Source organism: Vigna unguiculata, chromosome 5 (genome assembly GCF_037176805.1).
Source record: "Vigna unguiculata cultivar grain cowpea cultivar isolate G323 ecotype 2 chromosome 5, ASM3717680v1, whole genome shotgun sequence".
Lineage (NCBI taxonomy): Eukaryota > Viridiplantae > Streptophyta > Magnoliopsida > Fabales > Fabaceae > Vigna > Vigna unguiculata.
Window position 1 is genome coordinate 50,798,688 of NC_140796.1, and position 63,288 is coordinate 50,861,975.

Genomic DNA, 63,288 nt, shown 5'->3' on the forward strand with positions numbered 1-63,288 from the left:
TGGTAAGCACCCAATTTAACAACACTCCCTAAGAAAAATAAGAAAGAAAAAAACTATGTTGCTAAAACATTTTATTTTCCATAATTATATAAGTTGTTTGTCTTGTCTTCCACACCTAAGTTTTTGAGTCATCATCCTTTTAAACCCACTTGTCTTTCTTTTCTTTATTCAAATATTTTTCTCTTAATTCTTGGAGAAATATTACTTGTCTTTTAGACTCTTTCTCACCTATTGTTGTTCCACCTTCTCCAACTTCATTAAGGTTTTTATTTTTTAGATATGGTATTAATATACATTCTTAGAAATTCTTAGAAATCTATTGATAATAATTCATCTTCTATCCATTTATTCTACCATTTTATCTTTTCCCCATTGCCTACCTTCCACCTAATATTCTCCTCAAACCATTCATTTTCATTTTCATTATTTGTCCTACAAGCTATTTAAGTCCTTTCACGTATAGATTCTTTGTATTAAGTGTGTGATTCATGTTTGTTAACTTTCTATATTTTGACTCTATTATTTGTCATTGTCTAATAATCTCCATTTCTATTTAACTAACAAATGTCATCATTGCTACATTGCTATGAATTCTCCTAATTTCATTACTACTGCAGTAAACTAATTAAGTATGAAGATAAAGACATGTCTCATCTCTTGTTATATCAACTTAAAATAATCTAGGTAAAATAATTTGTTTGAGATTGAGAAAATTTTTAATCTTATCTGTTCTGGATTATGTAAGTATCCCACTATCAATTTTATGCCTATTACTTGAAACTATTTTTTTTTCTTGAAAACATATATTCTATAGTTTTCATCATTTTAAAATTTATTAGATTTAATATTCAAACAAATTATTTAGAGTATGGTATTTCAAATTCACTTAAAAAAGTTAAATCTTTCTAGCTCTTCATCCAAACATAGGTGGATGAAAAATAATTCCTTCTTCTTGACATACATAAAAATTAAAACTTTTATATATTTCCTATAACTTTGACTCAAATCAACTTAAAAAATCTCACCAGTTTAAACATGAATTGATTAAATAAGAAGAGTACTTGAAATCTGACATTCAGCTACACGTTTTAGCTATAGTAAATCGCATGTCACACACATCCATATGATATCTTTTCGAAAGATACCAAAAAGGAAAAATCAGACATCAATTAATATTTTTCAGACTTTTCATCTCTTCTTCCTCTTCTATTATTGGATTTGTAGACTTAAAAGTTTCAAAAGAACCCCTAGATGCTGATAAAAAAAAAAATTCCCAAGATTGAATTGAACTAAGAAAAATTCTAAACCAATAAACAGGAACACATGTAACTAGCATTGAAAGATCAAAAACAACTGTTAGGTATTATCTATGTTCAATTCATAATGATCATTTGTCACAAAAGTGAAGACTCTACAATTGTAGAACTGGAAACTTAACCATGTATTGACATCATGCTAGATGCTAGGTTATCGTGTGATTTCAGTTCTTTTAAATTGGCTAGATTAAATAGCAACATCTCCTCAAAAATATTCATATATATATATATATATATATATATATATATATATATATATATATATATATATATATATATAAATAGCTGCAAAAACCTACATGGTAAATAATTATTTAATGGTGATTACAGGTGTAACAATATAAATGGAAGAAGGACATACAATTATTTAATAATGCATACTTCAGTGCTGACCATTCAGATTGGTTCAGATACGATGCATCATATTAGGCTTTATCTTAAAGTTGAATTGAACCGACTCCTGTGTGGCGGTTTGATATTTAATTTAGACCCTTCTACCCTCTTGATTTTCCAGATTATGTTATAGTAGTTATTAGTTGCTAACTTCTAGACATAACTTTTTAGAGTCTCTAGAAATTGTGCAGAATGTAACAAGATAATGTAGAAGCTTGCATGTTACTGCTGAGGTCAGTTTCAAAACCATCCATGCCCCAAAAGGATCTTTATATCCAACTGAAGCTATGAGTATACGACTTGTTCACATATAATTGAAACTTTCTGCAGTTAGTTCATTGATGCAGGGAATCCTAATCCCTTTATGACTGTTCTTAGATCACAAAGTCAAAAGAATTAGGCAATGTCACCTTGTTTCATGCCTAAGCCTGTTAAAATTGGTACATGTGAATTGGATTCTCATATCATAACTGTCTGAATTATCACTGACAAACACTAGGGCATACAGTATTATTAATATGCTCTCTTACAACTTTATCTCTCTTTCTCAATCTTCCTAAGAAGAGATAAGTGTAGATTTCTGAGCTGGAAGAATCTCAGAATATGAGATAGAACTTGACAATGTAATAGACCAGATGTTCATTCAAACCATTCAAAATCATTGGCTAAAAAATCAACGAGGGTTCCATCATTTCTCTTTTCTGAAAATGTCCAAACAACCAAACACATGGTTATACCAATTAATCAACTTTGTGTCATTTTCATTACTATTACACCATCAGAATGGGAAGAAAAAAGGGGCAGGGGATGAGCTGTCAATAGACTTATCTTTCTGCAGATTAGTTTTGGGAATCACTCAGAAATGTACGCTTTAAGCAACTGTTTTATACTCTTTCTTGGGACGTGCTGTCCTCGTACTCATATTGGAATTTGACACATTTACATAATTTATTCTTGGTAAAATTGGAATCAAATACTTGATAGCTATAACAAAAGTACCCATATAGGTTCAAGGTTTTTAATTTCAATGATAGTGAAGATTGCATTGTGATCTTTGAGATTTCTTAGGAATTATGGATAGCTATCGGTAATGGTGTTATAATTGAGGTAGCATGTGATTACAAATAAACTCAAAAGTTTTGATGTTACTGTTACAGTTGAAATAATGTTGTGTGCATATGTGTACATACCACAGTAAACAGTGAAGAGTGTTGCAGTACATTTAAAAGGGCGATAGAAGGTGAAGAAGTAAAAGAGATTATGTATGTACAAAGAAAGAAACAATTGCATAGTGTTCCAAACTAGAACTAGCTAGTTACTGGTTACTATCACCAACATCCAAGTTAACTTGAAGCCATATAACATTTATAATTTATGAGTAGATGCACCATGTGATTTATGAGTAATTGCTTCTGTTCCTCACCTGCAGAAACCAAGTAAAGTGCAGGTGCAAATGCAGACAAAGAAAACATGTGTTATGGCCAGTTTAATTAGTAGTAAGAAGTTTTATGATCATGGTGCTTTAATCTCTTTTTTATATTTCTACCATTTTAAAAGTTCTTTAAATTTAAAATCTTAGTTACTATAATGTATGAAGTTTTAAGTTTACTATTGAAATTGGAATCTTTTTCAACAAAAACAAACAATCATGTGGCTGCAACTTATTTGGTTTGTAGTTAATTTCGTGATTGAAAAATCACTATAAAACTAGTCTATGGTATACACAAACACAATATATATATAAAATTTGAGATGTATAGTTTTCTTTAGTTTAAACTTGAGATTAAATTACAGAAGTAGGTGGAAATTGACATTGAGGTCCCACTTAATTAGTCACATGTCATCTTTCTCCATATCTTTGTTAGGCTACCAAAAACAAAATTCAACATCAATTAATTATTTTTAGAATTTTCTTGTCTTCTTCCTATTTTCACCATTGAATTTGTGTTCTTAACTTTCTAACAAAATTCCTAATTTATACTCATCAAGACAGTTGTAAAGACTCAAAAAAGAAAAACATACTTATTTGTGGTTTGTTGATCAAAGTTCTGCAACTGACAAAATGCAACCTTCTATACAGTAGTACACTACTAGCTGGCTCGTGTAAAAAAAAACAAATTAATTTGAAAATTTCTGATTAAATTTGTTGGCAGAAAAAGAAATGAATACTCTATAATCACAATAAGGAATTTCGTGGATGATGACTTCAAGCGGATGTGTATTGAGATTCATCCCTTCTTTTCACGTGATTCAATCGTTCTAATCTTATTGTCTAGAGCGGAAATATCAACATCTCAGATAAGATATTCAAATCAACGAAAACAGACAGTTCCCAAGATTTGTATTTGTCTGCAGACTAAACACAGCTTGATTAGAAAAAATACATGGAGATTGATAAAAAAATAACCCTTTTATCAGATAAAATTTATATAATATTGTGACAGGACATATCTCAGTGCTAACTGGTTTTCATTGGTTCAGATTTCAAGCATCACAACTCACCACTTTGTTACACCGCCTTCTGTAGTACGTCGGCTTTGATTATATATTTTTTTAACCATTTCTTCTGGATTTTGCAACAACTAGTTGCTAAATTTACTTACAAATTATAAATACTATCAGTGGTCTTACCCTTACACCCTAGCTTCTAGGAGTAGCTTTTAGAGTCTTCTAGAAATTGGGAATGCTAAATATGAAAACATTTAAATAAACTATATATTTATACTTAACTGAAGTTGTACATAGCTGTTTTTAGATCATCACAAATCTAGAGAATTGACCTGTGTTATATCATCTTGTTACATGCTTAATATAATCTGATTACATTCTCATGTGTGGCTGGTTGGTCGGAGAAAAGAAAAGTATAGATTTGGAATGTGGAATGAATAATCTCAAAGATTAGATATGTTAATTGACTATATGTGTTTTGAAGCAAAAACTATTGTCTGAAATCATCATTCCTCTTTCCTCAAAATTTCCAAGGTTGTCATTATCATATGTTACAATTAACAGGCTTAGAAAGGAAGGAGAAAGAAAAAAGAAGAGAGGTATACCATTAAACTTGTGCAGCACCAGACTTTTTTCTGATATATTTTTCCAAAATCTGGAGCACAAGGTAAAGAAGTATGTAGTATTGAAAGTAAGGAAGGAGTTGTCTAAATTCTTAGGTTGGAGATTCAACTCCAGCTTTGTAATAAGTAGATCTAGATCTGCACAAGAAATGTGGTTGTGTGAGTACATGCTACAAGGAGATGGTATATATATATATATTCAAAGAAAAAGCAATGATATGTGTGATAAAATAAAGAAACTAAGAAGAAGAAGCACAATGAAATTCCAATATGGCATTCAACTGCAGATGCACCTGCACCTTGTATGAATGATCACTGTGTGACTATATATGTAATACTTTTCTTTGTTATGTTCCACAGAAACGAAACAAAGCGCAGGTGCAAATGCAGATAAAGGCAACTTATTGGGAGCACATAACAATTTAAGCATCATCCCAAGGAAGAAGGGTTGAGATAGAGAGAGAGCAAAGTGGAAGTGTGTAGGACTTAGCTGAGAGAACAAAGTATGTATATATAGAGAGAGAGTCTTATCTTCAGACACTATCTGACTAAAGAAAATATCACATTATCTACAGTTTTAATTATTTATCTTTAATAAACTTTGTGCAATTAAAGTCACTCTTCAATTTACAAGTTTTTAGTGTATTTTTAATAAAATTTTAATAATTTTTTTATTTTAAATTTCCTAATCGGGTTTTCATAATTTTAAAAACATTTTGGAAATTATTTGAACCGGAATCCTCTTGAGAATGATCCTTCAAACAATCATGTGGCTCCAACTTATTTGATATAGTTAAATAGAAGATTGAAATCACTAGAAACTAATTTAAAATATCATACAAGTACGAATATATATTAAAATATTAATTTTCAAAAACACGTGAAGAGATGACAAGATGTTTATACCTTATATATTAAATTAAAAAAAAATCAACATTCTTATCAAAATAGCTTTTTCCTGAAATTAAGGGAGGAGGCTATCTTTTTCAACATCCAACTCTGTGAAAGTTGAATTTTACAAACAGAAAAGACCTATGTGATTTTATCAATCTTTTTTCAAGCAAAAGAGCTTTGATAATGCAATAATTTTTTTTATGAAAGATAATTTGGATAAATATATATTTAGATATTTATGTATATTTGTAAATAATTATTTTATTTAATTATATCATAAAATATTAAGAGACAGTAACTTTAAAGAATTTTGAAATTGACAAGATTTTCTCAAATAGTTTATACAAAAAGAACTTATTATGACAGGTAAAAAGAACTTATTATGACAGGTATGTTGACATCATAATTGCAGGAGTCATAAAAAAATGCATTTTTTCTATGACATCGTAAAAATTTGTCTTAGTAAATCTAACTTACTATAATAGATATTTCTACACCTAACAAAATAAGTGGGTTTTCTTTTAATTTTTTCAATTTTCCTCCATTCATAGGTATTTCTACACCTAACATAACATACTGATTCTCTTCAGCTTCTTTTCCAAATCATCAAAATCAAACCACCTTAGTAAAGCCAAAATGTCTCTAGGGTTATTTGCCCCTCCCAAAGCCACCAACTCTTTAATAATCCCTTTAAATTGCCTTGCTTCTTCCGCATCACTCACATCACATCACATCACAATATTCACCGTAATACCTCTTCCCAGACACCATCCTCATTATACTGTTAAAAGTCATTTCCGAAAAGCTTCAATAAATTATACAAACAATAATAAAAAAATTAAAAAATTATGGAGTATAATCAAAATTTTGTTATGTAGTCTTCAATAATTTCTACCTAATTTAATTCTATCGCCAAATTTACCTGGATTTGAGTTTCACTTTGGCGAAGGCGTTGCACGAGTCGTGAGCGAGCTTTTGCACGAGCCTCATGATCTCGTTCGTTCAGATTTTTGAGAAGCAGTTCAAACAGTGCATTGAGAGAACCTCAAGCGACACGATGCGACGGAGGTTGCGCCAGTGGTCGTCGTAGGGCGACACCGTGACGGTGGTGTTGTTGTAGCCGATATACTTGCTGACAAGGAAGCGAGGCCGGTTCGCCAAGACGATGTCATTTTTTGGTGAAGCATTCCTACACTGCCTCAAGCGACGAAATGGAGCGGCGAACGGAGTGGCCAACGAAGTGGCGACGACAACGCGAAATAAGAAGGTAATGTGACTGTTTGAGAAAGAAAGTATACTTCTGGAGAAAAAAATAGGGATTTAAAGATATTATGACATGTTTCTCTAAATCTGTCATAATATATTTTTAACATAATTTTAATTTTGCCACCGCGCCCATATATTATGATAGGTCCTTTGCACGTTATAATAAATTTTTCCTTCTTATTATGATAGATCCCTTTATACCAATCATAATAACTGTTACTTTTATTACAAAAATGTCGCCAGTCAACTTATTATGATAAATAACTTATACCTGTCATAATAAGTCGTCATAAATTCCTTTATAAAAGTATACTTTTATAAGAATAATATATATATATATATATATATATATATATATATATATATATATATATATATGAATGAAAAAATCAGTATAGTTTTTTCATTTTAAATTAGTAAATTATAATTTTATGTAATTTTTAAAAATTTTAAATATAATAAAATGATTAAATAATTTATATTTAATATATTAATATATATATATATATATATATTAATTTTAATTTATACCAATTACACATACAAAATTTACATTAAAATAAAAATTTTGTATATATAATTTACATAAATAAAGTTTAACTATTAGTTCTGAAAAAAATAATTGATTAAAAATATTAAATAATATGAAATATAAATTACACCACATCAGTTTACAACTATACTTAAATAGTAGATAGATTCATATCTTAGTTAGATTGTCTCAGATTGAGATCCAACTTAGCTAAATTTAATATCTAACTATTGGAATTATCGTGTTAGTATATGAATTATTTAAAATTAATAATATGATTGAGTTATTTATATTTGGTTTATTACAAATTAAAATTTTCCTTTTAAAAAAATATTTTATTTTATTTTAATATCAAATGATAATAATATTTTATTATAATTTATATGTTTACTTTCCTAATTTGCTTCTATAAATCAGACTATTCAATGTTTCTATATAATAAGAAAGAAAAGATTAATAAGATAAATTTACAATAAATATAATACTATTAATAGAATATATGGAAAAAATAAAATATAAAAGAAAGATTATATATATATATATATATATATATATATATATATATATATATATATATATATATATATATATATATATATATATATATATATATATATATATATATTTCCCTTTATACATATTTCCCTTTAATTATTTGCTAATTTTAACTTAATTATCATGAAATTTTGATCAATTTATTTTCTCATTTTTATAAGTTTATTTTTAGTTGTAATGCCACTAACACACATTAAAATATTCAGAACATATGCAACTAAAAAGTAAACATACTTTTGTAAAACAAACCTAATCGAAAAAATTCTTAATTAAAATAATCTTTTAAGTGTTTTGAACTTTATCACTTTCTATTGCTTTTACTTTTAAGTGTTTTAAACTTTATATCAAATACTTTAGTTTTTTACTCAAAATAAACTCAATTCTAATTGTCGATGATGTTTTGTCAAACATGCAATCTCCACCAACTTTAATTTTTTTTTCTTAATAATTGGGAGTCCAAAGATCATATTCTTTCAACAAAGCAACTTGTTCCATACACAAGAGTCATTTCCTTCTATAGTCATCAAAGTTGAAATTAAAGACAATTGAAAACTTTTGTTATGTGTCATTTTCACCACAACAATAGTTTTTCTTTTGGAGTAGAAAGTTCTACGTTTATGATTCTCAAATAGAAAAGAATAATCGAGCTCCAAAATTTGTCCAGTGTTAAATGAATTTTCATCTAATTTGGGACACAAAAAAAGTCATACAAATCACTTTGACTCCTTATTTTATTGTGACTCCAATATTACCACTTCCTTCCACTTTTTTGTGGCAAATGAATAATTCATATTAACAAAATCTTCTTTATTTAATCATATAACTCTTGCAATCGCCATCTAAACAAAAACTTATGTCTTTTTACAAGTAAAAAATAAGTTCTTTTTTAATCATTCCAAAAACTTAAACATGTGTTATTTTTCTTTCATTTCACTTTTGTGTGTTACTGGTCTGATCTTCCTACTCTATTTTTACGAATTCTGAGGCATCCAATGAAGTAAACAAAATTTTCAAATTTATATTAAAAATAATAGTTTTCTCTTTCAAATTAAGAAACTTAAACATTGCACAAATTGTACCAACGGTTGTTAGAGTGTTTTGTGCAGTGTTCACTTTTTTTTTTCAAAGATCAACTAGGTTCTAATAATACCACTTTATTAATTCTATTCCATATATGTCATATTGTATAATATAAAATAAAATGTCTGACAAGAAAAATATAATTACTGAAAGTTGGACTAGTCTCTCTACTTGTTCTCCTTTTTCTCCTTTTTTTATGTTTTAAGCTTACTTTATATATATGAAAGGTCATGTAAAATATAAATACAGTTAAATATTCTCAATAAACACCAAATAATTCTTCAAACTCTATTAAACATTTGTAAGAACACTTTATTATAGAAAACAGAATAAACTTTGTTTAGATAAATACTTCATTAACACTTTACAGTAAAACAAATTTTCAATGTACTAAAACTAAGTTGTGTAGGTCATCATATATACAAAAGAGAGAAGATTATATATATATATATATATATATATATATATATATATATATGTATGTGTGTATGTATATGTAAACATCTGCAGACCCTGTTTAGAGTGGTTGAATCACACAACACAAAGATTTCCAAAGAGAAGTAACCAACTTTGTATTCTGTAAAAAGGATAACAGTTATTTGAAAATGCATCTATCCTTCAATGCTGGTGACTTAGAATGGTTAAGATTTGAAGCATCATCTCTCTTTAACTGAAAGTTGAGCTTCATCTTCTTCCATGTTTTGCATTAATTTGATTCCAGGTCTTTCTACCTTCTTTCAGACTGTGGTACAGTTACTAACTACTGGTTCCTAAGTTTCTGGATTCTTCCAAAATGTTACACTGGGACAGTAGCTTCTAGCTATTAATAGACACTTCTTGAAACTTCTAAAGAACAATTTTATTAGGATCAGTGTATGCAGAAGGTTCAATTTCAACCACACCCCTAAAGAAGTTATGCAAATGTGTATGATGACAGTCTTAGCTAGATTTTTTCCAGCCAATATATATCACATTGTTCAACATGTAAATTGGGTTCTTTTATGATATTAGGAGAGTCTATTTTATCACTGGCTGGCACTAGGGCATAATATATGCTCTCTCAGACAAGTGTTCTCTATTTTCATCAATCTTTTATATATTCTTCCTCCACTGGGAAAATGGATTTGGTAAATATATAAATACCAAAGTTAGAGAGTTTTAAAAAATAAGAGAGAACTTGATCTTGGTAATTGACCTTGTGTCCATTTCAAGTAAGAACCATAGGCTAAAAAATAACCGAGGGTTCCATCATTTCACTTTCTAAAAAATATCTAACACCACTTTCATAAAACACAGCAAACAAGTGGTTATAAGAATTAATTTAACTTGTGTCATTTTCATAACTTTAATAGGCTTAGAAAGGGAAGGAAAAAGGGGGTAACTATAACTCTCAAACCCTCCTATATGACTTTCTCTTTCTGCAGGTAAATTCTGCAGAATCCTTCAGGCAAAAGGCCCTAAAACCCATCTTGAAGCAGGTATGCAAAACTAGTGCTCAAATTTCAGATAAAATATAATACCTTTTTAATCTTTAATGCTTGGCGAGAACCGGACATATCTCCTAATTTGACTCTTCCTGTAATATATTATTGGAAAATCAAACAGTTGATGGAAAAAAGAAGAAGAAAGTAGGTTATCAGAACACATATAATATCATGAAATCCTTAATTCTGACAAAGAACTGTGCCAGCTAAGCTAGAAACTCATTCTAACTTTGTCTAAAACTTCAAAGTTATGGATTCAACAACACCAACCTCCATAATCTAGATCTGCATAAGAACTGTGTTTATAAGTGTATGCAGAGATATACACTACAAAAAATAGCACATGTTGCAGTATATTAGAAGGAAGATAGAAGAACTCAAACCAAAACCAACACTGTGTGTTCAAGGAGGAGTAAATGAAATATCTTACCCTTTATGATATACCACAAACAGCTGCAACCACACTATCTAGACCACATAGACCACATAGCCAGTAATCCGATATGACATTCACCTGCAGATGCACCTGCACCTCGTTCTCAGTTTCTCGATGCACACATATATATACATATGTATATATACATATAATATATAATATATTATATAATATATTTCTCTTTCTCTTCAAATGACATGTGCTCATTTATGTTTCAGAGAAACCAAGTAAAGTGCAGGTGCAAATGCAGATAAAGGCAACATATCGGCATCAACATGTGTTAAAATGACTTGCTATATTGCAAGTTATGAAATTTGGATGCGGCTAACATTTATATAATCAGAAATTCCTGTTGAAAAGGATTATGAGAGAGAGTGTTGAGATTGATTCACCCAAATCACAAGAGATTTTGGACCAATTCTTGTAGACACAATCTATCTAGATAAATGGCATATGTCCTTCCTGCGAAGAAATAGATAAATAAAAAAATAAAGATAATATTCACAGGTCTGTGCTTATTCTATTTATTTATCAGTGTATTTTGGTCATTTGGGGTGAGGGAAAAACACGGAAACATTAAACAAAGCAAAGGAAAAAACTATGATTACAGGTTTATGTGTGGATAAGGATGTCTCCATTATTATTTATGGTTTGTTCTGATATCTAAAGCTAGCTAGCTAGAAAGAGGTGTGTGCGCATGTCTGCCACACAACAAGCTGGTCTAAGCCCACGTGATGTAAAGCATCAGTACCACGTGGGATTTTACCACCCCACCAATCACACGTTGCCACCTAGGACATTGGACTGACTCTTCACTTGCCATGAGTATGTCTCCTTGTGGGTATTCTGTTTTTCTGTAACGTGTAAAGAGAAATACAAGCTGACAAAATATAGATACAGTGTCAACATCTTTTTATAGACTTTTCTGATTTTTTTTCTATCAAAAATATTAAAAAATGAATCTTTTTAGAATTTTTATATGGATTTTTAAATTTTCATGTTGCGGAATTTGAAATATCCAAATTAACAGGCACTAATCAATCAGGAAAGACATTGTTAGGAAACAAAAAGTTTAGGTTGTGGACAAATCTGCAGTGGGAAAGTGATGAATTTTGCATATATAGTTTCTATTTCTAGTCTGTAAATGGGACAAACCTAATAATCCTTTTTCTTGCCTTCACTCTCAAAAGGCATTCATTATTCAGTTCTGAAAATCAATTGGCAACCAGCTCACTGGGTACTTCTTTCTTAAATTGTTGATCAGGAAAAAAGGTAAAAAATGAGGCTCATGTTGAGACAAAACCAGCTTCAGAAACCCTACACTTGTACCCACCACATTCAGATATCAGAGAATTGTTGCTTTCGGGCTTTTCTTTTCTATTATTAATTTTGTTCTAGTTGTTTAGCATATTAATTCTGTTTAAATAAATCTTGAAATAAAAATTAATTACAATCTTCTATAAAGAATAAGAAAATAGATTAGTATTAATAGGAAATATTATGTTTGATTCAGCAAAAGAGAAAAGTGAAAGAATAAAATCTCATGACAATCCTTAAACTAGATATGTTGTTCAAAGTTAGCCATTCATTTTCAATATTTGCGGCATATCATCTTATTCCATTATTTTTTTCTCCACATATTTGTTCAAAGCATCACTGCATACTAAATATACGTCTTCCAGGGATTTCAAACTATGCTTCATTACTAATAAGAATTTTTTTATGCATTATTAGGTTAATAATGTTTGAAAAGAGTTTCATCGATTGAATTAATTATATCTTAATACTAAATAAATTATTTTAATAGAAGGTACATGTATAATCTCTGAATGTATTATTTCATCTCATATGAACAACTTTCTGAAACGGTTGTATACTTGGACCACAGCTTGTTTGTTTTTGAAAATTATTTAACATGACATGTTGTTTCTATAGCCAAAATATCTAGACTTAGCATCTAGTTTATATATATATATATATATATATATATATATATATATATATATATATATATATATATATAAGAGGAGTTTTTTTAGACTGGAGAATAAATTTTGGTTACAAAATTTTACATAATTTATCAAGATTAAAAATGATTTATATGAGAATAAGTTTTTTCATCTTTGTCATTGTTATTGTTATATATATATATATATATATATGCGAGCTTTTACACTTATTTAAAGCTCGTTTCTTGGTTTATGTTTTTTTATCGAAACAAAGTTTAATTACGGAAAAAATATGATACTATATATATATATATATATATATATATATATATATATATATATATATATATATATTTTGATGTTACAAGCAGGAAAAGATATAAAGAAAACAAATTACAAACTTAATGATCAATGATGGATGGATCCTGTAAGAACTAACTTAAATAGTTGGACAGTAAAATGCATTTATAAGATAAAGCAAGTGTTTAATAAGTCTAAAGCAAACATCATGAAGTAGAACATTATAGTACAAAAATAATCTTTGTATAGCTAACCATTTTATGTAGAATGGCTTAACGAAAGAAATCCAAACTTTGGAAGAATGTGAAGAGCATATTTTCAATGAGAAATGTTGCCTAGTCAAAATCATTATTTTGAAAATGATATATCCAAGAAATATTTCAATATATCGATATTAAATAATAAATCACTCAAGAATTATATCTTCAACATATATAGAAGAAGTTTTATAAATGAACAATGATCAAATTGGAATGAAGTATAATTGAATTATCGTAAAGAGATCGAAAGCTTGTCAAATTGTTGTTTATCAAGTCTATATCGGATTTTGTCTATATACAATTGGCAAGGTAATGTTATATTGTTGAGAATAGTATAAGTGTGAGACAAAAAAGACTCACACTAGATAGAATAAAATCTCTTCATTTAAATCTCTATGAAAAAAAGTATTCACATCAAATTTTTTAAGGTGTTTTGAATAGAGACTAAAGCAAATAATAAATGTGCAATAAAACCTTATGGCAAAGTGGTGACGGGGTATAGAAAAAAAAAAGCAACAAAACAAGTGGCGGCATAAGAAATAAACAATGAGAACTCAAAAGGCAGATAAGAAACATGTAATATTATTGATAGATGATATGTTAACGTGGAGCAAGCTCAGGTATTTATATAACATGCAACAACAAAAAGGAAAATAGAAAAAGGAAAAGCTTAATACCCTTCTTCAAGCTGGAAGGTGTATATTAAGAATTCCAACTTGGAGACATGTTCACTAAAATAAAACCGCTCAAACAATTTTGTAAAGAGATTTGTAAGTTGATCAATAGATTATATTGAAAGACGATGAATTAAATTATTTTGCACCATTTTAGAAAGGAAAATGATTTTTTAACAACTAAATTTTGACAACTTTCTCTTACAACTTGATATGTCATCTTTTAAATAGTCTCCCATTTTTCATTTTTTTTTTCATTTTTTTTATATTTTTAAACCAATTAAAAGATGACATCTTAAATTGTAAGAAAAAGTTGTCGAAATTTGATTGTCAACATATCATTATTCTTTTAGAAATCATGTGATAATCAATGTCAACGTTTTTGGTACATTCATAGAAAGAGGTATTAATTGTAATATGTCTTGTAACTTGACTATCAGAGTAAACACTTGCAGAAGAATTTTGAGTGGTGTAAAGATGTTGAAGAAGGTATTTAATCTATCGAATCCCTAATGTGGTTACAGGCAGAGCCATCTATTATGTCTTAGAGTATAAGTGTGAAATAGTACCTATTTCTTATTCTTCAATGAAATGAGAGAAACTTCGAGAAAAAATGTAGAAATCGGTGGTGGATCGATGAGAAATAGAACATGAAATCCAATGAGAAAGCTTTAAGTTTAATGTGAGAATTATAAGGGAAAAAAATACATTGAGATGCATAACTTTTGATGTAGCATAAGATCTTACAATAATTTGACTATGAAATTTGGTTAGACACTACGAAAATTGGCCGAGAAATTGAACAACGAAATAAATATTCAATTTGTTATTGGTTAAGTAAAGAAGTGTCGTAGGATCCCATTCTATGATCTTGTTTACAACAAAATTGTTTCGCTCAAACAAAATCTTTGAATCCATTGATGTATGAGATAACTTAACGCCCATTATCCATGTATCTAAAATAATATCTTAACGGTATTTCTTTTGACAAATATGTATACCATTGTGTGATCTTGATATTTCAAGACCTAAAAGAAATACTTTAGTTGTTCAAGGTCTTTAATTTTGAAAGCATGATTAAAGCATCCTTGACATATTTATATCATATATCCAATATCCTTCCAAGATTAGGGATGTCAACGGGACAGGTAGGGTACGGGTAGTAGCTCCCCCGTATCCTATCCGCTGGATAAATATTCGTCTCATACCCTATCCATATCCGTGCGGGTACCCGTATATTTTTTTAATATCCACGGGTATTTATGAAAAGGAAAATTTAATATGTAATAACAAATTTTTACTATAATTTCAAATAAAAATACATTGCATAACATTTATAAATTTCAAAAAAAAGTGCAAATAACACATTTTAATAGTGTTGAATGACCGTTTACAAATAAATGAAGATTTTTTAAAACCAGTTGATAAAAAATAACCTATTCAAAATCAATGTGTTAATATTTTAATTATTTTTTTTAATTTAAATTACAGTATAGCAGATATGGGTACGAATACTATTATACCCGTACCTACCCCATTAACATGCGGGTATAAAAAATACTCGTACCCATTACCTGCGGATATCCATTTTCAATATCAATTTCCTACCCGTTGCGGGTTTTATCTACAGATACCCACAAGTACGAATTTTTTTGACATCCCTACCTAAGATCAAATCATCCACATATACAAACAAAGCAATGAAAGAATGTTTTTCTTTAATAAACAAAGAAATATTAGATTTAGATAGAAAAAAACCAATCGTATAAGAAAGCATTATACGATTTTTGTTTGTAATAACAACAAGAAGAATACGCATCCTGGTGAGTTTGGCAACCAAAGAGTATGTGTCAAGGTAGTAAACTCCTTCAATCTGGTATAGCCTTTGTCAACTAGACGTGCCTTATAACATTTTATGTCTCCATTGGCCTTATAATTTATTTTGTAAATCCATTTACAACCAATGTACGTTTTTTATTAATGGGAGATTAATCACACACCGAGTTTAGTTTCTTTCAAGAGCTTCAATCTCGATTTTCATGGTTATAATCCATTAAGGAAAAGTAATAGTTTCCTCGTAGGTATGAGGTTCAATATGATAAGAGATATCAAAAGTATATTACAAGTGCTTAGCAAATATATTTTTATATGAATGACAAAATTAACAAAATATCCAACTCCATTACCTTCATGAGCACCAAACCTTTTTGTTGAAGTAGCTAGATAACAATGATAGTCGTCTAAGAAGAATGGATCTTATGAATTCTTGAAGATCTTCTCAAATTTTTTCTTTCAACTCTTTCATTTTAAGTTTGAGTTCTTTTATTATTGTTAACATAATGATTATTTTGAACATGTTCACAAAATTGATTATCCATAGGTTCATATAATAAATTGAAATCTTCCCCATTAATATCCACAGCATTTTGTTCCATATATTTATTAATTATATATAGTTTTTATAAATTTATGTTCATGAAAAATGACATTTTGAGATATGATAATTTCTCTTATATTTATCATATTTATCATAACCTTTTGTTCTATTTTTGAATAAAAAAAAACACATTTCTAGCTCTTGGATCAAGCTTATTTGTGTTATTTTTAATAAGTAGCCAACAACTTCATTTACATCATTCTTTAGTATTTGTGGCTCATCCACACCATGGACCACAAACAAATCATAATATGCTCTCTTAATTTCATCAAGTGTCCATGTAGAGAATTCTTTAGGAATAGTTTTACCATTTTCAGTTTTTGTGGGTTGAAAATGTCCATTTACAACAACATCCCAAACACCCTTGTCCATTGATTCCATGAAAATGTTCATTATGATTTTCTCCGGCAAATAAAAGTGGTATTTATAGATGCCCCTTCAACAAAGATTTGATTTGACATTGGCCATAACACATGATCGTTTAATCAATTATCTTTCGAAAACCAACTTTGGTGCCAATTGTTAAACCTGATACATCCAATATACTCAATCTCAATCTAAGAGGGGGAGGGGGAGGGAGGGGGTGAATTGGATTTTAAAAAATACTTTATTCTTTTTAATACAAAAAAATATTTTCACAAGTCTTTAATCAATTAATAAGGTTCTTGATGTTGAAAAATGGGTTTTTGAATATAAGAAGAATTTTGAAGGAAAGATGGAGAAAAGGAAACACTCATTTTTATACTGGTTCAATTCTAATAAATCTACATCTAGTTTTCTTATAAGCAACCTTAGCTAAACGATTTTCACTATATCTCAAAGAATTTACAAGAATTATAAGTGCTCCTCAATAATTCTAGACTCCAAGATATCAAAAAACACAGCCTAATGCAATGTTACACACAAGAGCAATATGATATTCACCTACACAGTGAAAACAAAGTAAAGAGATGAAATATACATAATAATAAAAGGAATGAATACACATCAGTTTGCAAAGATTACAATCAGTCTTATTGCCAAGAAAGAAGTATTGTGAATCAAAGTCAAATTGATTGCTCTTTGACAAAGTTGAGAGAACTCAACAAAACTTTCTCCAAGAATGCAAGATTTCCTTTTTCTCACAGTCACACAACTCCTTAAATCAGATTTCTTATTTTTAAAATGTGGGCGAAACGGGTTTTTAAAGACAAATTTCTTACTTATGATATTAACCGATTATGAAAGTATTATAATCGATTAATACTCTTCAACTTTTTAAAATTTATAAAAGTGTTTGTTTTTAATTGGTTAGATTAGTGAGCTAATTGATTAATGAAGGTCGGTGGCATATATGTATTTCAAAAAGAATCATTTTTCACGCCAAAGCTGATATTAATTGATTATACAATGGTTAGTTAGATTTCAAAAACATTTTGCTTGACTTACATCATTATCTAAACTCAATATACTTATCTAGACTTAGATAGTATACGAACATCATCAAAAACCAAAGGCTTGAATGGCTTGAAGATCTACATCTTCTTCTCTCAACAATATTTCTTTAACATCACATATTTAGAAAAAAATTGTAATTATTTACATTTCAAATTAGAGTACAAAATAAAATTTCATGACAACCAAACATTTATTACATTTACAAACACTAATGAAACAAAGTTGATAAAATTAAAAAATATTTTTAAAAAATTATATAAAATAAAAAAAAATATTCAATTTTAAAAATGTTTTAAATGAAGATAAACAATTTGATACAACATTGAACAAAACATTACAAACGAAAACAAGTGTATAATTAAGGATGTGATAAGACGAGAAGTGTCTTATAGACCAAAGAAAACTGTTCATATATCAAACTAGTCGAATTATTGAGAGATAATAAAAATTGTTTAAATAAAATAATAAGTTTTTCATCAAATGAAACAAAATTTAAGGATAAAAGAGAAAAAAGAAGATACATTTTTTTGTATGAATTAAGAGTCAAATATTATCATCTGAAAAAATAAATAATAAATAAAAATATTAAAAAATAGTAATATTCAAATGTGAAATATAAAAATTATTTGATTCAATAAAATTGATAATACCACCATATGAACATAATCGTACAAAGATTGTGATAATAAAAAAAGTACATTGGATATACGAGTGGATTTCGTGGATATAGAAGTCAAACCATTAGAAGAAAGAGGGTTAAATATGTTTTTGGTCCCTCAACTTTTAGTAAAAATTGAAAATAGTCTCACTTTGAAACTTTAGACTAATTTAGTCTCTCAACTTTAGAGATACGTGTATATAGTCTTTTTAACCATTTTTTTAAAATTTATATGATGTTTCAAATGCATTTCATGATATTATTTAAGGTTTTTATGTCGTTTAACTCATTTTCGCTTCAATGTTACCTGAGAAACACATTTAAAACATCAAATAAACTTAACACTTAACAAAATTTGGTTAAAATGACTAAATTAATCAATATTTTTAAACATAGGGGACTAAATTGGTCCAAAATTTCAAAGATAGACTAATTTCAATTTTCACTAAAAATTAAGGAATAAAAACATATTTAACCTGAAAGGAGGAAAAAAAAGTGTGTAACAAGAAAAAAGAAAAATTATAAAATTAAAGACTGAGAAATATATATATATATATATATATATATATATATATATATATATATATATATATAAACTAATAAACTATAGATACTTTAGTAATTTAAATGGAGAAGAGAATGAGTATTAGGGCGGAAATAGGGATGAAAATGAGGAGGATATGTACGTACCAATTTCTGTTTTCATATCCAATTGAAAAAATCAAATATTATCCACATTAGTATCCATACTCGTATCCCATCAATGCGAAAACTTTTCATCAAAATGAAGACAAGTTCAAATAATTCCCATAAAAATATATTTATTTATCATTTCTACTCATGATATTTTGCTCATAATATTTTGTGATACCGACTGTTAGATAAGAAAACACTCCGTTAAAAGGAAATACAAATTCAATAAATTGATTAAAAATCATAATTTAATTTTGGAAAGGTTTAAAGGTTCATGAATTTATGATGAATCCTAAACAAAAGTTAATTCATTGTTGAATAATAATTTAGCTATGTTTTATGAACTTATATTTATTTATAATTAATTTAAATTAAGATATATCATTTAGAGAAAAGATAATATTATATATAATAGGAAATATATTGAATACAAAAGGAAATACTATATATTTGATTATGTAATATGTAAAATATCTAATTGTATATGATTCTTATAATTATTAAATAATTAATGAACATTGAATGATATGGTTATTTACAATTAATTAATTTGTCATAATTTTCTTATAAATTTCTTTGACATCAAATTATTGTTGTGTAACATTTAGACAATAATATATTTTGATATTTTTATGTGCAAAAATAATTGTTTAAAAAATATGACATTCAAAATAAATAGTGCTGTGACACTCAAAATGGTGTGTGAGAGTGCAACGTGAATCCAACCTAATGCCAAAATCCGAAATTACTATTATTAAAAAATTAAAAAAGGAAAGATGCATAAGGTGGGACCCACTTGTATAAATATACGTACCTGTATCCTTCTCACTCTCCGCCACTCCAAAACTTCTCAGTCAGTTATTGTTAGATTTGTTTGCTAGTTTCATGGGTCAGGTTGAAATTCGATCCCTCTTCTCTTTTCTACGTACATTGTACATTGTTAGATGTTAACCTCTTCCTTTGAATTACGCAAAGACACAGGCGAAGAAGAACGATTATGGCAACAAGAACGAGAAAGCAGGGAAGAACGAGGAAACGACATCGTCATACCCGACCACCGTTGTCTTGAAGATCGACATGCACTGTGACGAATGCGCATCAAAAATCATCAAATGCCTACACGCTTTCCGAGGTTTCCAAACTCGATCAAGAACACAAACATGTTTTCCCTCTCAAATTTGTTAATTAATCTTTTGCCAGTATTGCTTATTTATTCACTGTTGTTTTTTTTATCTGACGTAACTGAAGCATTGAAATCGATTCATGTTGAAGGCGTGGAATGTTTGAAGCCGGAGATTAAGACCGAAAGCGTTGACCCCATCAAACCAAAGGACAAGCTTTCTGGGAAGGCGAAGAAGAATGTTGATGTTGCCTCTCCTCCTCCCAACAAGGACAAGGAAAACAAACCCAAAAACAACGAAAAGAAAACCAAAGAAAAAGAGGTTTTTAGCGTTATATTAATTCAATAGCTAGTTATTATTATTACTTATTTTATTTTTTGTTTGTTGGCTTATGTGACAGGCTCCGGCGACAACAGCGGTGCTGAAGGTGTTTAATCTTTGTCCATGCCAAGGTTGCTCCAATAAGATTCGCAGGGCTGTGTTGAAATTCAAAGGTGTTTCTTTTTTTCATTTTATTTTTTGGACTTGGTGTTTATTTTTGTCTCTGTTTTTGACACGTGCTGGAATGGTGTTGTAGGGGTTAAGGAAGTGAGTACAGATAGGGAGAAGGGAATGGTGATGGTTAAGGGCACAATGGACGTGCCAGCTCTGGTGCAGAAGTTGTCGGAGAAGTTTAGGAGGAAGGTTGAGGTGGTTCCTCCCAAGAAGGAGAAGGAAAAAGAGAAGGAGAAGGTAAAAGAGAAGGAGAAGGCGAAGGAGAAGGGAAAGGAGAAGGAGAATGAGAAAGTAAAGGAGAAGGAGAAGGAAAAGGAAAAGGAAAAGGAAAATGAGAAGGAGAAGAAGAAGAAGAAGGAAAATGAAAGTGAGAAAGAAGGTGACAAAGGAGGGAGTGGCTCCAGCAAGAAGAAGAAAAAAGGTGGTAATGAAGGAGATAATGATAACGATAACGAGGGAGAAGGTAATGGCCAGGGGAAAACTGAAAAAAATAATAACAATTATATGGTACCTGTATGTGGTTATGGTTATGGTGAATACTACTACTACGTGGGGCAATATTATCCTGCATCAGATATGTTCAGTGATGAAAATCCCCATGCTTGTCACATTATGTGATGAAGCTTTGAGTTTTTTATGACACTCGTAAGAAATGGATTTGAGGTGATTCTACGAGCTTGGGGTACAAAAGAGTCACTTGTTTTCAACTTAAGAAGAAATTCCTTAATTTGAGCCAGGTGTGGATAGCATAGGGAGAATTTTGCGATTGATAGACTCTCTTATCGTTCACCCTATACACCCAATTTGGTTATTTTTTTTTTGGTTTGAATAGGTATTAGTATTATAACAGAGAAGATGCTGGTGCACTCGATTTTCCTTATATTAGTTGTACTTTCTACCTGTATAACTTGTCCTATTCATTAGCCTGGGTCACATATTTTTAACTCCCATTGTACTGCAATTGCATTGAGGCAATGAGAACAAGTTTACGCACATAAGAAATCAGGTCATATTGAGATGAATGGACCTGCATTTGGGAAATCACATGCATAGTTGCTGTTAGACTTTAAGTAAACCAGTTTTCATGTCTAAATGTTGAGAACGACTCGTTGAGGACAACGTACTGTTTTTTGTCTTCAATTGCTTCCTTAATTTACAAAGAATTTACCTGATTGATATTGTCATCGTAAGCTTTGTAACAGAAGAGCCTATTTATATTGTGTTGTTTCTTATATTAAGTGAAGCACTATCTTTATCTAACTATTTTGAAGTTCTTTGGGAATCAAACTCGGAACATTTTGTGCTGTTTCATTAGGGTTTTTCTTTATCCATTTTTCACAATAAAGAAAAACTATAGATGAGTGTGGATATCGCCAAAATAATTTGGTGAGAAATTCTGTCATGTTTTATATCAAACAGAGGATATGCAAGTAGTGGCATCAACTCTAACTCTTAACCATACAAATACCACAAGACAGTTTTAAATTCATGAGATAAAAAATTAAAGATATAAATACACATTTGGTACCCAAATTTTTTCGGAAAGTTCAATGTGGTACCCGAACTTTAGGAATGTTCAATTTGGTACCCCAATTTTCTAAAGAGGTTCAATTTGGTCCTCTCCGTTAAGTTGGAGTTAACACCGTGTCCGTACAGGACACGTGTCAAGCCATGAAATTTTTATTTTTTTTTAATTTTTTTTCAAAAAATTAATTTTTTTTTCAAAAAATTTAAAAAACTGTCACGTGTCAGTTTATCATCATGCCATGTGACAGCTTACAAGCATGACACGTGGCAGTGTAATAGTTGTTTTCAATTTAGTACCCTAATTTAAATTTTTGGTTCAATTTAGTACTCCAATTTTTTAAAATCATTCAATTTCGTCATCTTCCATTTGAGACCAAATTAGTAAATAAACTTAATTACAACCTATATATACATGTTACAATAACTTTTTATAATATATATACATCAAATCATTTCACCTAAATACTTAAATTATTTTATTTTTTTCATTTTAACCTTTGTAATCTTTTATACATGAAATTTTTTACACTTGTAAAAAATAAAATAATTTGAATATTTAGGTGTAGTGATTTGATGTATAAATTCAAAACAATTATTTTAACATGTTTATATAAATTATAATTAAGCTTATTTACTAATTTGGTCTCAAATAGGAAAGGACGAAATTGGATCATTTTAAAAAATTTGGGTACTAAATTGAACCAAAAATTTAAATTAGGGTACTAAATTGAAAATAACTATTACACTGCCACGTGTCATGCTTGTAAGCTGCCACGTGGCACGATGATAAACTGACACGTGGCAGTTTTTTAAATTTTTTGAAAAAAAAATTTAAAAAAAGATAAAAATTTCATGGCGTGACACGTGTCCTGTACGGACATGGTGTTAACTCCAACTTAATGGAGAGAACCAAATTGAACCTCTTTAGAAAATTGGGGTACCAAATTGAACATTCCTAAAGTTCGGTACCACATTGAACTTTTCGAAAAAGTTTGGGTACCAAATGTATTTATACCAAAATTAAACTATCCCAAATTTGGGAAACCAAAGACATATTCAAATTATTGTGATGTGGAATGTGACTTTATAATTTGTGTTCCACTCAAAAATTATTTTGTCGACGCAACGTGAAATGGTAGGAAAATGATATTGGTTGGATGGTTGAAATTCAGAAAGAGTTGAATATAATTAGTTAATGATATAATAATGCAATGAAAAAAGTGTTCGCAAGTCAAAAATTCAGGACTCAGAAAATATCAATGGTGGTGTAGCATTTTTCTACAACATTCTATTCGATTTATACGAGTATATATATTATTTGGAAGCAAAAGGTTAAGGCAAGTCCTTCCGGAGGGGACACGTGGAAGCGCACAGTTCTATATGTACCAAACCTCACCTCTTACTCCTACTTCTTCCTCTGCAACCGAAGCTTTGAACCCTAAGCCTTTACTTCATCAGAATTTTACACTTTCACGGTACCATCAATCCAACGGAGGGCTTTTAATCTGTCGTCTTTTCGCTCTTTCATCAAAGGGTTTGCATTTCCTTCCTCTGATTTTCGCCTTCATATTCATCAATGCATGTTTTCTTTTTCTGTTTCGAAGTTCATAGTTGATTGTTGCTATTCGGAGATTAGATATTGAAGATGGTGTCCGACGCAAGCAAGAAGAAAGCTGCACAGAAGAAGGCGGCGGCGGCGGCCAAGAGAGGTGGCAAAGCGGTAGCTGCTTCTTCCAAAACGTCGACCTCCGAGAAGCCAGCCGACAAGCTCGCCGACGGAATTGGGGAGATTTATATTTCCGATCGAACCTGCACCGGCGTCCTCTGCTCTCATCCTCTTTCTAGGGATATTAGGGTGAGTACAGTGTTACACATCCACCGGTTGGATACTCTGTTTTGTTGTTAACTTTGTTGATTACTATTATAATGTGGAGTTTGTGTTTGTGCATTTGATGTTTCGGTTCTGTTGATTGAGGCTGAGTTTAGAATGATTTGTGACGTCCTTCTTTTGACTGTTGAGGAAAGGCGTTGATTTAGTTAATGTAACCCTCGGTTTAAACCGTAAAATTTTGCAGAGGTTTTGTCTGGAACCAAGAATCTGGTTTCTAAATAATTGAATGATTTATTTCCTGTTTTCTTATTAGAGGATTCAAATACATTTCCTTGCACCTAAAGTTCGTGCGTAGTTACTTTGATGCCCTCAGTTACCTAAATACTATGGTGCCCACGCATTTCGCTCCATGTAATATATTGATGATATTTGTCTTGAGTTATGCTGTCATGGATGCCAAGTTTACTTCGCAAGAAAAAATGCCTTAATATTTTTAATTGAAAGTTCTTAGAAAGCGGGTTTTGGCCTAAATTAACCCTAACACTAATCTCCTTGTGATAAACTTTGATAACATCATAGAAAATGGTCTAAGATGAGTTTGACCTGCTTATATACTGTAATTTGGTCATATCTGTTGGTGATGTACAATCTCATAAAAAAATATTCACCATCTCATACAAAAATATCTGCCTTACTTTTTTGTATGCGTATACTTCATTCCTCCCTAGAAATAGAACAGCGGTAGGAGAATAGTCAATGCAAAACTTTAATTATTAATACATGTTTTCTATACCTGCAATATTTTAGTTCTAAAATGTCGTAGACATTCCCAGCTTAGTGGGTCTTTTGGCTTATTTTTTCTTGCACGAGTGCCTAGCCTTACAACTGAGTTGGTAGCATTGGCATACTACCATATGCCTTGGTCGTTCTCATTCATGTAAGAAAACACTCTCCAATAACGATTTTTTATAGGAAGGTTAACACTGTAAGTTTATGCGCTAAAAATATTTGTGTCTTAAGTTTAGGTATTTGCTTACACCTTTACAATGATCATTATTGACATTTATACTGTAATTACAGATAGAATCTCTCTCAGTTACTTTCCATGGGCATGATTTGATAGTTGATTCTGAATTAGAGCTAAATTATGGAAGGTTTGTCATCCTTATAACTTTTTTCTGCTTTTTGTTAGGATGCTGTAATTCATAACTAATATTTTTCAGTGTTTGTGCTTACCATATATTCCTTTCAGACGTTATGGCTTGCTCGGATTAAATGGTTGTGGAAAATCTACCCTTCTTACGGCAATAGGTTGTCGAGAGCTACCTATTCCAGATCACATGGATATTTATCACCTTACCAGAGAAATCGAAGCCTCTGATATGTCTGCATTGGAGGCTGTCATAAGCTGTGATGAGGAAAGGTTGAAATTGGAGAAAGAAGCTGAAGCTTTGGCAGCTCAGGTATGTTTAGTAGTATCGAATCTGTTTTGCTCCACATTTTGTGTTTTTGGATCTCTGGCTCACTTAATTGTTGGTGGTCTTGGGTCCAGGATGATGGGGGTGGTGAAACACTTGAACGTGTTTATGAACGATTGGAAGCCTTAGATGCATCAACTGCAGAAAAGCGTGCTGCCGAAATTTTATTTGGTCTTGGTTTCAACAAGCAGATGCAGGCAAAGAAGACCCGTGATTTTTCTGGTGGCTGGAGAATGAGGATAGCTTTAGCTCGTGCTCTATTTATGAACCCGACCATTCTTTTACTTGATGAACCAACCAATCACCTCGGTATCCCTTCTTCTTAGAAAAAATGGTTTTATTTTTTTGTGATTTTAAGTGGAAGACCCTGCAGATTCTTTCTCTATTTTATAAATTATGTCTATCAAATAGTAGCCCTGAATTTGTTGAATCCTGCCGGTTTACCGGGGTAGGCTTCTGAGTAGTGTTTAGAGCAATTTTCTTTTGTGCCAGCTTTAGTGTATAGAAAAAGGATTGCCGTAGCATGATTGCTTCAGGGTAGGCTAATAGATCACTAGATGCTTTATATCAACATGGTTGATTTTGTGAATGCCAGATCCATTTGTTTTCACTCTTAAATGTCAATCAAATTTCATTGATCTTAAAATTCGTAATATATTTTACTTGAAAAATTGTCGACCCTATGCTTTCCATTAACATTTTATTATGGTGGTTGTAATTCTACTAATGCAAATGATATAATACAATCTTAACTACGTCCATCATTAATGTTATTTGTTACATTTCCAAATTAAATTAAATTTATTTGTTTTCACTGTATTGGTCTCAGTGAAATGTTCTTGCTCTTGTTTTTTAGTTACATCTGTCAGTATGTTTCATCTTTGGTCCTGGAATAATTGGTGATTCATAGGTTTTCAAAAATACATTTGCAGATTTGGAGGCTTGTGTGTGGCTAGAAGAGAATTTGAAAAGGTTTGACCGCATTCTGGTTGTGGTTTCACACTCCCAGGATTTCCTTAACGGTGTCTGCACAAATATCATCCACATGCAAAACAAGAAGCTGAAGCTCTATACTGGGAATTATGATCAATATGTTCAGACACGTGCTGAGCTTGAAGAGAACCAGATGAAGCAGTACAAATGGGAGCAGGAGCAGATTTCCTCCATGAAGGAATATATAGCTCGATTTGGTCATGGATCAGCCAAACTGGCACGCCAAGCCCAGAGTAAAGAGAAAACTCTAGCAAAAATGGAGCGAGGTGGACTGACAGAGAAGGTGGTAAGAGACAAAATTCTGGTATTCCGGTTTGTTGACGTGGGAAAACTTCCACCCCCTGTCCTCCAATTCGTGGAGGTGACATTTGGTTACACTCCTGATAATCTGATCTACAAAAACCTTGACTTTGGGGTTGATTTAGACTCTAGGATTGCTCTGGTTGGACCCAATGGTGCTGGGAAGAGTACGTTACTGAAACTAATGACTGGCGATCTGGTACCTGTGGATGGCATGGTTCGACGCCACAATCACCTTCGAATTGCACAATTTCACCAGCACTTGGCTGAAAAGCTAGACATGGAATTGTCTGCTCTACAGTTTATGATAAAAGAATACCCCGGAAATGAGGAGGAGAGGATGAGAGCAGCAATTGGTAAATTTGGACTGTCGGGTAAAGCGCAGGTGATGCCGATGAAGAATTTATCTGACGGGCAGAGGAGCCGCGTGATATTCGCATGGTTAGCTTATAGACAGCCTCACTTGCTCCTTCTGGATGAGCCAACTAACCATTTAGATATTGAAACAATTGACTCCTTGGCTGAGGCACTCAATGAATGGGACGGTGGCATGGTGCTTGTTAGTCATGATTTTAGGCTCATAAATCAAGTGGCCCACGAGATATGGGTTTGCGCTGATCAAGCTGTGACCAGATGGGAAGGTGACATCATGGATTTTAAGGAGCATTTAAGATCAAAGGCTGGTTTATCTGACTGAACTCAACAAATTTGTCTAATTACGTGTTTATATTATACAACCTGAGGTTTGAGATAGTTTATGGTTCACAAATCATGCTTGCTGTCCACCATCATACATATCACGGTATGTTATTCATCATTTATGCCACTAACTTCATACGTTTGGATAAACTGATTGTTTATTTAATAACAAATTATTACATAAAACTATATATCTATAAGCCTTGTTTTAAAATTTATCAAATCAAGGTTTTACAAACATAATTACAAATTTATTGAAAATATCCAATAAATCCATTACTTAAATTGGGCCATGCGCATTGTACAAATTCTCCAACTAGAGATGTCCTTCGTATGTATATAGAGAGTTTGTAAGTCTCCCTCCCAAGTTTATATTATGTCTGACTAATTTATTTATTTTTACTTCCCCCTCTGTAAATTTGATTCACAGAATATTCAACAATACCTAAGCCCTCGTATTTGGTTTCTCATATTGAATTATAAAATTATGGTTCGGAAAAAAAGAAAAGCAGAGCCCTCATTCCTTTTCCTAAAAAATTACCTTTTTTTATAGTTCTCTCTTCCAATTTTATAACCTATGATAGATTTTAACCAACCTAATAAAGTGCGAGTTATAGATCTGTGCCACTTGCCAACCGCTGCATCAAAGTTAAACATGTAACACGTTTTATGAAACACGTCAACAGATCAAACGTATACTATAAAGTTATTATGACCTACATTTTTGTTTATAAGAAAAATAATATTATATTTGAGTACAAGATGTACTCAAAATACTGAAGCTTTTCTGATTAGACTAAACGTCCCATACACAAGTTTACAAACATCCCCCACACTATTGTATACCCATGCTGATGATGACAAGTCCTAAAAGAGTTCATAAATTTATGATATGACTTAGCATAATCTGACTCATCAGCTTCACCCAAAACACATTTTTAACTTAGTCTGTGTTTGTTGAATTTGGAGAGGAAATTTATGTGGATTTAAGGATAAAGAGGAATGAAAATAGAATTTTTTTGTATGAAGAAAAATATGTAGACAGATGAAAAATTAAAAGAAAAATTTATAAGAGTTAATGAGTGATGTGATTTTTTTTTGATAAATTAAAAAAAATTAATTGACAAAATGTTTAAAATTTATTATTATTATTATTATTATTATTATTTTTTCTCCCATGCATTTTATTTCAATCTCATCAACATTTATTGTATGGATGTAAAAACAAGGATAAGAATTGATTCTGGGTGAGATATGAGAGAAGAATTGATCCTTGTTTTATATGAGGAAAATGAAAATCGATTCTCTTTAAAATATAAGAAGAGGAGAATCAATTCTTATCATTGCAAAATCGTTTTTCTCGTTCTCTTCCATGTTAATAACTTTCATAGAAGGACAATGTGTAACTTCATATGCCTGACACGTCTTTTACCTCTCTTTTCATGACAATAATGAAGAACACTCCTTTGTTGCATATTATAAACCCATACTCACAATTCTGTTCAAATCATCTTAAACAAACTCACGTTATTCACTCTTTCGTTTGTATGCACAAAAAATTGTCAGAAACAAACACGGACTTAGATAACTTCACAAAACATATTTATAATAGAGTTATGCTTTAATCATATAAATGAATTTTTTTTATCATATTAAATATAAAATATTAAATAAATACGAGGATTTTTGTACTTCATGTTATTTAAGCAAAACAATAATTATTATATGTTTTCGATGAATATTTTTATAAAGATTTAGAAAATTAAGAAAAGAAAGGTTAAATGAGTTTGTCATAAATTAAACTTAAAATACTAATTTATCTATAAGTTAAAAATATTAACTTTAAAAATTTATATATATATATATATATATATATATATATATATATATATATATATATATTACAAATACCTCAATTTTAACTGTTTTGAAAAAATTAATTTTATTTTTTTATATAGTTTTTTAAGATTTAAATATACTTTTAGACTCTAAATATAAAAACAAAATTAAAATTCGTTCATTAATATATTTTTATCTCAGTTTTAAAAGTGAATGATTATAGTTCTCTTAATCTAGTAATATAATCTTTTCTTACATATTAAACGTTATTTTGAAATAATATTTGAGTTGAAATGTATTAAACGATATAAATAACTCAAACAACAATTTAAAATGTTGTTTGATACATTAAAAAAATTTAATACAATTAGGTTAAAAATAGTATATTTATAATCAAAGTTTAAAGACCAAATTGTAAGAAAATTTGGAAGAATAATAAATTTTAATTTTTCATCAAAGTTTGAAGACCCTATTTGGACGGTAGAGACTATTGTATATTATTCTTGCATTCAAGAGTGAATAGTAAATAGAAAAAGGATTTAGAAAAAAATTGTAAAGTAATTTATAGATACAACTAAATTTTGTAAATACAAAGTATCTGTCTTAGGTATGTAGAAGGGACGAAATAGGCATGGTGTCTTGATTCATGATAATTATTTTTGATGCCCTGTCCGAAGTTGAGTACTAGTCTGAGTGTGTGTAATTATGATGCACAAAGCAGAGTACTAATTTGAGCATTTTACATTATTCATAGTACATTGACAGCTGGTACCACCCAAATTCAAACTTTATACATGAATATAAATGCCAAAATAATTTCATTGCATAGCATTAAAGTCATTCGACAAGCAACAGAATCATTGGTCGCAGCCATAATTTCATTATAGGAAAGGATGTCCCTAATTATAATAACACCTTCTAACTTGGTTGGAATACACTCCTCAGAAAGTGCATCTTAGCTGGTTGGAGCACAGACACGTTCAAGATATTTCCTCAAAAAACCCAGCAGTTTCAGATTATCATAACATGTTTTGTTCATAATTTACAACTTTCTCACGTCATATCTTGTTTTTAGATTCTAGTCATCATATTATTACTATTGTTCCAATCATGGTGTGTTTATTTGGCCGTGAACAAAGTAATGAACACACCCAACTCTTGGTTGGAACTTCACCCCTTTGAAGGACAAGTGTGTTTTTCTTTTACTTTTCAAAACCCTTTAAGAATTTGACTTGGTCACGTTTGTACAACAACGGAGAAACAAATACACACTTATCGTTTTGTACCAATGTCCATTCATGTTTGAAGGACTCGTACGTTTTACAAACAGAGTTTATGCTTAGTTTAAAGTTACTCAACAAATTAATATTACCACACGATACACTAATTAGTGTACTGTTCATAAACATAGGATCAATGAAGATAAACTGAATGATATTAGTATTGTGGAATATATATTCTTATTATAGTGTGAAGATGAACAAAGTATCATTGGAGCCGGAACATTTTATTAGTCCTTGGTGGAAGAATTAATTAGACAGTCAAATGAATTTGACCAGAGGTGCAGGAAAGAAGGTCAAGCAAAGATTCCAGCTTCATTTTTGAATAATAAAATTGTGTTAAAACTCCATGGATTATTTTGTGTAAGTTTTTCTTGGAGCAGAAGTTTGAGTTCCTTGTTGATGCCATTGGTGAGACAGTATCCTCTGAAGCTCACTGGGCCTGCAAGGAATGGTGACAGCACCTTCATGATCAAACCCATACTCTTCTTCTGCTTGCTCCAACAGCTTCAAGAACTTAGGGTTGGATAAACAACTGAGTGGCAGCACGAACCTCTTCTGTTCTTCTCCACCCTCAGCAATCACAGCGAAGTGTCCTTCCTTCACGTCCTCTGGAACATACGTTGAGTTTGACACAGACCCTTCTTTGCTTCTCCCAGGTAAGAGTCTCTTCTGAAGCTTCTCCACGAATTTGAACTTCACAATGTCACTCACACTTCTCTTGCTGGTTCTTACGCTGAGCTTGGCCATGGTTGACAAGTGTTTGTTGGTTGTTGACAGTGTAATAACTTGAAATAAAGTGTGGTGGTGCGTTGGTGATGGTTCGGTTGTTTGAGGTTGTTGGAGTGTTTGAAGCATGTGTGTTATATATAGGTGTTGTGAAACTGTAGATAAGGTTTTTTCTTTTGGACGGTAGCAGAAGATGAAGATTGAGAAAACGTGAAGAGTGTTAGATTGGTGAAGAGGAGACAGCGCATGTGAGTGCAGTGTTACATGACTTTTCATACCATGCAACGTCCCTTTTCGCTGGTCGTGTCGGATTCCAACTGCGTAATTATTACCATCTTCTCTCCATAATTCTATTACCATCATCATGGTAACACTTTCTATTTTCTGCTTCTTTTCTTAACGGTTATAAAATATCTTTCTATTTTTAACATTTGTTTCAGAAATGGCGAAAATAATGTCAATTATTTCTTTTAGCAACGACGACGATGTTTACCCGACCTTGTTCCATGACAATTCCTTATCAGTTATCATCATCATCGTTATCTTTAAAATGCAAAAACCTTCCACTACGTATAATTGGATAAGAAAATAGACAACACTGCAATTAGAGTGAATGATCTAATACATATATAAAAGTTCAACTTAAGTCAAACTAATTAATTTATATAAATATTATTCAAACCCTTCAGTTATCTTTAGGAGACTCTTTTGAAGAAAAAAAAATCATGGAACATTTAACTGTTACGAGGAACAATCTTTAGTTTAATAGGAGACTTTGACGGATTCTTAACATTTTATTACTTTGGAAATTGTCTAAATGACGATTCTTAAATGAAAAATGATTTTTTATTACTAAATTTTGACAATTTTCTCTCACAAATTTAAGGTGACATTTTTTAAATGGTTCTCCATTTTCTTATTCTCAATATTCTAAAATCACTTAAAAAATAACATATCATGTTGTAAAAGAAAGTTGTCAAAATTTAATAGTCAAGATATCATTGTAGTTCTTAAATATTTGTCTTTAATAAGGCTGATGTGTATCTATCTGTTAATGTTATTGAGGTGAGTACAATTGATTCTCTTCATCTGGCCAATTTTGACTGAGCTTCTTCTTCCTGAGATGGTTGTGTTCATAGGTATGACAGATTAACGTACGAATTCCATGTGCTCATGTTACATAGTTCTGTTTTTGTACTGGGAGTTTTACCTTTGATCCATAAATCAGATTTTGTAATCGTATAGGGCAAATGTGCATGGAATGTGTGAAGCAATAACTAGGAAGCTTCCAGAGAAATGACACAAACCATTCATCCATATTCATTCTCAAGGAATTCTTTTGCCAAATCACAAGAACAGCATCCAGCTGTCATACATGACTCATCGACCTAACTCCAAACCTAGTTTGTCACAATGTGGAATTTCTAAAACTTTCATTTTGGTTTATCAGATGGGTTTGACAGGAGATATGACAAATTTATATTCTACATTTCAAATTTATTTCATAAAAAATAGGGTTAAATATGTTTTTAATCCCTCAAGTTTAAGTGAAATTTAGAATTAGTCCTTCTTCAAAACTTTAAAACCAATTTAGTCTTTTGTCTTTAAAAATACGTGAATTTAGTCTTTTTAACCAAATTTTGTTAAGATGATCTGACGTTTAAAGCGCATTTCATGTTAGTATTTTAAATATTTACACCTTACATAAACTTAACATTACAAAATTTGGTTAAAAAGACTAAATTCACATATTTTTAAGATGAATGACTAAATTGCTCTAGAGTTTCAAAGAGTATTTAATTACAAATTTGACTGAAACTTAAGGGACAAAAACATATTTAACCCTTAAAAAATAATTAGGTTTAAGGTATTATTATAATAATCCAAAATATGAGTGTTTGTTAACTTATCATATCTTCGTTATCAAAATTAGAATAATATTTAAATTCATTTTCACTTCTATAAGTAATATAAAAAATAAGAATATATACAATTCAAGTGATGGAAAATAAAACAAAACACGATTAAAATAATATGTATTTATTTATTGGTAATTCTATATCTCAAAGTTATAACAATCTATAATAAATAAAATTTTATGAATATTATTACTTATTTGTCTGGTTGGTACACTAAAATGCAGAAGGAGGGGCAAAATTTTGGTACTGCGATAAAGAATTGCACGTGGTACATATTTAAAAGTCTGATACTGTAGGTACAATTTTAAATCTTATGGCTACAAAGTTTTTAGCTGTAAATATAATTTAACTAAATAACAAAATTAATTTTTTTCATAAATAATTAAGAGGGCATAGTATCTTGAGTAAGAACTCTAATTATACCAACAGAACAAGTAAAGGGAGTTTTGAAGAAGAAATTTGGGAAAATAAATTAGTCTGTAGACTGTTTAATGTGTTTTCTAATTGAGAATGTCTTTGTTTGAGTGAGTAAATACCAATTGTCTATGCCGTATATAGCAAAATAAGTGAATGTGTTATAATCTTCTCATTTTTATTATTATTATTTTCTTGTATGAGGATGAACAACCCTTTATCTATATTTAATATATTTATTTTTGTTGATAAAAGAAATGGTGAAGAAACATGACTTATTATACTGTTTCATAAAGATTCTTTTATGTGGCATATAATTTTAGATCTAGCCAGTTATATATGTCATGTTAATTAATGATAAAAAAATATACTTAAGAGTACTATTTAATTAATTCATGATGAAAAATTAAAATATTAAAATTAAGGAAATATATTAGTGATATATTTAATAAAAGCTTCCCCTTCTAGTATATCTTGAATGTTTGATGATTTAAGTGTAGCATTTGAAAAAACTAGTCACATTTTTTTAAGGAAGATATATAATTGTTTTGAATAAACTGTTAATTGAAGTATATACCGATTAAAGATACAAATTATATATATATATATATATATATATATATATATATATATATATATTGATATAACTTTTTATTTACAAATTAATTTTATAAAATTGAATTAGAGAGTTTATATCAACGATCAAATTATTATAGTATATAAATTAATGTAAATTTTATTTTATAAATTAATTTTATCTATAACAATATATAAAGGAGATTCCCCTTTTTGTGTCCACTTTTCAAAATATCGATTTTACCCTTTAAATATAATAATTTATTAAATTTTTAAAAATTAACCGTTATTTTTACAAACATTTTATAAAATCAGATATATTTGATTCTTCTCTTCTTCTTTATTTATCAATGATTATTCTTTTATCTTTTTGATATATTTCACTTTATTTTTAATAAATATAATTTTAATATATATTAATTTAATAACATTATAATATTATCACTTACTAATATAATATCACGCATATTTAAAAAACATATACGCTTTCGTTACGCTAGTAATATTAAATTAGATTCTAATTTCAGTCTATATTGAAGGGAAAATAATTTTTTTACAAAGATTTGATTGACAAAGTTGACAAACTTACCAAATAAAGTAACTTTTTTATTTTTTAATGGAAGTTAAGATAATAAAATAATAAAATTTTAGGGTTTTTTTACCAAAAATAGTTATTTGTCAGAAAGTTTTTTGTAAAAAAAAAACTTTGTCGATGTATGATCTCTCTTATTGAAGGTACACGCAGGGTAAAGTTTTTCTCCAGATGAAAGTGGACCCAAAATGAAGAAGTTGAATGGGTACAGTTTGAAATCTTGTGACTGTAACTACTTCTGCATCTTATGCTTAGATTCTGTGAGAACATATTACCAACAAATATTAATGCTAGGACCATTTACTCCTTCATAAAACACCTACAATATTCTCATTTTAAATTTACCAAATTATAATATGTATTTGAAATATTTTGTCCGAAAACCTACATAAATATTTTTTATATTAAAATGAAATTATATAATTTAAAATATATATATATAATTTTTTTTTAAAGTGATTTATGTTTAAACCAATTTTAGTTTATGGAAAAACTAATTCTATATTATGTTTGTGAAAGTGTATATAAAAACAGTTCGTTTGAAGTATATGTTATGATGACAGGCTTATTTATGTTAAGAATTTATAGTAGTAAAAACAACATGATATATCATAAGAAGAGATAAAAATTAAATACAAATAAAATATGATATTTTTAAAATTTAGAGAAATAAGAGAAAAATAAAAAACTTAAGATTAAAAGACAATTAAATTAAACTACATAATTAAGCATGTTTTGAAAGAGTGATACTTTTACCCTTTTATTTGAATTTCTCGTGTATCAATATATAGATGTTTGTACATTTCATCCTTTGCTTTTATGGTTCTAACAAAACAAATAAAATGTTAGTTAATTATGAATGCTCGGCCATGGGCTATAGAATTAGTTAAAGAGTATAAATTTTAAATGAAATATAATTTTAATAAACTATTTTTTACTCTAAAATTGTTAACTATATAATAAAAAGGCTGTGAATATGTGAGGTGTCAAAAGTAATTTTTTGAACAATAAGTGTTCATACCAAAGTTCAATAAAGAACTAAATAAAGAACTAAAATGTGTTATACTTGTTTTGTTTGTGTCCTTGTTAGATATGATGAGTTAATTAATTAGTGTTTAAAAGTTAAATTATGAAAATGAGAATAATTATAAAGAGATTGTGATGCATGCATGATATGGCGTGGACATGCCCCAGACACAGACATTGATATATTTTGGTTTGTTTAATACGTTCACGTACTTCTCTACCCTACTATTATTATTTTCTTTTTTTCTCATTCATGATGCAATAATTAATCTATCTCCTCAAACAACCATTAACTAGGATTGGATTAACATAACTATATATAGCTGTGACAGATATTTTCCATTGCTACACCCTGTGACTCTCGATGCATTTAGCTGGCTTTATCATCTTCTTTCCCTCGTAAACTTTATCTGGACTCAAAATATTTTATCACCAACTCTTTTTCGATCAAATATTAATAAAATCATTTTTCTCTTTTAAACATTATGAAAAGCCATCATAGCTATATTCAGATTTTCGACATCGCTTATCTTAAAATTAGATGATATAAGCCTTTTCGACAATAGTTTCTATGGTGGAAGTCGTGTCACTTTCAAAGCTATTTTCCATATTTCAAATTTATTACGAGAAAGCGACTCACTACTGTACCAATTTAAATATTGAAAACATTTAAAATGCCAATGGAAAAAGTGCAATAGAAAGATTTAATACCTGTACTACTCTCATCTATGTTCACAGATTAATATTCCCAATTATCTTCTTTGCTTGAAAAATATTTATATCATCTTTTATTTAACATGGAAATGACAAAATATTTATGTTATTTTGTGTGTATAAAGTAGAAGTGAGGAGTGAAGTAAATTATAGGAAAGGTGATGAAGACATGAAGTGGGAGGAAAAGACAATTAAAGAAGAAAAAGACATTGGCTTCGTACACATATATAATCTGCAGCAAGTAGAAACACATCGAAAATAAGCCCTGCACATGAAAACTACCCAATAACGAACAAGAGAAGTAACCAAACAATGTCAGAAATTATGAATTGGTACTGCCACCACCATGCATGCGATGTAACAACCACATTCTTCTTATTCATTCTTCACCCAGAATTAATAGTAAATGGAAATATCGAGTGATCACACTTTGGTGGAAAAGAACAAATTACATGATACATATAAAACTTGGTAAGGAAAACAAAATCTTAATAATATGTATATACATTAATTACAATTGATAAGAAAAATCCCTGATTTTAAATTTAATTATAATTTATTAACCTGGTTTTAAAAATGATCTTAGTTTGTTACTTTTGTATGGTTTATTGCTAATAATGTTTATAATGTAGAAAAGAAAATTAATATTTACGCTTAAATGATTGTGTAGTATATTTCTATGATAGATGTAATATAAAATAATGTCACATGAATTTTACAATTTTGCAATAATTACATTTGTTTTTTACTTCAACATCACAATCATATATCCTTACACCAACGAATTTCTTCCGTGTGACCAGATTATTACGCTCAAATAGTCCAAGACATGTTAGTCACCTACTTAGAGGTAAGGTTTTATGCTCAAATAGGGATATTATCTTCAAATGTTGAAGGTAACATCAGTGACAATGTTCAGTTGCAACGTTTTGGCCAAGGTTATATTTTCAGATTGATGGGTAGTATTCTTGTACAGTGCATTATACAACAAAGCATGTTATAACCATTGTAAGGAGATTAGAGGCATAACCGTACAAAAAGAATCGTATTCTCGACGAGCCCTCACAATGGTTTAATAAAAAATGTGAAACTGCCTCCTGCATACATTTTGCTGTGTGTTGGGTATAAACCCTTTAAATGAACACGTATACCTATCATTTCTGTAGAGAGATACAATCCTAACTAGGTATCCACAATCCTAAACTGTCAAGTACAATTACATTGGTTAATACTTATCTGACCTCTGCCAAAACAATGTATCCAGATACAACATATATGTGCAGATCTTCGCCGTTGCTCATGCCTACAAACAGAGAAGACTATAGAAAAAAAGTGGTATAAATGCGTTGTCGAGTTGTGCTGTGTAGGCCTCTAATAAACCACTTACAGTCACAGCAAGAAGAAGAGAGAACCAATGCTGCAAAAAAGTTAGTAAAAGAATACATCAAAGATAAACTCAACACTCCAAAATAACTAAAATATTATTCTAGAAAAGAGGTTTCCCTCACTTAGCTTTATTCTTTTCACTTTCTGCCCGATAAATGACACTTTCGTGTACTTCTTCCCTATTAAATGGGGACACTAGAGGATGAAATTACCCTCTAGTATAGTTTTAGCTTTCGATTACTTTCCCTCCCTTTATACGTGGGGTTGTTACCCGTGGTGAGAAAATAGAGCTAGGCAAAAGGAGAGCAAGTACTCCCTTAAGGCATTCTATAAGTGGTACCCGAATTCCGACCTAACTCCTAATGCAGCAGTTGGACTATATGCGTGAATAATGCTCGGCCACTAGGTTCCTAACTCATTGATGCAAGAAATTGTCAACCAGTGGTAACAAAACGTACCAAGTAGAGAGAGCTTTGGTGCTCTTAAGTACCAGGACCATGTGAAATAAGAATGATGTGGGACACCTCATCTACACAGAGTGACATGGACTGGAAGTACCGAACTGAGATACCTCATGTTATAAAGGAAAAAAATATGTGAAACAGAGGTTCCGGGAGATCAGCTATGCAGCAAAATCAAGTTTTTTCTACAACACTTAAGGGTCGTCAACTTTACTACTTAGGAGTTTACTTACAAAAATATCAGAGAGAGTGAGTCACCTGAGTGAGAAAATATCCGGTTGATGCTAAGAGTGGAAGGAGCAACGAGCAAGCAGCTAGTACAGAAGTTATACCAGCTGCGGTACCTTCAACTGTTTTCTCTGTCAAATGAGAAAGCTACACTTCACATCCCGTAATGGAAGACTCTGATAAAAATAATTAACAACGAAAATACTTACTGCCAGTTTTACTCCATCTCAAAACACCATACTTGTGACCAACCATTGATGCCTAAACAAATCACAGAATCAATTACTATAAACTAGTAAGCATGTTTATATGAGTTTCTCCAGAAAAACTTCTTGGACAGAAAAAAATACAAAGAAAATGAAATTAATCTCTCCATAAGTTAAAATAAACTTATGCATAGTTTAAAAATAAAAATTTAGAGAATTCTGAAGAAAATATGAGAGAACTTCTACAAATTGGTTTATGCATAAACTTATTTTAACTTACACAGAAATCAACTTAATTTTTTTTCTCTCCTAAAAGTCCTTATGGAAAAGATCGTCCAAATAGACCCTTAATATCAAAACTGACAGTATGTTACTACCTCTAATCCTTTTTACAAGAAACAAAATGACTGTTCTTAACATTTCCATTTGTTTATACAAAGAACAAAAATGAGTATAATATGAGGAAGACATGTGGCATTACAAAAAAAAAGATGTAATATGACTCTTGAGAAATAACCAACAAACTACAGAGAAAATTAACCACTAACAGAATAACTCCATTTTTGTGTTTCTGCAAATAAAATGTATAGGAAGAAAACATATTTTTTAATGCTTTCTTTAGCCTATGACTCCATCACATAAAATGGTATCCACACAATCATCAACCCTCAGACACCCTGAAAACAATTTCTACAATTACTTTTTTAAATATTCAAATTCCTCGTTAAAAAAATTCAAAATTAGTCATTATGATCATCACGACCCCCTGAAAATGCAAGGAGTAATTTTCTTGTCCAGAAATTTATCAGACTGACAGAACCTTCAAGATTGATTCAGCTTCTTGCATTTATGGTTACTTAAAACATTGTTGATTGGTCCACAAAAGTCGCATCTATACACCACATTTGACCATATACCCATTCTTAACAGAAATTTTTTTTTCCCATTCGTAATGGAAAAAATAATTCACCTTTTAGAACATTTTAATTTAGAAGTTTGTGCTAGTTACTTGCAAAAGCTCTGAAGTTCAGGGAGTGTGCATACATACCCCCAAAAAATAAAATCAAACTTACCATCGTGTCTCCAATTCCCAGACTTAATATTCCAGCAAATGGAGCTAGAGGTCGGTCATTGTACCCAGTAGACATCCAAATAGGAAGGGCACATCCCAGTAAGAGTGAGAAATGGCTGCACAAATAACAGAAGATATGATTTGAAAGGGAACTAAATGTAGCTCTTGTGTATCATAAACTCTATGCTCTATCTACAATTTGGCTTACAATGGAAAAAGGGATGATACCTGACAATGAGAAGATCAGAGTCACGGTGATCAGTAAAAGCATTCATAAATTGATTTATTGGTTGTCCCAAGGGCCAGATTCTCCATACCTAGGTCAAAAAGTGTTAATATAAAAGCAACCAAGAAAGGTCTATCTCTCTATCTATCTAAATGAAGTTTGTATACCAATCAGCCTGCTTTGAAATACTTGAGAAAACAAAGACACAATTTACAGGCAATATATCAGAGTTTAGCATTAGGATAACACAAAGAAGAAAAGGGATCAGCCTTCAAAGTTCAGACATTTCAATTTTTTTCATTAACCATTGTTGAAATTAAGGGCTTTCAAGTACAAAAGAAGATAAAAGAGAATGCAATGCATTGCTATATTCATAAAAACTGGAGCACTAACTTTTACTTATACTAATCATAAGCTGGTCAGAGAAAATGCAAAACAATAGTTATATTGACTGTGAAAACAGAGGACTGGCTGAAAAGAGGATATGGCACTTGATAGACAACTACCTCAGGAAAAAATATGGATATAAACAGAACTTCAGTTTTTTGTGAGACATTCAGCAGATAAATCATGGAGAATGGTGTTGCCCTGACGATACATTGTGAAAATTACTGGTTTTAGATACCGAGGGAGAAAGAGAGATAAAAGAGAATGAAATACTAAATTTTTATATTACAGTGTGTTGACACGTTCATAAAAACTTAGAACACTAATACAAATTTACATCAATCATGATCCAAAAAACTAGATAAATAAATCATGATAAGACAAAGAAATAGGATAACTAATCCGGAGATATGAAATGCTATTTTCCTATATTCTAACAACCATGAACTGCATAATACTACAATAAGTCAGAACAGAGCAAGAAATCATGAGCAAGAAATACTACTCTTGGGTTCAAATAATCACATTCATTCAGTCATAATATATAAATTGTACAGTAAATTTTCATGAAATCCAGAGCTCCGAGCTCAAGTGTTCACAACATTTTTTGGACAATTTGTTTTTGCAGAATGTTTCCTGATTAGTAACCATATATTCTCACCCTTTCTTTTCTGTCATGAAAACAAAGATTACAGCTCATACATATCAAAGGACCACCAAAATAAACCCTGTGCCACATAAAGCTACTCATTTATAACAGGGGTGCTCTTTCATAGTAGTTCTTCAAATCTTAAGTATTTGAATTCAATTTTTTACTCCTTCATTATTCACATGATCAACAATACACAATGAACACACATCATTCTCTTCAAAATATGAACTTGCCACTCCTAGTCCTAAGTTGTGTGTATATCACGTTACTTACTCGAATAATTTCTAACATCAGGAAAATTGCCAAAGCCGCACCAAAAGCTAGATCAAGGAATTTTGGCTGAAAGAAATAGAAAAGACAAACATTAGTATCAATGAACTCATCAAAAACAGTATTACAAATGACCAACACAAAATATATACCTAAACTAGTGGTGGCCCCCATAATGCAGGTGTAATAATAAAAATACATAAGCTCTTTTAATTACATTGTGGAATGATGATTATTTCCCGTCATATTCTCAACCGTAAAATGAAAACTAACACTATATTACATGTAAAAGAATTATTTAAGAAAATCCTTAGAAGAAGAATAAGAGGAGGACCAATATGATAAATGTGAGATTAATATATATTTTGGTGGGTTTGATTTCAAGTGAGAAAATTCTTTGACACCACCTGCAATTATTTTGGGTGAGTCACCTTAAACGTAACATCAGGTGAGAGGCCCTTAAGCGTTCTAAGACTTACTAATAGATCCTTTTGTCTGCTAATACTTATTACAATCTCTAATTTATCCATGTTACTTAATAGAAAAATATAGAAAAATGACTACTCTATATCTATTTACATGTAAAAAATAAAAACTATAATAATTTAAAAAAATAAAATAAAATGAGGATTTTTTTAAATAACATGAAAAAATTCAAGACCATCATATGTATTAATCAACATCATATATGAAAAAGTCCTAATGAACAGCTTCAGAGATATGGAAGATCTATTACAAGCTTCAGAGAGATAAAGACCTTTCATCCAGATTTGAAGGTTAAAGGGTGACTATTTGGAAATAAGGTAAACAGTCTGAGGAGTGTTAGGAGTAGTACATTTTCCTATTACTTTCAAGTGAAGTACAAAGAAAATAGATAATGGAATGGATACTAAGTGGAAAAATCCCTTTTTCTCTAGTCCCAAATTACCTGGAAGATAAGGGCGGGCAAAAACATCAAGACAGCCATCAGATGGTAGTATTTCCGCAAAAGAATTCTCTCAATCTTACTGTTCTTGGAGATGTTATAGAATCGCAAAACAGAAACACAAATTATACACATCCAATAAATACACATAGACAGCCTTTTGGATGGCTCCGAGAAAACAAAAGAAATCACCCTGCAATGACATGTTTCAAACGTGAATATATAGTACTTTAACAAAGTAGCTGCAGTTGTTTCATACAAAAATAATTTGAACACGAAACTACCATCAAAGTCATAATTGAATTTTAACAAGCCTGAATAAGGTTCTACTTTTGAATTCTCTGGAACTTTAAATCTAGTTTGATTAGATTCAGTTTCTGCTATCAGAAACTTTTCTACAATCTAATGTGGATATGATATAGGAAGGCATAAAATTTAGGCTGCTTTTATAGTAAACCACATTTTTCAGATAATTGCATTCAGATTTTTAACAAACATTCATATTAAAAATTAAAAAAAAGCGTACTAGATAAAAGGTTGAAATGTGTATGCTTAACTGAGTGTGGATGCAGTGTAATAAAATAATATGACAACATTCATCATTCCACAGTTTCTGTTGGAATTAGCAGCTAACATTTCCTTATCACCTACATATAAGCATGCACCAGAGCTGCCAGCATGAAATTAATTATATCCTAATCATTCCAATTTGTAGCATTAATAAAACTACTTTCCAAGAGTCCTTTAATATCACTTCCATGTTATATCAGATGACATCTGTAAACATCAGTAACAGGCAGCTAAGCTAACAAAAGAATCCATTTGCATCAGATATTGAAGTAATACCAGAAAAAAGGATGCACACGAAACTCCTTCACGAACTGCATCCATGATGGTACAATCACAATCAGTACAAATCCAAGGGAAGCAAGAAAAGTAACAGTTCTCCCAATCTCGTAGTATCTTCTTTCTCCAGCAGATGAATTTATAGACCACTCCCATATTTGGAGAAAATATTTCAAAGCTATTGGGTATACCAAAAGACCAAGCACAAGCCCCTACAAGAAAAGAGACAACTTTAACAGATCGTGTTATACAATTAATAATGAACTTATAATTTATGAACCAATACCTGAATTATAATGCTTATCTCACTTCTACTTATTTCATATTCTGCAGTAACTGACTCTGACGAGACCAATAGTCCATGTAGCTGTTCAAACAATATAATCACTGATAATTATGCATATACATATATAGATGCGTGTGTTGGTCATCTAGGAACATATCACACTAAGAAGCACTAACCTTTTTAGTAGTAAGCAACAACATGTCACAAAAGTAGAGAACAATACCGGAAGTCACCAAAAATGCTTCCCCTGGTATTAAGGAGAAAATATGATTATTAAAATAGCAGACAAATTAAACACACTTTTTTCTAATCAACTATGCAATTATGGTGAGATGCGAACACCTAGTCACAGTAATGAAACATTATACATATCCCAAATAAACCCAGCTATTGAACAAATGACAAACAAAACATAGACCAGACTAACATTTGCACTAACCTGTTTACTTGTAATGATTATTTTCCAATTTCAATTGATATACCAGGTCTATATGGATCATATGTGGCAAAAAATTTCCATAGTTACATGAAAGAATCAATATAAAAAGAGATCAATTGCTAATCTAGGTTTCTCATCTTCCTCTTTTGATGGAGCTTTAAATCCCATATTAGTTGTGTTATGAAAAAAGTAAAATCATAAACACCAAGAAGAAAAGGTGACTAAGACCGTGAGTATAAAATAAAAATACCAATGGAGGCACAAGAGGGAAAAGTTCTGAGGAAATGCTGAATTAGCTTCACAGACGCCAATCCATGACAAAAGACCCAAGCCAGCTTCAGTGCCGGATGCATCCCTGAAAAGTAAAGGCAAATGAAAGTTTAACCATAAGGTGCATTCGTAATCTATAATGAATTGGCTACTCTAAGTGAAAAACATATTCTCATTTGTTTAACGTATTTCCGTCAACAACTAAAATTATTTTACTCCCCAACGCGAGTTGCTAACAGAAATATTGATTTTTTGCAGTTCACGAAAGTTCCAAACAATAACATACCAATTTGAGATGTGGTAGCAAGGGCAGCAACAGAAACGAAAACTTGAAGGAAAATGGAGCATAAGCTAAAGCTCGCACCCCAATGTGAAGGGGACAGTGGAGAACGGCGTCGTGCGAAGGCAAGGAACAAAACGACGCCACAGGCGCTGGCAGAGGTGGCCCAGTATTGCAATGTCAGATACTGAATCTCTATAAATTAAAATTTACACATCACGAAATTGCAAATTGCAACTCCTACCCAGTAGTGACAAAAATAAGCAAGCAACAGGGAGGGAATTAGAATGAAAACCTTGAATTTGAAGTTGAGCTAGTGAGAATCCCCGCGACAGCTGTACCAATTTAGAGAGAAGAAGAGAAGGGAGAGTGACGGCGCCAAGCAAAATTCCGGAAGAAGCACCTGGCCTGAAAAGGGAATTAATTAACCGGTGAATGAAGAGACATGGAGAGAGAGATAGAAGAATTGGGGATAGGAAGGTACCTGGTGCGGAAAAGAGAAGGGGCATTGGAAGAGTCGAAAGAGATTTCGAGGGAGAAGGAGGCGAGGGTGAGGAGAGAGAGAGCGACGCCATGGAAGAGGAGAGAGAGAGGGAGGGAATAGAGGAGTATGCCGATGAAAAACACCGCCACCGCTCTCTCGCCGTTCAGAAACGACGTCGTCATGGAAGGACGCCACCAGAATCGGGTTTTACGCGGGAACAGAACGAGATCACGCAGGAGAAGAATGAAACAAACGCAATCCACGCACAAGAAAAATTCCCAATCCTGATTCCTATTCCTTTTCTCTTCTCTCTTCGAAACGCATTAATTCGTCACGGTCAATTCACGCGGTTGCAAATATTATAATCCATATTCCTAATTCATTAATCGTCCATTAAAACAAACTAACTTTCTAATTTTCAAATGTTAGGTTGCAATTTTATTTTGTTGGTATTAGATTACAATTTAGGAACATAGAATTGAGAAATGCTGCCACTTTCTTCTGTATTGGGATTTTGGATTATTCGACTTTGGGTTGATCAGTCACAGTGGGCTCGTGGGCTTTTGGAGGCCCCCAATCACCTGGCCCGCTATCATCAATCATACAAAAGGATTCCTTTTTGCACCTCATATTTTTCTTCTGCACCTTTTAAATAAGTAAATATCTATTTTATCCTTAAAAAATAGTTTTATTAAGTTGTAAAATTCGAAAGTTTTTTTTTTATTAAAAAAAAAAAGTTTCGGATTACATAACTAACACGTGAACAGAATAGGGACATGTTATACGGAGGAGCGTGCCCCAGCCATCAGTGTCGCACCTGCAACTCAAATTTCTATGCATGTGGAATTGGCTACGTCAAAAACCAAATTATATTTATCAAAACAAACATATTCTGAATTGGTGGCATCCGCTGAAACCCATAATAAACATCGTATGCTCTAATGTTGTAACACGAGAAAAACAGAAACAAAAATTACCAAAATACCATGTTACTAGAGTTGAAGACTAGGCTAATAATAACATCACATTTTCTCTTCATTAGTCAAAGGTAAATTCACAAAACTAGAGTTGACAAGCAGAACTGGATCAAAAGGAATTATACAATGTAAATGGCCGAACATCGTTCCGTTCCCATCAACTTGTATGATCTGTTGTATCCCTATTACATTTGAAACATTTACGCAGGGATATTTTTCTCCCAACGAAGAAACATAATAAAATGAACACAAAAATACGATAACCAATTGCCATAAGAAACAAAACCAACAAATTTTTCCACTTCGAATTACTGTCTTGGGAGATATTGTACACGTTTTGGAGAGCTTGAAACCCAGATATGGTCCTTACCTGCCCCACTGCAAAGGAGGTGCCTAGGTACTCGTTCTCCAATAGCCCCTACCAAATGGTCACAAGAATTTCAATAAATACCCATATAAGGAAAAAGATTGGATCTTTTGAATATGTCATATTCTGGTTTACCCTCCTAGTTCTAGAAGTTGAATCCCAGAAAATATTTACCTGAATAGAGTATGTGTGAAAGGATATATACGACATTGGATACGTCCACACTGGTCCAGGCAAGGAATTTCGAATTCTAAAATAGCCTGCTGAAAGCATCATGACAACCTGAAATGGCATACACATGCATCAGAAGCTAGATCAGGAAAAGGCCAAAGTTCTTGTGTAATCATGACCTAGGTTGAAAATATAGACTAGTAGACTGGTAGTTGAGTAGCATTTAACTTTTGCTTCACATGATAAAAGACAATGGAACTCACATGAATGCACAACAGTGTCAAGACACTCCAAAATACATCTTGCCACAAAGTAGCCACAACTAACATAAGTCCTTCGTTCAGCAGCAGAGTCATGAAAAAATTTAGCACAAAGTACATTAACAAGCTAAATTGATCTTCCAGCCCAACCAGGAAGTAGAAGACTAGACTTGATGAAATGGAGATGAGAAAGAGAAACGGAATGCTGGACAAGAGCTGCGCAAGTAAAAAAACCAGTGTACTGGAGTGTTGGTTTGATTCTTCACAGGAATATATCTGCAAAAAAAAAAAAAATTACTGAGTGAAACAGTAAAAAATCCATATTTGAATCCTTAAAGCAGACATGTCTTTTCGACCAACAAAAAAATCATGTAAATTGTATCTTCTTTTTCACCTTTTTTTTTTCTGTGGAGTCTACTGCAAAGAGTTAGTTCTGCCAAACACAACACAAATACTACCACCTAATTCTACTTCAAAGATTTGTTCCAATTCTTACTACTTAGAATGTATATAAACTTCTCACCAGTCAGTAAGAATTATCAAATTTAGGCATTATGTTATATAGTTGATGTTTGAATAGACCAATACCATCATTATAGTATGCATAATAAATTTAAGCACATCAAGGAAACTAATAAATTGCGGTAGAGTGAAACAAGCACAAAATTACCTTTATTTCTTTCATCAGTGCAGGCACCCTAGCAATGCTTAGAAGGGAACAGAATGATACAAATACAAAAATTGCCGCAACTCTTGTCTGCAATTTGACAGATGTTAAAATTTAGTTCCAATGTATCATAACTTTGTCTGGAACTTCTGGAAGATATAAATTCTAAGAGGTACACAATGAAAAATAAAATTCAATAGTCATGTCAAGACTCACCCCAACAGAAGACAGAGAATGACCAAGACTAGAAAATACAGTGCCAATACACAGTGTGAGAAGCATGTAAAGAATAAGATGGAGCCAGTAATATTTCCACTCCCTTGACACAACTAATAAAGATCTCCATGTCAAAACTGCTATCCGAGTAGCATTGCCAGCTTTACCCTTGCTTTTGAGAACTGGACCTTCCTGCAAAATCAAAACAAGCTTTAAAATGACTCTAAAACTCAACATCCAACAACAACTGCTCTTTATATGCAGTAGAGCAGAATAAAGCCTGAAAAAAAATTAAAGTATGTTGGCTGTTCAGAATAAATAAAATTAAGCTATCATAAGAAAAGCAAACTCCATACTTCAACAAAACCATCTGTTAGAACAAGCCCTTTTAAATGGTCTTCAATGAAACACAAGCCTCATATTACATATTTCCAAAAGATTAAATGTTTGTTGTAAAAATGCCCCACAATGGAAGCTCAGTTTCCTTCTCTATTAGTTCCAAACTAACGATATTTGCCTAAACTGTAAATCTTTTCACTCTGTCAAATTTCTATTGCCTTATTTTAACTTATTGCATCTGAAACTTTCAAACCACCACTAACCCCGATTGTTCAAATTATAAGCACAAATAATGTACTAAAATCTATAAATTGGCAATTTGTACTATGATATGTATAAAGGAAGGGAACTATGGTGAAACCAAGCCCAAATTAACAGAAGATTAACTTGTATAATGTTTCTATTTCAGAAGTTACAATATACCTTCTCAGTGAGTTTCAGAATCATAGTTTCAACAGCAGCTGCATCCGCTGATGACTTATAAGTTGCTTCAAGGGTGCGTATAGCAACAGCAGTGTCCATGTTTACAGAAGAAAAATCCCCATTGTCATCCTATTATATGATGTGATAATGTTAATAAGGTATCATAAGAAGTCCAAGTGAGACATCCAAAATGCATTGAGCACATCAATCGTTAATTCACAAAAAATATTCACCTGCCAGTTTTTACACATTGCGATTATCCTGTCAAAATCTGTATTAATCGCACGTAGAAAGTGATCAGAAGGACTTTGCATGATTGGGCAAGGAAATCCAGCATTTGAGAAGTGCTTCATCAACATAAAATTAAAAAAGTCAGTAACAAGATATGCATTTCATGTACTGAAAGAAGATTAGAAAAAAAAAAACAAAGATTTTGACAATTTTGCAAAACTCGTCTTTGATCAAATTTCATTAATAAATTAGTATCTGTACAAAACAATAAAAAATAAAGGCCCTTAAAAAAAAATTTTTGTACAAAAAGGATTACTAACTCAACTAATCAAATTACATGAGCAAGATTTGAGAATGCATAGAAATTACCTGCAAGCAAGCTAGTGTTTCTCCAAAGAAGAGCGTGTTTCCATTTGAAAGTAAACATATACGGTCAAAAAGGCCAAATACTTCTGTACTGCTCTGATATATGGTCAAGATGAGAGTGTAGCCAGTGCTTGCAAGTCTCTTCAATGTAACCATCATTAAAAGTGCAGAGACACTTCCAAAAACATAGACAAACGGCAAAAGTTAATAAAAATGGATTTAATATATAGAACACAATCAAGCAACTGAGACTTGTTACAGTAAAAGTAATCAAATGAATTCAGATAAACACCTATCCAAATGATAGAGAGGTTCGTCTATAAATAAAATTCGTGGTCGCATTACAAGCTCTCTGGCAATGCTAACAAGCCTTCTCTCCCCGCTAGGAAGTCCTTTCATATAACAATGTCCACCTATAAGTTTATTTGCATGATCACCTAAAGACATTGCATGTATAGCATCCTCTACCACACTTTTTTTCTGGCAAAAGAAACCAGGAAGCTGAAGAAGGGCTGAATAATACAGGAACTCCCTCACAGTGAGGGATCCAATCAGAGTAGTTTCTCTCTCCACATAACCCTGAAAGGAAAATGGATATGCAGATAAGTTCAATAAAATTGGCTACCATAAACACAATGGAGATCCAATACTAAACTGTTAATGAGATACTGAACTCACATAAGACCCATAGGGCATTTGTGATTTTGCTCCATTGACGAAAACTTCACCATACATCCTAGAAGAAGAGTTCAATCTTCCTGAAGAAAAGAGAAAATCCATTTTAGCTAGGGCAATTCAGATATACATTGTACAATCATGAAATGCTTCATGAAAAAGGATAAAGGAAGCGTGCTTCAAGACCTGCAATGGCTCGCAATAAGGTCGATTTCCCTGATTTAGCAGGCCCCATAATCACAGTCATAGTCCCAGGTAATGCATAACCAGTTGAACTCTTAATAACCTTATCAGAGTACTTCCGTTTACCCTTTATTGTAATGGTCAAATCTTTCCAGGCAACAGAAGCACCGGCGATTTTCCGTGGAATTACTGCACCCTCCGGTAGCCGTGGCGATGGCAGGGAGCCACTGTTGAGCTTTGAAAGAGAAGGAGAAGCTGGTGTTGTTGCAACATTAATAGAGTCACCTCCTTCCTCAACTCTAACATCAATATCAGTATCATCCCACTCGGGTGAATCCTCAAAGGAGATGGGCTGCCTGAGTGAACCAGGCTTACGCAGGTAGAAGAAGTTGCTTGATGGCACCCTACTCGCCGGGCTGCTCGCCGACGACGATGAAGATCTATAATTATCTGATTGAGACTGTATTTCTTCCATAATTACGAGTTGCTTTTACCTCAAATCAAAATTTAAGCATGATTCACAAAGAAGCAGAATTCTCTCAGACTCATACTCATTCAACTCTGCATTCGAGCTGCTAGCAATACACATCTCTCATACACAACATTTTCTGCAGACACGGAACACTGTCTACCAGCAACCTGCTTTGCAATTCACAAATAAAAATTATGTCGAGAAAAAAAAATGGACAAAATTTAAGGGCAAATCACAATTCTAGTTTAATCTCTATGTTACAAACAAAGCAGACACCACCACAATGACAGACTGGATAATGCAATGAACTAAAGTGTCTGGCTATTTTCATGGAATAGAAGCTCGCTATAATGATTAATAATGCAAGACAGAACGAAGCAATAGGGAAACAGAACAGGAAAAATGGGATAAAGGTAATGATTAATAATTCAAGAAAAAATTAAACAGTAGGGGGAAATACGAAAAATGAGATTAAAAACAATCCTAACAGAAAAAAAAAAATGACACAACCATAACAAGTAAAAAGGTCAATGAGGAATGCAAAGAATGCAAGAATGCCCTAAACCTCCTCTCCATAGACACAAAACCCATATCTATTCTCCACGAAAATTGAAACAAAAAACTTCAAAATCAAACCTTTTTACTCTGTATTTCCTTCTAGACAGCCCCTCCTCCTAACATAGGCTCCTCTTTCACATTATTCACTTACCATTTAGCACAAAAAAAAACAAACTTCATATAACACACTAAACATATAAAAACCCAAAAAACCAAAGAAGGTAAGAAAAAAATAAGATAGACTCCTCACTTACTGCTATGGCAAATCGACAAACCAACAAAACCCCACAAAAGCTTCCACCTTAATGGAGACCAACAAGCCCAAACTTGCTTAGAAAAACAGATAGATAACAAACAACATTGTACATACCCGGATCTAGGCAAAGCATGTGGTGAGAGAGTGAATGTGAAAGGGAGAAAGAGAGTGAAGAAACGGAATGAACTACAACACTCCTTGTATCTTATATGAGAGAAAGAATATGGTTTGACCTGCCGAACCCGGTTTTGTTTTTGTATTGTTTGCTTTGCTTCTTTCTTTCCTTTGCATTTCGCATCTCAGTGTCCCGCACTCTCTCACACAGACACACACACTTTTTTTTTATCTTCTTTCATTTCTGATTTTTCTTTTTCTTTTTACTATTTTTCTCCCTTCTTGTCTTTTCTTTTATGGGTGGGTTGCACATACTTAGTGTTTCTTTTTCCTTTTTGTTAAGACAAGTGTGTTGTGTGTAATGATGTTGGCTTCCAAGTGCCACCGCGACAATTCTAGGTTACCACTTTGTTAACACCCAATAAGTGCGTGCCACCTGTTAACTCCCACCCTTTTCAACTGAACCTATTACTACAGATTCGGTAATAATAACATCGTTACTATGAATCCACGTTAAACTTTGCCTCCGTGTTAAGAGTGTTCTCATCCGTTACAAATTTATGTAAATTTATTATTCCTTTTTTCCAACTTTATTGTAGTTAATCACATTAATTTAATTACGAGAACATTACAAACAAAATCTAATTTTTTTCCCTCACTTTTCTATATTTCTCTATAGTAATATAAATTTATTAGACTATTAATGCAAACATTTACTTTGTAACTCTTAATGTTATTTTTATATTGATTATATTTGATTCTAATATTGTACAATAATATTATACTTGTTTTGTAGAAATGGAACTTCGATTCCCATATTTGATGAGGCAAATGAAACTATAGCCTATTTGGCTTCATCAAAGAATAATACTAAAATATAAAACTCCTCGTTCGTACCTTTTTGTTTTTATACAATTTTTTTTAATGAAATGAATCACTGTCGTATGTTGTGGGGTTATGTTGGCATGCACTTTATTTATAAATAAATAAATAGTAAAAGGTGTAATTAACTATTTATAATACTTAAATATATTCGGATCTATGTAGAGGATAAAAATTTTATAACTGAATTATTTACTTAGAGAAATCATTTCCAAACAATAAGGTTTATGGAAATAGGTTGTTGTATACTACCAGAAGTGTCACATTAGTTAGGAATTAATGTTAAGATGCTTCATATACATCATTCTCTTCATATTTGTTAAAATATTTTTCTTAAACAAATTTGTAATAAATCCAACTACTTTAGGGTTGGATACTATCATTAATTCTAACAATATTATATAAATACTAATAATGTAAACTAAAATAAATATTAATAAATAAATAAATAATTCAAAATATAGGCATCTATGGTACCCGTTTTGTTCTGTAGTGCAATAATGAAGTGTTATTATTTTCTGTTTTCAGATAAATTAAACGTTATTAGTTGTTTGCAATAATGATTTTCTATACCTGTTTTTGTTAACTTATTCACAACAACAACAAAATTTTAGAGGGAAACGGTCTATCCCACGTTTACATAGTTAATTGAAATATATGTATCTGTCTCTATCGCGTTAATTATATTTCATATATAGTAAAATTAATTCGATATTATTTATTTCATTAATTCAGATTCTAGTAGAAAAAGATAATGAAATTTCATTCAAATTTTGCGACAAATAAAGAAAAAAAAAAACTACAACTTTATAATTTAGTCCATCTCTCTGTGTACCTGAAGGATCATGTTCTAGCATTCATATACCATCTATTAATAGCAATAACTGTTATACGAAAATATACAAATTACAAATAAATATGCTGACAAAAACAAAATTTACTAATACATTTTGGATATACCTTGAAAAGAAAATGCAGGGCAAAAAGTCAAAAGTCAAAGTCTCTTGCATTCTTTTGTATGAATTTAATATTCAAAACAATAAGACGCTCATTTGCAAGATTATTTGTTGTAGTCATTGTGAGACAAATGAAATAATAGAATTGTTTCCGAGATATATTTAAAGCAGAGTTAGATGAATCTGAGGCCAAGAAGATAGGATAACAGAGATTACTTGTTTTAAGAGATAAAAAAATGAAAATGAAAAAATTTAAAAATAAAGTTTATGAGTGTTTGTGAACTATTTAATGCCTATAATAAATGAAAGAACATATTTTAATAGATAAAATTGTTATACAATTTTACTCTTATAATTAAAATTATTGTAAAATTAAATGTAATTATTATTATTGTTATAGTTATTATTATCATTATTAATTATACACAAAATTTAATTATTAATAATCATTATTATTATTTAATTATTTTTCATCTATTTTAATTTCACAATTAATATTATTACTTTTATATTATTTTGATTATTATCATTAATATTGTTATTAATAATAATAAAATTTATATTATTATGATAATTATTATTAATAAAATTTATTAATTATTAATAAAAATTATATTATTATTACTATTAATTATTATTATTAGTTATTAAAATTAATTATAAAATATTTTTATTATCATATTTATTATGATAATTATTACTAATAAAATTTATTAATTATTAATAAAAATTATATTATTATTAATATTAATTATTATTATTAGTTATTAAAATTAATTATAAATATTTTTATTAACATATTTATTATTATTATTATTAATATATGAAAAACAGTTAAAGTTAAAATAAATAATTAATTAAAAGTTAAGGATAAATTAATAAAATAGTATGGGATGATATGATTGTCCAGGTTAATCCTTGTTTCTTTATGAGAAAATAGATTTTATTCTCTTTTCCAAATTTATCCTCATAAATCTTGCAATCTTTAAACATATCAAGGATATCTTCGTTTTATTTGTTGTTAAATGATTTTAGAGGTCTCCATTTTTATAGTAAAATCTTAAATATGTTTTTTCATCTTTATATCAAATTTAATTTTTATATAAATTTTACAATGATGTTTTTATTATAATTGACAATTTTTAACAAAATTAAGTTTATTTAAATAAATATTTTGTATTGAACGTTATTTAAATATTGTTTCAAATATTTATATATGAATAATGTATAGACAAATGTTATAGTTGATTTAAAAATAACAACTTTATAAATCGCATTGTAAACTTTTAAATAAATATCTTTATTTTAAATTGTTACCAAATTGTTTTAAAATTTTATATTTAAATTTATAAAGTTTTTATTTTTAAAACAACTCTAACATTTATCTATAAATTATAAATATATAAATATTTAAAACAAAATTTAAATAAAAATCAATGCAAAATATACATTTAAATAAACTTAATTTTGTTAAAAATATCACTTATAATAAAAATACAATTGTAAAATTTATATAAAAATTAAATTTGATTTAGGAATAAATTGATTTAGTTTTAAAGAAATTGAGACAAAATTGAGACAAAATAACAAATACAGGATTCACATCGAGATTTTTCACATCCAATAGTGACACGTGACATTGTCACACACGTGATAATTTTTATTTAAAAAAAAATCACTTGTGACTTGTGGCACATAATTAACCCGTTAGTGCACTATTAACGAAAATGACCTACTTGCAACGATTTTTTCAAAATAGGGACTTAGTTGAATCAAATAAAAATGAGGATACATACTTGAAATTTCACAACTAAAAATGAGGATACCTATTTGAAATTTCGTTATAAAAATTGGGAGCTCTGGAATGATTTAACTTTTTTTCTTTTACAATAGAGAGTACATCCTTAACGGGAACAAACTCTAAATTTTATTGAACTAAACAGAAAAAATATATTTAACATGAAAATTTAAAATGAAAGATACTATAATTATTTAAAATGTAAGGATAAAATTATTTTTAAAAGAAATGTGTATATAAAAGTTAATGTCGTCTTAAAAGTGTCTTGTATGAAAATATTTTCAGGGTATAGAAAAGATAAAAATGTTAATATAAAGTGAATAATTTTTCTTCCATAAATCTTTATTAAAAAATTTATTTTTCATAAGTTAAAAGTAATTTATATACTAACAATTTTTTTATATAATATATCAAGTTATTTTAATTTATAAATAAGATTATTTCAATTCATGAAAAATAAATAAATTATTTTTCTTTATATCGGTTTACATAGATATCATTCTGAAAAATCAGGCAGATTCAAACATATTCAAATAAATTATTTTATAAAATAGTATAAAACAAAAAGATGAAAATAACTTTTCTTTAGATAGAAGTTGTTTATGTATAAACTAATTTATTGAAATATTCTCATATAGATTTTAAAATTTTATTCTATTTTAGTATTTACCTAACGTAATTTTAATTTTATTTTTCTCTAAAATTCTTCATGAGAAAATTTTCTAGATAAAGAAAGGAATATAGAGTGTATGTATTAATTGTGCAACTGACAACGAAAATAAAAAAACATTGAATTCGTGACATATGACACCTTAATTATATCCATGATTCATCATTATAATCATAATTTGTTGGACGAGTTTATTTCTTTTTTCTTTTCGTAAAGTATTCCTACCCTTATTCGCCAAGCTTTTATGACAACAAACTTGTATTTTAAGCAAAATCATGACAACATAGCAATCATTGCAGTACATGATAACATTATTATCATAACTAAATGTACGCCTAATTTAAATGGTTTAAATATATTTTCATCATTATTTAGTTTTGATTTTAATTTTTTTTTAAATTTCTTTTTATTCTAATTTTTTAAAATATAAAATTACCACTTTTATTATATGTAACATTAAGGAAATGCTTATGCATTTAAACCTATTCCTTTGTAGCACAAACATTTAAACATTTTTCAGTTTAAATAAATGTTTTTGTTATCGTATTATGGTATACCTTTTTAATTATTTGTATTCAGCCGAAGCTTTTATTCTTTTAATTTTGCGGTGTTTCTGTTGGGCTTATTGACCATTTGCTGATCCACGTAGGGCCTTTACTTCTGCAGACCACAATTTCTTTGGGCTCACCTCACATCTTCAAAATAACTATTTTATCTTGTGAAAGTAACTTTTTCGATTATATGTTTTGAAAGTTTTTAAAGTTTATAATTTTTGAAATAAAATTCTTGAAAAAATATTAAATGTATTTCAGAAGAGAGTTTATGGAATGAACTCTTCAGATATAATTCTTTCAGAAATGAATTTTCTGGAACACTCACACATAAAATGTGTTTCCAGACAAACTTTTCAAAAACATGAAAATATTTTGGAAAGAGCTTTCTAAAACAAGTTTTTCTCTCTTTTTCTTTCTCTGCAACATTCGTTTTCTCTTCTTCTTTTTCTGCAGCGACGGTGATGATGAAAATGGAGATGACAGCGGTGGTGTGGTGCAGTCATAGAGGAGAGGTATAATTATGGGGTGCACATAGTAATTATAGGAGTGCAGGAAGCAATAGCCTTCACGTATTAAGACCAAGGGAGTCCAGTAGTATAATAAGGTTTGGGCTTTTAAACTTAAAAGGTCTAGAAGTTCGAACTATATATAGGTTTTGTAACTGATTTTACTTAAGTGGTTATTATATAACTGTGTTTTATAGCATTGATTTTACTTTAAAAATCGTTTTCTGTTTGAGAAAACATTATTACAGGGCTTGTCTGGTTTGAGAAATCCTTTGTCTATCTACGGGGACAATAATTACAAAATTTTACCTTTTTCACTTTGTTTCGGTTTTCAAATTGTTCACTTTCTCATTTCCACATAAATATCTAAAAACAAGAAACAACATCAAAATAACGTAAACTTTTTGTAGTTGTTTGTGAGAACAACGGAAGCAGCAAATGTTTTCAGAAAAGAAACATAATATATATCCCACTCACAATACAAAATTGAACTACAAATCACACTAAAGGGTGTTTATATTTCTACAAAACTACAACACTACCTACCATAACCATATTAGTAGCTATATATCCCGGAGTTTCATTCGATGGTTCGAATCCTAGAAACTAATCTATCAGCATCACATCCTAAGCATTTCAAACAAACATCATAATTCTTTCTCCAATGTTGGGGTAATGTCTCCCGAATTTATACAATATATAAGAACATCTTCACCTTCCGATGCACATCTTTGAAAATTGCAACCCTCATCATAAGTGATTTTCTGGTGTCACCTTTCATGTTTGAAAAGCCATATACAAAATTGTTCTCTCAAAATACTGAGAAGAATATCTTGAACTATTCAAGGTTTTCCAGAATGCATTCTGGAACAGCCAGCAGAGCCGAGAGTCTTGTAGTTGACGAATCTGCTAGGAGCAGAGTTATGCCTCGAACCTTTTGGCAAGCAACCCTTGACCTCTCTTGCTTGCAGGGCTTTGTGCTTGTGATTCAGCAGCGGCTTCACGTAGTTCTCAACCTCTGAGGATACCAGTGGCCTCGTAACTGTGCTTGGAGCACTGGGGGGAATGATTCTTCCACCCATGGTTGTGCCAAGAGAGTTCAGAGAAAGGAGAAGGTAAATTACAAGAAGAGAAAACTGTGTGGTAGACATTTAAATTTTTTTGAAGTTGTAGCTTGATTCTCACTCTTTGATTTCGGACTTTGAAGAAAGGAGAGGTTTTATTTATGGGTGGTGCAAAAGGGTTGCAATCTAAGGGCCTTAAATAGGCACGTGAATAGGTCATTGGTACGCTATTATTTGGGGATGTGATGAGTTGGCGAGGTGGGTGCACGTTTGGTCTGTGCAGCAAGTGAAGAAGCTCGTGAGTTCATCTTATTGCACCAAACCATTTTTTTTCCCCTCACTGTTATAAATTTATAATAATTCTAATGTGTTTATGTACCCAACCTTTTCATTCATCACATGAGAAAAGATAAAAAAAATAAAAGTCTTGTAGCAGTAAAATAATAGAGGTTTTTGTAAAGCAATTGGAGAAGGCATTTAAGGAACATTAATGGGTTCATAACAGTGTAGTTAAAAGTTTTTTGCGTTTTTCTTCATTGCGGTTGATGAGTCACAGTAAAAATTGAAGACAATTAACAAAGTTAGTCGTAGCTCACATTAAATTGGTTGGTATATAATTAGGAAACCAAAGCAATCTTCTTTTGGGTTGGCAGCTCTGCCCCCTATCCACAAACAAATATTCTGAATAAACCATATTAGTGAAATATTTATAGAGATATGATCCGCGTGATTTTTAGATATTAACAAAGTTTATTATATCTCACATCCCTTATATATTTTATGATAAATCACATTCTAAAGACTATGGAAGAAGCACTTCCCTCCACTCTTCGGATTTTATCTAGAATGCTTTTGGTAATATGTAGATGACAATATAGGTCGGCTGATTCGCATTAGTTTCACACATTGCGGGTTGGGTTGATCCATCCCCACAGAAAAGTTATGAGTTTGAAAATATGGTCTGTCTCGCATATTTATAGATCTACTGATTGTCTCGTATATTTAGACGTCTTGACTTAAAAAGAAAACAAGTTCTGGACATCATAATTTTAATATTTGAAGTATCAAAACAGTCCAATAAAACAATTCTGGAACGTGAAAACACTCCAATATAACAAATCAAAATAGTCCATGCTATTTGAATCATCATAATTTTAATATTTGGAGCATCAACGTTAAAAAAAAAAAACTAGACCTGAAACATCAAAACAAGTCCAATAAACAACATCATAACAATTCAATAAAACATGTCCTGAACCATTAAAACAAGTCTAATAAACAATATCAATACATAAACTTGTTACTAAGTTAAGGTGAGAGGTGTTAGGTTATGCAGGCCGCAAGCCACAGGATATGCAGGTCTGGTTTTGACGAACTTACAGGTTCAATATCTCAGCCCGACCCATATATTTTTTTATCAAGCCCACATTATCATCCCTAATAATCTAAGGTGTATACAAATTTATATATAATCCAATCCGAGATAGAGTGTGCCTCAAAAGATACTCCAACTCCCTAAGTGTCTCATAAGGTAATAAATTTTATAATAAATACATAACTAGTTGCTTTGTGAACTGTTCTAATTATACTGAATTTATGAAATTTTACTTTGTTGGATGGACCTAAGTTGTTTAAATGATTACTTTAGTTAATTTGTTTAAGATTTCACTAATCCATTTATGTCTTAACCTCTTCTATTCATGATTGATCCTTTAGAATGATTTTACCGATATAATACTACCTTATCAGTTTGAGACTGTTAAATAAAAGAAACTCAGATTAAAATATATAAAAGCTTTTAAATATTCAATATAATATTGAATAGAGACACCTAAATTTATTATAAACAATGAACTTAATCAAGGTTATATTATAAATTAACATTACTTTTAGACAACATGAATCTCCAACCATAACAACAAAATAAATTGATTATGTTTTTAATGATTCGAAGGCCAAAATATATGTGGTGAAAATGAAAGCACAGCTTCCCATGATTCTCACCCTCCTATATGAAATATCAAACTTTGGTATTAACAACGGTGGGAACAATTGGTGATGTTTGGTTCGAAATATAATAGACATGGTTGGGTCCTTCTCCTGCACTTTAACTCCTTTATCCAAAACTGAAAAGAAACGGAATTAAGATTCTACCAGAAGCATTTACAGAACCTCATACATACATGGTCCTTCACAATATTTCCTTATTTATAATTCGCAAACTCAATAAATTTATCAACCGATTAAATGGATGAAAGAGATTCAATTTCCACGTGAGGGTGCTTCAATGACAAATCCTCGATCGAGTGTATATAAAGCTATTTTTTAACTTGGTAAGTAATTTGAATATGTTAAATATTTGAAGAAAAAATTTCTCTAATTTATGATAAAATTTTAATTTAATTTAAAAAGAAGCATCGCTTAAAAAAATACATCAGAGTTATTTATTAAATATAAAAAAAAAGTGATATAAAATTTGAAAAAACAAATGTTATAGATTACATATTTATTGAGAAATGGGCACACCCACGGGTTCGTTATTGCGTAAAAGCGACAAATGGTTCAGAAATATGCAGAAGCCAAATTTACTTTCCTCACGCGAAACATGTCACTTGCTTCCCGCTCCCTCTCTGAATCTAATAACCTCAGCGAATCTTTGTCATCTTTTAATTACACTTATTTTCCTTTCCTTTTCTAAAGTTTCTACCAATTGATATTTATTGACACTCCTTGGTGGAAAAAATTGTCTAGTATGTTTTTGGATGGTGAATTTTCTTCTTTCAGAAATAGTGCAGAAAAGCTCAACTGAAATAATAGTTTTATAATAGTCATTAAATGGTGTGGTGGGATTGTGCGAATAGTTTTCATAGGCAATATGAGACACATGGCGTGTTCTTTGTTAGGAACAAGGCAATAAAAGAAAGAATAAAGGAGAGAAAAAAGACACAGAGAATTTAACGTGGTTCGGCTATAATGTGTATGCCTACGTCCACGACTACATTAGGAAGTATTTGTATTTTTTGGTGTATCTTAAAGCTTTACATAGAGTCTCTTATATAGTAAAATAGAGAACCACATCTCACTATTCTAAGCGATGTGGGACTAAATCAAGCACCATAATTCTAACAATTCTCCCACTTGGGGTTTGATTTACATTACCACCTAGTGTAGTGCCTTCATCATCAATTTTCTCGAAGGCCAGTTGAGGCAATGCAAAGCCTCAACTTAGTTGTTGTGACAGTCTTGGTCAACATATCAGCTGGATTCTCTGCACCTGGAATCTTCAACAAAATCAAATCTCCATCAATTATCAAGTTTCTGATAAAATGATACTTCAATTCAATGTGTTTGCATTTGGAGTGAAGAATTGGATTTTTAGCAAGACAAATGGCACTTTGACTGTCACTGAACAATGAAGGTTCATCTTGCCCTTTTCCTAATTCTTTTAGAAGATTCTTCAACCATATCATCTCTTTTGCTGTTTCTGAGATAGCTATATATTCAGCTTCAGTGGTTGAAAGGGAGACTCTTCCTTGAAGTTTGGACTTCCAACTGATAGCTGTGCCACCCAACGTAAAAATATAACCTGTTGTGCTCTTTCTACCATCCAAATCACCTCCCAAATCTGCATCAGAAAACCCCTGTAAAGTGAGATTACTTCTTTTAAAGGACAAATGCATCTTTGAAGTGCCCTTCAAATATCTCAATATCCACTTCACGCCTTCCCAATGCTCCTTTCCGGGATTGGATAGAAACCTGCTCACAACTCCCACTGCATGTGCTATATCAGGTCTGGTGCAAACCATAGCATACATCAAGCTCCCTACTGCAGATGCATATGGCACTTTAGACATGTGATTTTCTTCTTCCTCTGTCTGAGAAGATTGCCTTTTTGAGAACTTTAAGTGAGTTCCCGAAGGTGTATTCCTGGTTTTAGCATTTCCAACATTGGACCTGCTAAGCAATTTTTCAATATATTTTTCCTGAGATAAATTTAGAATACCTTTAGATCTATCCCTGGAAATTCTCATACCAAGAATTTGCTTGGCTGGACCAAGATCCTTCATTTCAAAATTTTCTGACAATTGTTTCTTCAACCTGTCAATTTCTGCCATATTAGCATCAGCAATCAACATGTCATCAACATACAAGGCAAGAATGATATAACTATCAACATATTTCTTCACGTAACAACAATGATCTTCTTCACATCTGTGAAATCCTGAGTTTCTCATAAACTCATTAAACTTCTTATACCATTGTCGCGGTGCTTGTTTCAACCCATACAAACTTTTATGAAGCTTGCATACAAGATTCTCTTTGCCTTGTACTTCAAAACCTTTTGGTTGTGCCATAAAGATTTCTTCCTCAAGATCTCCATGTAGGAATGCAGTTTTCACATCTAACTGCTCCAGATGAAGATTTTTTGCAGCTACTATACTCAAGATAACTCTGATGGTAGTCATCTTGACAACAGGAGAGAAAATTTTTGTGAAGTCAATTCCTTGTCTCTGTTGGAACCCTTTCACTACGAGTCTGGCCTTATATTGTTTGCTGCCATCTGGTTCTTCTTTTAACCGATAGACCCACCTGTTTTGCAAAACCTTCTTTCCTTCTGGAAGCTTGGTTAAAGACCAAGTCTTATTCTTCTGAAGAGACTTTATCTCATCTTCCATTGCTAGCTCCCACTTAATAGATTCACCTCCCTGCATAGCCTCAGCAAAATGCTCTGGCTCACCATCATCAGTCAACAACAAGTAATGCAATGAAGGGGAGTACCTTTGTGGTGCTACAATGGTTCTGCTAGACCTTCTAGTCGGTAATTCAGGAGTTACTGACTCTATTATCTGTTCAGGTTCTGACCCAAACTCTGACTCGGGCTCTGACTCAGGCTCTACTTCTGTATTCTGCCTTCTGTTGGCTACATCACTTTCTGAAACTTCTTCTAATGATACCTGCTCTGGCTTTTTATTTGCATTTGCAAATTCTGCAGTCCTGTCCTTATAGAACATGTTTTCATTAAAAGTAACATTTCTACTTCTGATAATTTTCTTGTTTTGGTCATCCCAAAACCTGTAGCCATACATGTCAGATCCATAGCCAATGAAATAGCATCGCTTTGCCTTAGGGTCCAATTTATCTCTACTATTAGAGTTCAACAAAATATATGAAGCACAACCAAAAACTTTCAGATGTG

General features: G+C 30.9%; 5 protein-coding genes and 1 long non-coding RNA gene across 12 annotated transcripts; 2 read left to right on the top strand and 4 right to left on the bottom strand.

Annotated features, from left to right (window-relative positions):
* Positions 1-2,165: 2,165 nt before the first annotated feature.
* On the bottom strand, positions 2,166-5,527 carry LOC146886527 (uncharacterized). Of its 3 annotated transcripts, none has more exons than XR_014995133.1 (2): positions 4,763-5,527; positions 2,166-3,132 (listed from the first exon to the last, which is right to left on the bottom strand). It is a non-coding gene; the product is annotated as an uncharacterized LOC146886527 (long non-coding RNA). The 3 variants fall into 3 exon arrangements; XR_014995134.1 differs by lacking the exon at positions 2,166-3,132 and adding an exon at positions 3,713-4,058; XR_014995132.1 differs by lacking the exon at positions 2,166-3,132 and adding an exon at positions 3,713-4,065.
* A 14,694-nt stretch (positions 5,528-20,221) lies between these two features.
* On the top strand, positions 20,222-22,251 carry LOC114184759 (uncharacterized). Its single transcript, XM_085672891.1, has 5 exons — positions 20,222-20,329; positions 20,411-20,567; positions 20,708-20,877; positions 20,957-21,050; positions 21,134-22,251. Exons 1-5 carry the CDS (start codon positions 20,321-20,323, stop codon positions 21,667-21,669), a joined length of 966 nt encoding a protein of 321 aa, XP_085529017.1. The 5' UTR covers positions 20,222-20,320; the 3' UTR covers positions 21,670-22,251.
* Positions 22,252-23,894: 1,643 nt separating this feature from the next.
* LOC114185331 (ABC transporter F family member 1-like) lies at positions 23,895-27,949 on the top strand. The gene is made up of 6 exons (XM_028072997.2): positions 23,895-24,112; positions 24,215-24,433; positions 25,490-25,563; positions 25,662-25,872; positions 25,962-26,196; positions 26,820-27,949. Exons 2-6 carry the CDS (start codon positions 24,224-24,226, stop codon positions 27,875-27,877), a joined length of 1,788 nt encoding a protein of 595 aa, XP_027928798.1. The 5' UTR covers positions 23,895-24,112; positions 24,215-24,223; the 3' UTR covers positions 27,878-27,949.
* Positions 27,950-30,854: 2,905 nt separating this feature from the next.
* On the bottom strand, positions 30,855-32,040 carry LOC114182977 (SAUR-like auxin-responsive protein family). The gene has a single exon (XM_028069787.2). It carries the CDS (start codon positions 32,001-32,003, stop codon positions 31,353-31,355), a length of 651 nt encoding a protein of 216 aa, XP_027925588.2. The 5' UTR covers positions 32,004-32,040; the 3' UTR covers positions 30,855-31,352.
* A 5,999-nt stretch (positions 32,041-38,039) lies between these two features.
* On the bottom strand, positions 38,040-45,826 carry LOC114185301 (phosphatidate cytidylyltransferase family protein). 3 transcript variants are annotated; one of them, XR_003604779.2, is made up of 15 exons: positions 45,387-45,825; positions 45,198-45,310; positions 44,909-45,097; positions 44,603-44,707; positions 44,090-44,160; positions 43,914-43,994; positions 43,628-43,839; positions 42,785-42,974; positions 41,860-41,925; positions 40,550-40,638; positions 40,323-40,437; positions 39,253-39,304; positions 39,074-39,174; positions 38,813-38,916; positions 38,040-38,385 (listed from the first exon to the last, which is right to left on the bottom strand). XR_003604779.2 is itself a non-coding variant. In XM_028072957.2 (14 exons), exons 1-14 carry the CDS (start codon positions 45,566-45,568, stop codon positions 38,272-38,274), a joined length of 1,680 nt encoding a protein of 559 aa, XP_027928758.1. In that variant the 5' UTR covers positions 45,569-45,820; the 3' UTR covers positions 38,040-38,271. The 3 variants fall into 3 exon arrangements, 2 of the variants coding, with proteins under 2 accessions (XP_027928758.1, XP_027928759.1); XM_028072957.2 differs by lacking the exon at positions 38,813-38,916 and having other exon boundaries at positions 45,387-45,820; XM_028072958.2 differs by lacking the exons at positions 38,040-38,385; positions 38,813-38,916; positions 39,253-39,304 and having other exon boundaries at positions 39,074-39,219; positions 45,387-45,826.
* A 571-nt stretch (positions 45,827-46,397) lies between these two features.
* Positions 46,398-51,876, bottom strand: ABCG3 (ABC-2 type transporter family protein). Of its 3 annotated transcripts, none has more exons than XM_028073784.2 (12): positions 51,662-51,876; positions 50,265-50,900; positions 50,082-50,161; positions 49,696-49,982; positions 49,407-49,578; positions 49,040-49,153; positions 48,807-48,935; positions 48,045-48,236; positions 47,832-47,918; positions 47,165-47,437; positions 46,905-47,012; positions 46,398-46,781 (listed from the first exon to the last, which is right to left on the bottom strand). In XM_028073784.2, exons 2-12 carry the CDS (start codon positions 50,734-50,736, stop codon positions 46,521-46,523), a joined length of 2,175 nt encoding a protein of 724 aa, XP_027929585.1. In that variant the 5' UTR covers positions 50,737-50,900; positions 51,662-51,876; the 3' UTR covers positions 46,398-46,520. The 3 variants fall into 3 exon arrangements, with proteins under 3 accessions (XP_027929585.1, XP_085529672.1, XP_027929586.1); XM_085673546.1 differs by having other exon boundaries at positions 51,781-51,804; XM_028073785.2 differs by lacking the exon at positions 51,662-51,876 and adding an exon at positions 51,370-51,442.
* Between the last annotated feature and the right edge of the window lie 11,412 nt (positions 51,877-63,288).

Excerpts from the sequence above, each read along its gene's own strand:
- LOC114182977 (XM_028069787.2), bottom strand. The coding sequence starts at position 32,003 with ATGAAAAGTCATGTAACACTGCACTCACATGCGCTGTCTCCTCTTCAC.
- LOC114185301 (XM_028072957.2), bottom strand. The coding sequence starts at position 45,568 with ATGACGACGTCGTTTCTGAACGGCGAGAGAGCGGTGGCGGTGTTTTTC. Across the intron at positions 45,311-45,386 it reads CCTTCTCTTTTCCGCACCAG|GCCAGGTGCTTCTTCCGGAA; the intron begins GTACCTTCCTAT and ends TTCCCTTTTCAG. Across the intron at positions 43,995-44,089 it reads TGTTGCTTACTACTAAAAAG|CTACATGGACTATTGGTCTC; the intron begins GTTAGTGCTTCT and ends TTGTTTGAACAG.
- LOC114185331 (XM_028072997.2), top strand. The coding sequence starts at position 24,224 with ATGGTGTCCGACGCAAGCAAGAAGAAAGCTGCACAGAAGAAGGCGGCG. Across the intron at positions 24,434-25,489 it reads CTCTTTCTAGGGATATTAGG|ATAGAATCTCTCTCAGTTAC; the intron begins GTGAGTACAGTG and ends CTGTAATTACAG. Across the intron at positions 25,564-25,661 it reads TTAGAGCTAAATTATGGAAG|ACGTTATGGCTTGCTCGGAT; the intron begins GTTTGTCATCCT and ends TATTCCTTTCAG.
- ABCG3 (XM_028073784.2), bottom strand. The coding sequence starts at position 50,736 with ATGGAAGAAATACAGTCTCAATCAGATAATTATAGATCTTCATCGTCG. Across the intron at positions 48,936-49,039 it reads CAATGTGTAAAAACTGGCAG|GATGACAATGGGGATTTTTC; the intron begins GTGAATATTTTT and ends ATCATATAATAG. Across the intron at positions 48,237-48,806 it reads TTCTGAAACTCACTGAGAAG|GAAGGTCCAGTTCTCAAAAG; the intron begins GTATATTGTAAC and ends TTGATTTTGCAG.
- LOC114184759 (XM_085672891.1), top strand. Across the intron at positions 20,568-20,707 it reads ATGCCTACACGCTTTCCGAG|GCGTGGAATGTTTGAAGCCG; the intron begins GTTTCCAAACTC and ends TTCATGTTGAAG. Across the intron at positions 21,051-21,133 it reads GGCTGTGTTGAAATTCAAAG|GGGTTAAGGAAGTGAGTACA; the intron begins GTGTTTCTTTTT and ends ATGGTGTTGTAG.